Source organism: Lutra lutra, chromosome 1 (genome assembly GCF_902655055.1).
Source record: "Lutra lutra chromosome 1, mLutLut1.2, whole genome shotgun sequence".
Lineage (NCBI taxonomy): Eukaryota > Metazoa > Chordata > Mammalia > Carnivora > Mustelidae > Lutra > Lutra lutra.
In genome coordinates, this window is record NC_062278.1 from 130,361,389 (window position 1) to 130,422,336 (window position 60,948).

The 60,948-nt window shown below is 51.2% G+C and overlaps 1 protein-coding gene across 1 annotated transcript; it reads left to right on the plus strand.

Moving 5' to 3' along the window:
- The first annotated feature begins 5,103 nt into the window (after positions 1–5,103).
- Positions 5,104–52,399, plus strand: KY (kyphoscoliosis peptidase). The gene is made up of 11 exons (XM_047736397.1): positions 5,104–5,380; positions 8,583–8,645; positions 12,288–12,350; positions 22,874–22,948; positions 24,689–24,751; positions 27,681–27,763; positions 31,843–31,951; positions 33,484–33,601; positions 41,966–42,154; positions 43,338–43,528; positions 47,635–52,399. The coding sequence occupies exons 1-11, from the start codon at positions 5,245–5,247 to the stop codon at positions 48,528–48,530; spliced, it is 1,986 nt and encodes a 661-aa protein (XP_047592353.1). The 5' UTR covers positions 5,104–5,244; the 3' UTR covers positions 48,531–52,399.
- The last annotated feature ends 8,549 nt before the right edge of the window (positions 52,400–60,948 follow it).

The following is a 60,948-nucleotide window of genomic DNA, read 5'->3' on the forward strand; positions in this document are numbered from 1 at the left end:
GCAGGCAGGACGGCAAGTGTGTTAGGCTTGGTGGGAGCCATGGGCCCATCTAGAAGCCAATGTTGACTCCCTGGGAGAACTGCGCGATCCCATTTCTCAATCCGGTTTCGGTGTCAGTAAAAGGGGCATAAAGGCGTCAGGCCAGCCTTCGGCTACTGTGGGAATCCGTGAGTTTGTGGAAGTCAAAATGCAGTCTCCTCTACAGGAATCACTGAGCACCAGGGAAGGAACCCTGCCGCAGGAAGTCCGTGTGCAGACTCTTGTTTCCCTCAGAGAGACGGACCGAGGAATATGCGAGGGGCATTTCAATAGCTCGGCAATAAACACTTGGCAAAGCTGAAGAAGTAATCTCTCCATGGGCTTTCATGTGCCACTGGATACCTCTCTTGGCACGCCCGGAGATATTTTGGAAGTGGTGGTGAGAGACAAATTGATTCTCATCATCTCCATCCACAGGAAAAGGCCAAGAATGCCATAGTGTATAAAGACTCTAAAATTTAAACTCCCCGGGACTTGGGATGGAGTGTTCCTGCATTTGCACATTGTGATGTCAAGGAGATGGGATTGTACTAAGCTATGGACCGGAAAAATAGGGAGAATCAATGAAGGCGTCATAGATAGAAATACTGAAATGGGCTGTCGGGCCGGTCAGGGAGAAAGACAGGTCAGAACGGCTGGGAAAGGGAATGTTGTTTAACAGGAAAGTCACAGCTACTAGCTCCTAGTTGGGGCAGGGTGGAGGCAGCTGCATGGGACTGAGCAGTGCTGTTAGAACTAAGCACTCCCCAAATTCATGCTCCAGATGGTTCTGTCAGCAGTGGGAGAAGGTGCCTTTAGAGCTGTTTGTCCTCGGTTAACCTCCTCTTCCATTCCCTGACGGTCTGAGAAAAAGGCACAGAAAAGCAAATGCTATAAACCTCCAGAAGGCTGGTACGCCTCCGGGCTACAGGGGGAAGTCGTGGCTGGCGGGGATCACTCATTCTGTCCAGCTTGAGTCAAACATTTATTGAGCACCTCCTGTGTGCGATACACATGGAAGGCCCAGTGTGGGGTGTGGGGGAGGAAGATGGGAGGGAATTCAAGAATGAGGAAGACCGGACCTTGCCCTCCAAGAGCTTAATGTGGTCTGAAGCCAGGCAATCACTTCACCATACACTGTGCTATGAAGTAGAAGAGACCTGAGGTAGTTTGGAAGAGTTGGGTTTTTTTTTTAAACTAACATTTTTTTTAAGGTTTTATTTATTTATTTGACAGAGACGGAAAGAGAGAGAGAGAGCACAAGTAGGCAGAGTGGCAGGCAGAGGGAGGGGGAGAAGCAGGTTCTCTGCTGGGCAGAGAGCCGGGGAGCTCAATGCCAGGACCCTGGGATCATGTCCTGAACAGAAGGTAGAGGCTTAATGACTGAGCAACCCAGGCGCCCCCTCAAACTGACTTTTAAATGTCCATGCGATTCCAAAAGGGGAAATGAGGGGGGTTAAAGAGAGAGGCAACTCAGAGAACTGGCATCCTTCAGGAGCTCCAAGAATCAGCGTGACCAGGAAGGCTTCAGGGTGGGGGTGAGGGCCAGCATCAGACTTCAAAGGATGGCCACACTGTACTTGTCAGGAATGTCCAAGCATTTCAGGAAGAAGTGACAGCAATGGCAAATTCAGAAGTGGGAGCGAGCCAAGCCAGGCTGGTCAAGGCAGCCTAAGGAGCAAGTCTCAGCTTCCGAAAAGGTTTCTGGGAAAGTTCTTTGGTGCCTCATGTAACAGTTTGTCCATATCAGCAGAAGCAAGGGTTTGAAGAGTCTACAACATAGTCCGTGCTCTTTACCGAGTTGCCCCACTTTCTGTGCACCCCTCCCCCACTGTACCAATGCAGAATACCATGTCATGTCTTCATATTGCCTGCAGAAAGCCTTCCATGTATTGGCTTTGTCTGTCACATCTGTCTAGAGAAGAGAGAAACCTACCTCCTGAGATCTCTAGAGGGCTGAAAGAGTTAAGACGAGTGGTCATCACTCTTTCTTAGCAAAAGCTAAAATGTGAGTCAGGACATACCCTTTCTGGTGAAAACCTCATCGCCAGAAGCAAGCCTCCCCTTGTCAACCATTCCCCATCTCCAAGACAGCTCAGGGCTCAGAACACTGGGCCCAAGGATATATCCCATCTTCAAGCAAAAGGGTGGAAGCAGTGTAGATGACAGAAGGACATGACTGAGTATTCCTGTAATGGAGGATAAAGGCAACAGCACACCATTTTGACTGTTCTTTGTCTTTTCACATCCTGAAATTTCCAACTCATTGTGATTAAGATAATTAAAGGTCTGCCCGAGAATAGAGATAGACCCTGGTTTATCAAAGCCTAAACAAGGATGTGGATGAATCTGTTAGGTCGGATTGTGGAAGTTCTTGAATTCCATGCTGTTCAAGATGGTGGTAGGATGGTGGTGCTAGTATGTTGAGGAAAGGTGCTAGAAGCAGAAAGGTGAAGTAAATGTGTTTGGGGAGTAATGGTCACGGCTGTGGCTGCCGCATGTGTGAGTTGGCAGGGAAGGAGTAAGAGATGACTCTATAGAATTAGGCTGGACCCAGGGTATAAATCACAGGCTGAGGGTCTGTTCTCAGTCCCATTGGTTGGGGTGGGGGGTTGTTGAACAGAAGGCATAGACCCTCTGAATGATACTTCATAACCTCAGTCTCTCCTACTCCCTCTCCCCTTTCCAGATACACCCCAACACCTTCCTGTGATGTGGTGTCCCCCTCTCGGCCAAAGCAGCTAGTGTGGATGAAAGGATGGGTCAACAGAGGCCAGTGGGGGTATATGAAGAATGAGAAGAGCATCTCATCTTTCTGCCCATGCTGCTGGCAGAGAGCAGCTGTGCATGCCCAAGAAGCCAGCTATGGACTGAGGGCCATGGCTGGGAACCTCTGAGGAGTGGGTCCAGGTTCTGGAAAGCATCAGGATCCAGGAGCAGCAGTATTTTCCAGAACAGCCAATGTGACACAGACCCATTTCATGGGTTTGCTCCAAAGCAATGTCTTCCCTGCATTTTTGTCCCCCAGGAAACATATGTCAACACCTGGACACATTCCAAGTAGTCACAACTGGGAAGTGGGTGCTACTGGCATCTAGTAGGTAGACCCCAGGGATGCTGCTATCCTACAACATACAGGACATCCCCCTACACCAAGGAATTCTCAGGCCCCAAACATCCATAGCAGCACAGACAAGAAGCCCAGCTCCAAAGGCTCTGTTTTCAGGCATCCTGGAGAGGCAGGAGGCCCCTAGACCGGCTTCCTAGACCTCTGGTTGATATATCTCCAGGTTATCATCGCCTCCGTCAGGGGCAGCTCTGGAAAGGGATGCCATGTGAGCAAGCTCCTAACAGTGACACTCTCCAGCAAGGGGCAAGGGAGAAGGATGGGAATGCAAATTCAGGCAAGGTGGCTTCAGCTTCCCTGCCCTTCCCGCTCAGCCCCATTCTGTAGTGAGAGGTGCTGCCCAGAAGCTTTGCTGGGACCTACACCCTTGAAGGAGCTAGGACACACTGTCCCAGGTCTGATGAGGGGATGCTGCCTGGGCAGTCTCCAAGACCCCAGGGACTTTGCACAACCCATAGCCCTTACTTTTCTAGCCATCTAGAGAGCAGCAAGTTTCAGCCAGCCCCCCAGCCGTGTGTGTGCATGCGTGCTCTCTCTCTCTCTCTCTCTCACACACACACACATACACACACATGCAGACATGACACTAAAGGACAGAACTCGCTGCATGAGGAAACCTGCCTTGGGAGTCACCCACCTACACCAGTCCCACAGCTCATCTCCCTAGGGACTCCAATTCAGCACTGCCAGAGACCAGGGACATCCGCTTTCATAGGACGCCCAGTGAGCAAGGCGTGGCCTCAAGGCAGTGGCCTTTACTGAGTCACAGTCAGTGGAGAAAGACCTTCAGAGACTGAGGGTATATCTGGGCGGCCCCTGCCTCCATCACCGACTTGTCGCTTTGCCTGTCCACTTCCTCATCCTTAAAATGAGGCACGAACCACAGCTACCATTGGGAGAGCACTTACCCTGCGCCAAGCAGCTTAAGTACACTTCATTCTCACAACAACCCTGTGCGAGCCTGTATTTAATGCCCACGAGAGGGGTGGGGACATGGGGGGAAACGGCTTGTCCACAGTCCCATGGGCATCCAGTGGCAGAGCTAGAGCTACAATCTAGCATAATACAGTCTGCCTCCAAGGGGGAGGTAGGAGCCCTCAGGGACCACGCTGCCACACAGGGTCATTAACCTCCAGTGGGATGGGCCCCAGGGCAAAGGCTTCCGTGTGCATGGCATTTATTAATGGTGGAAACTTAAGTTAGGGGACTGGCCCCGGCTGGGTGGGCCCACCGTGCCAAGGGCTACCAGGCAGATGCGGCTGTAAACACTCCTGAGACTGGGAGCCAAAGGCCCTGCTGCTGCTGGCTGGCCTGGCCAGGCCCCACTAAAAATAGATGGGCTCTGGAGTCCAGCTCCCTGAGCACAGCGGGCAGGCTGCTCCCTGCCCCAGCCTCCTCCTCGCCCCTCCCCCCTGCCCCACCAAGCATGAGCCAGGCTTCTAGAAGGAACAGAGATGTTAAGACTTCCACCACAAGCCAAAAAGAACTGCTGAGTTGATGCCCAGTGGTCACGTTCCAAGTCCTGGTGCAGCCGTAATCGCAGAGGTCCAGACCCCAACACCCTACCCATCTCCCTCCTACAGAGGAGGCCGTCGGGAAAAAGGGGGACCACCCGTGCTCTTTTTCCTTTTCCAGAACGGACTCGCACTGTTGACAGCGCTGTGTGGTGTCAGTGTTTGCAGCAGCTTCCGCAGGCGCCCCGGGAATCCCTGGAGCCCGCGGGGAACGAGGCAGCGCTGGCCAGCCGGGGAACAGCGCCGGAGGCCGGGACGAGCGCTCCAAGCGCACCGGGTGAGAGGCTCTCTGGAGCCGGCAGCTGTGGCGCCCGAGGCCCGGGTGCAGGTCAGGGCTCGGCTGGGGATTTCTTTTCAAAGGTGACTTAGAGCGGCTTCGTTAGGGTAGCGCCCTCCCGGGCGGGCCCTAATGGCGTGTTTGGCAGAGTCAGCGAAACGCGGCGCCCAGCGGCTCGGCGGCAGGGGAGCGCCCTCTCCCGCGCCGTCGCCGTCTCCCGCGCCAGCTAGCGGCGCGCACGGGGCCATTTGCAGCGCAGGCAGCCTCGAGAGCGGCCGCGGCGCCACGGCAGGGAGCGAGGCGGCACCATGGAGCTGAAGAAGGACAGCAATGCCGTGTCCATCGATATGCTGCTGATTGTGCACTCGGAGAAGCGGCGCGCCGCGCAGGGCACGCACTCGGACCCGCAGGCGGACCCGGGCGCGCTGCCGCAGCGCAGAGGAGGTAACGCGCGCCGGGCCCGGGCCCCCGGCCCCCGCACCTCGGCCTCTTCGCCCTGGGGCCCGCCCGCCGGGGGGCGCCTCAGGCACCCCCGAATGAGGTCAGCGAGACCGACCCTCTCCCCGCCGCTGCCTGCGCCTCTGCGCCCTGGCACCGGCGTCCCGTGGCAACGCGCAGCCCCGTGATTGCTCCGGGGTTGACTCCCTGCGTGGGCTGGTCGGTGCTTCCGTCAGCCCCCCGGGGAGCCACCTTCCTCCCAGCCATTCTCTGAAGGGTGCACAGCAGGGTTAGAAGATGCCTTGGAGGAAGGGGGCCAGAGCTTCAGACCTGACCCCTGTGTGGCCGAGGCCTGCTCCTCACATGGCACATTGCGGAGCACAGGGGACCCAGGGAAGTCTGTGTGCTGAATCAGACTTTTTGACACGGAGCTCCCTTGGTGTCCTTGCACAACTCCTGGCCTCAGTTTCCCCTATCTTGAAGCCTCTCCTGGCCTCCCACAGTAGAAGCCATAAAGGGTGGTGTAAAAGGCACACAGGCTTGGGTCTGGTCAGCTAAAATCTGCTTTCTTCCACTCTCACGGATCTATTAATTTTACTCTTCCTACAGACTTTCTGAGGAAAGTCTGAGGAAGGGTAGACTGGAAAAATAAAGTGATTGTTTTTATAGAGCAGTTGCAGAAAGCAGCACTCACTGTAATCTCCAAAGAGGACACACTGAAGAGAACACAGATGGGGAAATCACAGATGTTAGATGAGCCCCTCAGAAGTTAGGGAATCAGTCCTAGGTCTAAGGGGAAGCCCTCCCGAACCTTCTGGGGGGCTGGTGTGAAGTTTGTGCTAGGCTGACCATGGGCCAGTGCCTTGGGAGTGATGTTTAATAACCCATGGGGTAGAATGACTTCTGCCTCCTACCTGCCCTCCAGCTCCAGAGCTCCTCGGAGTCTGCCTCTGGCTCTTCTGTCTGCAAAGGCCCTGTGTGCACTGAACCCCCACCTTCTACCTGCCCTGCGGAAGCAGTGGTGCCGTGATTGGCTTGGCCCCCACCAGTCACACAGGCTGGAGCTGCCCCATATTTCCTGGTGACCTCTTGGGGAAAGAAATAGATTCTGGAGGGCTGTGCATGTTATCAGGTACTCCAGTCTCTGGAGGGATTTGGGGCCAGTTGTTTGGGTTACTTGGTTCTTTCATTCTCAGAGCTGCTCCTAGGAGAGGTGGAAATGGCACACCCGGGTATTTGTAATGAGGAAATAGGCAGAGTCCACCTGCTCCTTGATAGAAAAGAAGCTGCCTCTCCTCCAGACACTGTGGTTGAGAAGGCCTCCCCCAGTGTGTGGCAAGGCCAGAGGGCCCCCAAGAGGCCCAGTTCCTGGTCAGCCTATGAGCCCCCTCCTCCCTACCCACCTCGGATTGCATCTCTCCTAAAGGCTCCAACACTAGAAAGAGAGGAAGAGGAACACAGAGAAGCCCCGGAAATGGCAGGGATCAGGACTGTTCCCTGAGGCGTCCCACCCCTAGCACACACCCTACAGGACTCCAGACCAATACATTTCACACTCATGACCATGACTCAAGGGAAGAAGACCTTGCTTGCCAAGGGTCTGTTATTTCTCCTGTTTGTCTCTAAAATTTTCCTGAAGGAGGTTTCTCTCAGACACTAGGCCAGCAGAGAGACTAGTGTCACTTATTTACAATCAGTTCTGTACTGAAGCAGAGGGAGAGTGTCCAGCCCCCAAGGCTGCTGGGCAGTGTTGATGTCCAAGAGACCCCTGGCTAAGCCGGCCTATGGGCCCACACAGCTGAAGGCAGGGAAACACGGAATTAAATTAGCATGTTCCGAGGCCTCCTGTTGGGGCACAAGATCCAAAATGTCCCCACACCTCTTCCAGGCATCTCCTCCTATCTCCCCTCCAGCCCAGGTCCTTGGCTCTGTGAAGGAGGACCTGAGCTCCATAATTGTCACAATGCAGAGGGCTAAGTAAAGATGTGATCGGGTGGCTTTCTGCTGTGTCCTTGTGGCAGAAAGAGCCAGAAGGACAAGGAGGCAAAGAGAGTGTGTGCCAGCAGAGCTCTCTGCTCTTTCCTCTATGGCCCTTCCATTCTCCTTTACACAGTGCTTCTCAAAAGCATGCCTGGACACCCTCACCTCCTATCCTTTGCCCTGGAGGAGGTGGCCTAAAGCCACCTCCACCCAGTCTAAAAGTGCCCCATAGTCAGGTTTCATTCCTCCAAGTTGGTGTGATGTGTGCATTCCACTCCACACAGGTGTCAGCAAGGGTTCCAAGCAGTAAGCCCAGATCCTGGCTGCAGAGAGCACGGGAGAAAAGAAGAGCATTGGGAAGGGACTGGGGGACTTGCAGGGGTTACAAGGGCAGGAGACCCAGGCTAGAGGCCGAGCTTCCTGGAACAGCACCATCCGCAGCCCAGCTGAGCTGGTCTGTTGAGGAAACCTCTGTTGCCACCAAAGGACCCTAGGGACTCCTTCCTCATCAGGAGCTTGATCTTACCGCAGCTGCTCCCGTTGCCAGAACGTACACCATTTCTGTGCCAGGAACTCGACCTCACAGCCGCCACTTCCAGCCATGACCAGAGAGAGAGAGCGAGAGAAAGCGAGAGAGAGCGAGCGCTTCTCTCTTGCATCATCAGGTCCTAAGGTGGAAGCAGACACAGGTTCCTCAGAGTGGCTGTGCCTGGGCCACACTTGTCCATGGTGCATAGGTCCATAGCTTGTCCATAGCTGCAAGGGAGGCTGGGAGACTATCATCCAGGGAGAATTTTCACAGTTTTCCAACAATCACTTGAGTTTCCTATAAGGATAGACCCTCTTTGCCCACCCTCCACCTTACATCATAGCTCTAAAAGCGGGAGATTCCCCGCATAGGGAAATAGGTAGGCAAAATGAATGATGGGCAGCTTCCACAATGTGCCTCCATATTCATGCAGCAGAGATATGGAGTGAAAAATGGGCATCTGTACTGGGAAAATTCTCCCCAAATGATCCTGACAACCACCTTTGAAAACTACTATTCTAATATTTTCCTTTAATGTTTTAAAGTGTGTCTCATTTGTGGGCAGCCTCTCCCGGATGCTGACAGAGCTGGATTCCTCCAGCCCCACCTCAACCCAGATGCATTAGCAGCTGGCCCATCACTTGCTGGCCTGGGTCTTCCCACCGTGGAGACCCTCAAGCCAGACCCTGTATTCCACAGGACTCCAGGGCGTCGGAAATGGAATCCGGAGATGGCAGAGATTCGAAGGAAATGACGTGCATGGTAACGCTCTTTTCATCTTATTTTCTTTACGTCTCTGTAATTCAACACATTGAAAAATGATGGAAACATTCGATTTCACTGGCTCTAGATATCTAATCAATCAGAAAGTGGTTGCTCGTGTTCGCCATGCCTCTGGAGCCACTGTGACCCCAGAAAGTTTTCCTTGGCATTGCATCCCCCAAGTTTTGAGTGTGTTCCCCTGGAGGTGGGGTTGCTCACATCAGGCCCGGAATCCATCTTTTGGAAAATTTTTTCAGAAAGGAGGTGGCTTGTTTGGGGACATTATTACTCCAGGCCTAGGGAGATGGGTGCTGTGTTCCTGTCTGGCTGGGGACCCAGAATATAGTAAGATCTGAGAGAAGTCCATTTCCAAAGCCTCCTTTCTCTGGTGCCGGCTGTCTGTCACCCTGCAGGCCCAGGACAGCTCTGGGAATGCCATCCATGGACTGGCCCTACCAGGTCTTTTTCTGTACCCTTCAGAGATTCGTAAGCTCACCTTCCAAGAGCAAACATCAGCGAAACTGCACTATGGGCACGTGAGAATTCTAACAAGAGTCAGTTCTCCACTCCTGGGGCCCCACTAGGGGTCACATTCAGATCTGGGCTCATCAAATGCTGGCATGAAGAATCCTCTGCAGGTGGAGAATCGGGCCCCCAGCTGAATGAGACCAAACAGCTATGCTCTGCCCTCCTGACAGTAGCAAAAGGGAAGGATGAAATTCTAAATGTAAACGCGTTCATCTGCAGTGTTTCCTTCATGCCAGGCAGGATTCTAGGTGTTGGAATAAAAACAGTCAAGACCCCCTGCCCTCATGGGACCATGTTACTGATTATAGTCATAATGCTTTTCACTGCAATAGAATCCCAGCTCCCTGGAGGTTAAGAGCTTTCCTGTGTTCCTTGCCCTATGCACGTAGACAGATCATACTTGAGACATGCTCCTGCCCTGGGGACCAGCCCTTGGAGTCCCGGCTCATGGGCATACATGGTGGGATGGCTTCCTGACCCTTGCTTCAGGGCCATAAGACAATAGATGCACCTGCTCTACCTGGACCAAAGCAGATGCCAAAGTTAGAAAACTAGACTGCAGGCTCATTAGAATTCTGAGAATCAGACCACCAGCGACCTGTCCCCAAAATGCACAGCAGGCAATGCAAATATGCACGCTTGGCCAGCGTACAAGCGGGTGAGTGGAAAAGTGGGTTGAGGTGGGAGGGAAGAAACACAGCCATCTTCATTTGTTATAGCTCTCTTACCTTGAGTTGTCAGAAATTCATCTTAAGGCTTCTCAGCCATGTTATTACATTAGGAGATGATTGAAATACAGTGAATTTATCCTACTTTTACCATCTGTAGGGCCCCTGATTTGAGGGAAGGTTAGTGGGAAAATACAACAAAATAAAGCGGATCACGGGGCACCTGGCTGGCTTAGTCGGTGGAGTGTGCGGCTCTTGATCTCCCGGTTGTGGGCTTGAGCCCCATGTTGGGTGCAGAGATGACTTTAAAAAAATAAAAATCTTTTTTAAAAATAACTTTAAAAAATGAGGAGTGTGAAAGTAGTTCTTGCCAAACCACCAGAGAAAACTGAGAGTTACAGGTAACTGGAGGCCTGGAGAGAGGCTCTGCAGAGCCTGGAAAAGATAAGGGTTGCATCACTCCACCAGTATAGGTATTTTAAAGTAAAATTTTATGCATGCTTTCAAGTTGCACATGTGCATGCAGAAACTAAAATCACGGCTTCTCTCTCTGTGTTTTCTGACGGTGAGACTCTGCGTACATACTTCCCTCACTGGCGTCCAAGGCACCCAGCCCTGGAAACTGGATGGCTTTCATCTGCAAAGGAGGCAGCTGATGGCTTGTGCTGGTGGAGTGTGCACAAATGTGGCCGAACATGGGGCAGATCCAAAAAGGCACATGTTCCCCTTCTCACTGCCCTGTGTGCTCCTTGTGCCGGGGCGTTGGCAGGGTGGGGGGAGCCTGGACTGCTCCAAACTTTTCCGAGCAGCAGGTGTTCAGGCCCAGCCAACCCCACTAGCCAGCAACGGGCTTCCCCTGCTGTGATTGGCTGCTTTCCTTGGTCCTGGCCGAAGTCTGCCTAGCAGCATGGGGACCAACACCCCATAGCCACAGGGAAACCAGTTGTGCAGCCCTGACTATAAATACCCACAGCAGCTATGCCAGCCAATCGTCCTCCTTGAGGATTCCCTTCCCGGATCCTGTTTCCTTCATCTCCCAGCCCAGCAGGAGATGTAGCCAGCTGTGCCTGAAGGAGGCAGCCTCGCTGTCCTCGCTTGAGTCTGGCCTAGAGCTCCAGACAGACATCACCGTGGATTGGCACACTCAGTGCTCCAAGCCCTAGGCCAGCCCACCGACCTTAGCCCTCAGGGTGAGTGAGGGTCCTGGCTGGGCCTGCTCATAGGAGAATAGACTAGAGCAGGCAGGTTCTCCAGGGCAAGATCCTGCCAGGGGGATCAAAGATCCAGCCCAGCTCAGTGACCTGCCTATCCACCTTGACCACCTTCTGCCTGGGCCCAGGTGTGGGAAGCCTTGAATGGCGGATCTGGTTGGGTGCACAAAGGAAGATGTCTGAATGGAACCTGCTGAGACCAGCGCCCCAAAGACAGGCCTATTTCCAGACACAGGCCCTACCCCTAGTGACCACTTCCAGTGGCAGGCCCGACACTTTTTGCAGACCAGTGGGAGGCCAGGGAGAAGGTGGCAGGCCAGGGTGGTCACTGTAGGGGAAGGCCCTACTGCCACAACCCTGGTCCTTCCCCAGCCCCTCCCGAACACCCCCACCCCATACCTGCAGCAGCCTCAGCAAGACCAGGCCACCGTAGCAGCTGGTAAGGGAAAGATGTAGGAAAAGGCGTTGCTTCCCATAAGAGGGGCAGGTAAGCCTGTGGGTTTCCCCTTCATGGCCTGTGGCAGGAATGGGGCCTTTCTCACAGCAACCTGACCCCACTAGGCTCTGAGGACAGCTCTATGTTCCAAAGACATAAAGATCCCTAGTGCGTGGAGAGAACATTTACATAGTGGGGGTCCTGCGAATGTCCGTGAAACTGACCCATACTGCAGGTCACCCCAACTCCTAAGCTGGAGTAGAAGGCAAGCTGTCCCCATTCTGCTCAGAGGGAGGCAGGAGCTTGACCTAGGAATCAGGAGACTGGGGCCTCAAGTCCCTGGGGGCAACGTCTTTAGCCAAAAGTTAGGCCCAGGCTGCAGGCCTATCAGCTATAAAATTCGGGTAGGAGCCCCACTCCCCGGGCCACTCCACAGAAAGGGTGATGATCAGCAAGGCATCCCTTTGCACTTTGGCAGCTGAGCCCGGCCACACTGAAGCTGGGACCCATGGGAGGGGCACCCAACTTCTCGAGAAGAAACCCAGCCTCTACTGGCACCGCTGAGAGATGTAAGGGTGTGTGCCCACAGGTTCACAGTCACTTGCCTCTGCATTCGGGTGTGTAAAGGGGCTGATTCACACGTGTGTGCACACAGATGGGCACACATTTAGGTCAGGCCTGGCATGAGTTCATCCCCCATCAGCCTGCCTTTCTTGCAGATGCACACAGTTCCCTGGTCGGCCCGGGGCAAATTCCGCCATTGTCCCAGTGGTCACTTCGGATCTGTCTTGCTTCACAGGAAGCTTGGCGGAGAAGCAGCATCCACAGCAGACCCAGGTCATCACGTCCTACGACAACCAAGGTAAGGATTCCCCACGCCCCGTGGCCTCTCCTCCAGCTCCCATCTGTCTGTCTCTGCTCTCCAGGCCAGAAACACAGCAAGGGAAGAGGCAAACTTTCTTCTCTGCCCTGTGGATGCTGGAGCACCCTCTCCCTTTCCTTCTCCCCGCATCCCATGGGAAGCTGTGAGAGGCTGCGGGATGACATGGGAGAGAGTGATCAAGTCCTTGGGCCACAGAACCCACAGCTGTCCTCAGGGCCCTAACTGTCATCACCAGAGCTAACATTTATGAGTGCTAACCATGTGCCAGGCACCCTGGTGGTCCATTTACATAATTATCCTCCTTCAAATGAACTTCACACTCCTATGTGATCCGTACTCTCAGCTGGCCTCGATTTATAGATGAGTAAACTGAGGCTTGGAAAGGTTGTCATATGTCTAAGAGCACAGAGCCAGAAAGCATCAGAGTGGGGGGCAACCTGACCCCCACCTCCCCACAGCTACCCCCAAGACCTTTGCTGTTAACCCTCACACAGCAATGCTTCCACAGAGCTTCTGGAAAGCGGCCTTCCCCCTGCCTGCTCACTGCCCAAGCCTTCCCTCCTCCTGAGTCACAGCGGTTCCCTAGCCTCTCCTTCCGAGACGCAGCCTTCCAGGGCCTTCCAACCAGGGATGAATTTAACTCAGCAAAGGGAAGTGAGAGGGCACTTCCTTGAGAATCCTCACTTCACAGGGATGGGTTCTGGGGGGTTCTGGGAGCCTCAGACAAGGGTGTCACCATGCTGACTCTGCAGTTGACCGGATCTGAGAACACAGGGTGTGTGTCGGGGGGTGGGCGTTAGGGGGAATGAGGCGGCAGGGGTAGAGACAGGAGGACTCTACAGCTATAGCTAGAGGGGAGACCAGGTTAAATAGAGATGCCACCCCCCCACTAACCCCACTCCACCCCCACCCACATACTAACCTCCCACCTTGGTTTCCTGCTCTGTGTTAAAGACTGAGGGCCTGGTAGCTGAGAGCTCTCATAGACTCATCCCTAAGCTTGCACCACTGCTGTTCTCAGTGCTGATGCCCTGACTTGTAAGGAAACTATCTCACCATGTCCAGGGGGCAGTGGCAAAGTAGGAGTCCCAGGAGGACTTAGAGTCTCTCGGGGAATTGCCCTCAGTAACAGACTAATCCAGCATCCCCACAGACAATCCCTGGCAGGCAGTGAGGAAAGGCCTGTCAAGATGGATTAGCAGCAGGAGGCCAAGCTTCCTTGCAACCAGGGCCACTGTACCTCTTGGCAGATGGCTCCAGAACAGGCCCCACTCAGCGGGCCCCCTGCCTTCCCCCTGAGCACACAGCCAAGACAAACCTAAGCCCCCTGCCTCCCCGAAATGGACCAGCAGCACACACCTCACCACAAATCAAAAAGAACCAACACCTCACGAACATGAAAGTGGATTCACCACTACATCACTCATCTTGCTTAGTTCTGGCTACACTCAGCGTTGGGGTCATGGTGTTATCCCTGCTTGTGCACAGGGGATGCTGTGGTCCCCGAGCCTGGTGCACCTGCCAGGGCTCCACAGGGCACTGCCCCCACCGTGTCCCAGGAAGATGGGCGTGGGAAGGGGCCCACCAGGCCCCAGAGCCTCACCTGGCACACCACACCCTTGCTCTCAGGCTGTCAACGTGAAGGCCACTCACGTTCCCCCTACTAGCACTCGAGGCTTCCAGAGAGCAGAAAGAATGGTGGGCTTGGTGTCCTAGGTGCAGAGCAGAGCCTTGTAGGTTGGAATGAGATGGGCCCAGTGGGGTCCTGTGAGAGCCTGAGCCCCAGTGAGGGAAAGGCTGAGCCTCTCTGGGGAGGAACTGGAGTCCAGAACAAAACGGGCAAGGGCTCCTGCCCCTCCCTGCTGAGGGAGACAGACAGCCTTCAGAAGTAAAGTGCAGGGTGTTGAATGAGGCTGAAGGAGGAAACAGAGCCAGGAGGAGGATGGGGGGAGAGTGAGCTCCCAGGGGTGTGTGTTAGTTTCCTATGGCTACTTAACAAATTATCACAAGCTTGGTGGCTGAACGCAGATATTCTCTTCAAGGGCTCTGGAGACCACAAGTCCCAAGTGAGTCTCACTGGGCTAAGTGTCCACAGGGAAGTTTCCTTTTGGAGGCTCCAGAGGAGAATCTGTTCCTCGACTCCTCCAGCTTCCAGAGGCTGCTGGTCCTTCTTGACTTGTAGCTGATCACTCCATTGTCTGTGACCACTGTCACATTGCCTGTTCTCCACATAAGTAGCTCAATCTCCTGACTCCGTTTTATGAGAATCCTTGGGATTACACTGAGGCCACCAGATAATCCAGAATGATCTTCCTCTCTCCAGATCCTTAACTTAGGCACATCTCACAGTCCCCTCTGCTGGTTAAGGTAACATTCACAGGTCCCCAGAATGAGGGCCTGGATGTCTTTAAGGGCTATCACACAGCCTGCCACGTGAGGACAATGTAAAACAGAGTCATTGAGGGAGGCCACCCTGAGAAGATGACATTTCCATAAGGGAGGAGATGAGGAGGCCTGTCTTATGGGCATCGGGGAAGAGCTTTCAGCAGGAGCACCAGGTATGAGAAACCTAACGAAGGGGGTGACAAACAGATCACTGGAATCTTGGATCTTTGTGAGAGGGCTGAGAGGGCTGCCTCAGAATATCAGTCTGTAATGGGTGGGTGGGTGGAATGACAGGACCGTGATCCCCCGAGTCCCTGTGATTTCAGGCCCCAAAAGTGACTCCTGAGTTTCCTTTTGAGGCTTCTGTCCTTCCAGGTCCTGCACCCTTGTCCACACGCAGGCACTCTGGAACCTTCATTGATAATGCAGGCACTAGGGTCACACTGCCCGCACTTCCAGACCTGGAACATTCCAGTGGGCTCTGCTCTGCAGAAGGAACCCTGAAGGGCTCTGAGTTTCAAGAGCCCAGTGAAAGCTGGAATGGGTTAGCAAGTTAGGGGCATGAGAGACGCCCTTTGTCATCCCCCCAAGCCTCACGGGTGCCCCCCCCCACAGTGGTCTCAGCACACTCTGCTATCAGGGGTCATCTGTGATGAGAACTGCTGGGTGGGCCTTTCCCGCTGCGTTGGCCGAAGACTGGTGAAGAGTCTGCAGAGCTGGACTGCCCCTGCCGCCCTCTGGCGTGTGCTCCCGGGGTAGCAGGGGCACCTCTTCTTGGGTGTGGACTGCTGCTCCCCAGGCAGAAACCACAGCATGCCTCTGCCAAGCACCTACCCTGGAGCTCTTTCTGAGTGTCTCTGAATTACAGATGCTTTAGCTGAGGCTTCCTGATTCTCGACTCCTGCAGGGAAAGATTTCCAGGCAAAGAACCCGGTTATTAACCCGAGTTCCAGTTCCAAAAAGCGTTAGTGAGGCCCCTTCAGCCAAGGGTGGCAAGTATCTGACGTGAATCCCCCAGCCCCTGCCCCCAGCCACACACATACACACCCACACATGTGTGCACACTCACACACACACTCACGTTCCCACAGTCCTCGCTAATTAATCGACACTCCAGGCAGCCACTTCCAGTCAGTCAGAGTTAATGAACAACGGGAAATCTGTTTGCCATCTCTGCATTAGATATTCTGAGCAAATTAGGCCTGGAGACAAACCCTCATTCAAACCTGCAGAGACCTGGGGAGAAGTTGCTAAGGGGGAGAAGTCTCCTGACCAGGTACAAGGTAGACCCCAGGCGGTCGGCCATGGCCGTGCTGGGGCTTGCCGGCTGCATCTCCATATCTCAGAGGAGAGGGAAAAGGAAACAGAGCTGGTGGCATCTGGGAAAGGGCCCCAGCAACCACTTGTCAAGGGGAGCGGGAGACACCTGTGAATGTGCTGCTCCTAACACACCCAAGGCTGCAGCTTCAGGGGTGTTGTTTGGGTGACAACTGGCAGAACCGGGGAGGGGCACCGTGGGAGAGCTAGCCAGGTGACCTGACATCCCAGGAAGGGTCTCCTGTGGGTTTGGCTATGACCGTTAAGATTGGTGTCATGGTATCTGACTGTACTTGGGTTTTAGTCCTTACTTGAAATTTTGCTCCAAAATTTTATCATCGGAATATTGGTCAAGTTAATTTTTGTCTTAAATTAAGAGTTTTGTGTGATACAGGAATGTAGTAGTCTGCAAAATCTTACCATTTCACACCTTTAGGAAGCACAGAGCTCCTCAGTGACTCTTGCTTATGTAAGACAGCACACCCAGGCCCAGTTTCTCAGGCAAAGAAGTGCCCCCTCCAGCCACCCTGGCAAGGGTCCTCACACACCTGTGTGTGTGTGATAAGAGTGGGTATCACACTCCCACAGATCAGGGAGGCCAGGGAACTTTGTTGTTTTCCTCAAAGGGGGCTGATAAGCAATGCTGCTTTGGGGGAGAGTCAGGAAATGGGGCTCAGGAGAATAGTGGAAGTTGAGCTCCTATCCATGAGCAGGTAGAGAAGTGGAAGTACAGGAAAGAGAGAAGGGATTGGAAATGGCTGGTTGGACCTTGCAGGCCACATCAGTGTATCAGAATATCTCAACAGCCACCCTCTGCCAGGGCTTTAATAGTCCCTTGTTCTTCAGCTCACTCCTTCTTTGACAAAGAAGCATGGCTGAATTGGGGGTGGTTGGAAGGGCCTAGATGTTAGATGTGAGAAATTTGGGGAAGGGGTTTATTGTTGAGCCCTAAACCAAGTTGTTCGGGTTTGCAGCTTCTTACAGCTTCTGGGTATTGTTCCAGTCCAGAATTTTCTGAATTGTGTTTCACAAAATAGTACTGGGTCATACTGACTTCTTCACTGCAGGACTTCTCAGAGCATTACATGCTGAGACCTGAGAAAAGGAGAGACAGTGGGCAGGTTTTTAAAATCCGTTTCTTGTAAGGCATCTTGCAGCCAGGTACAGCTTGGCACTCACTTTGGAAAACACCTGAAAGTGTTTCAGATGGAAAAAGTGAAAAGGCAAAGGACGACCGGCCCATGCAGCATGAGAAGACACACAGGAAATGCTTGCTTCTGGCAATGGCACCCCGATCCTAGGACCAGAACCGAATTATGCTTTGAATTCTGAAATACTTAAAGTCAATTATAAAATCACACACTGATTTTCTTTCACAGTGAATGTGCTAGAAACTACACTCAAAGTGATGTTAACCTCTACAGAGTAATGCTACTTGGAAGGCCACATTGTATCTTACAAAATTATTTGAGAATTACCCTCTTTGGTATGTAGAGCAAGTTTATGAGCCACACAAGAAAGTCAATATTGTTACTCTGTGAAAAATAATTGCAATACATTTAGCAGGGGACCTGTTAATAAAAAGAACTCTTACAAAATTAATAAGGAAAAAAATACATGAGTAGGAAAATAAACAATTCACAAAAGAAGAATTTTAAATGGCTAATGAACATATGAAAAATACACTAAAAATTAAATACACAAAGATGAGATGTCATTATTCATTAATAAAAATTTCCGAGATTGATAAAAATCAAACACCAGTGAGTATATCAGTGACCTATTTTTATATTGCAAATCACCCCAAAACTCAGTGGCTTAAACCAGTAAGCGTTTACCAGCTCACAAGGGCACAGGTTGGCCAGGCGTGCTTGCCTGAGACACACCCAGTTCACCGCAGGTCTTGGCCCAGTTTGCTCCTGTATTCGTGGTCAGCTGGTAAGTTGGCTGGAGACCAGGTAGGGTAGGGCGGCCTCACCTGAGATGCCTCTACTCTGTTCCACGTGGTCTCTCCTCCTCCAGCAGGCCAGCCTGGGCTCATGCACATGGCATTTGTGGCTAGAATCCCAAGAATGAGGACAGAAGCTGCAAAATTTCTTGAGACCTAGGCTCAGAGCTTGCCCAGAATCACTTATATTAACATCATATGCTAACTAGCCAAACCACATCGTAAGGACAGACAGCTCACATTCAAGGAACAGAACGAAAGACCTCTCAGAGTTTTGTGACCAGTTCTTCGTTCAAATACAGCAAACACAGCGGGCATCCTCTCGTGCTGAGGGTGTGGTCCTCAAATGATAAAATCATTCACCGGAAGTTTGCTAGTATATAACGAAAGTCTTAAAAATCTCTATAAGCTGTGATCCATACTTAAGAATTTATTCAAAGGAACTGATTTGAAAAGAGCATAAAGAGATGTGTATCAGAATGTTCAGACATCGCTGATTATAAGAACAAAACATTGGGGAAAAGTTAACTATCCTACCAAAAGGGATGGCTTATGTGGATTATAAACCCTGTGTAGAATAGAGTACTATGCAGCCCACTGAAACTGATGACGTAGGACTATATTCACTGACATGTGAAGAGTCAAGAAAAGAAAGCAGGTTACGAAGAACATGTTTACTATACTACTGCTTTGGACTTTCACTCTTTATTTTATATCTTCCTGTATCATCCAGATTCTTGTTTTAATTCTGCTCAGGCTTTTTTGTTCAGTAGGTACTTATTTTTTTGTTTGTTTTAAATTACTAAATTCAAATTGTATATAGTTTAACAGGTTTTAATGCATGCATAACGCTTGCTCATGATACCACCCCTACATTCAGAATACAGGGCACTTCTGTCACCCCAAAATTCCTTTGTGCAGAATCTCCATAATTATATCCTCTTGCCTCTCCTAAGAGTTTCTTTGCATTATTGAGAAGTATTCCTTTATATAGATGTAGGACCGGGTGTTTACCCATTTACCCACCGAAGGACATTTAGGTTGTTTCCAGTTTGGGGTCACTGTGAATAGAGCTTCTGTAACGTTTCTGTCTAGGTTTCCGTGTGAACGTAAGTGTTCATTTCTCTGGGATAAACGTTCAAGAGTACAGTTGTTGGGTCATATGTTCGGTGTATGTTTTGTTTTATATGAAACTGTCAAACCATCTTCCAGAGTTGCTACTTTTCAATCCCACCAGCAGTGTGTGAGATCTGACTTCTCCAACTTTGTCAGTATGTTATCACTGTTTCTTATTACTGCTCTTCTAATAGGTATGATACCTCATTGTGGTTTTAATTTGTTTGGCTAATCATGTTGAACATCTTTTCTCATGCTTATTTGCCATCTGTAATCTCTTCTTTGGTGAGTATCTGTTCTTTTACCCGTTTTCTAATTGGAATGTCTTTGCACTTCTGTGAAAAAATCAATTTGCCATATTTGGATGGCTCTATTTCTTAACTGCGCTCCATTTATCTATGTATCTATCCCTTTGCCAATATCACACTGATGACTGTAGCTTTATAACACATCTTAAAATCAGCTGGCTGGAGTCCTCCACTTTTTTTTTTTTTTCAAAATCGGTTTAACTACTCGAGTTGCTCTATCTTTCCATCTATATTTTAGAATCATTTTGCTTCAATCTAAAATATATAAAATTCCTCCAGGGAGTTTGAATGAAGTTGCATTAAATTTATATAGATCAATTTAGGGAGAATTGCCAATTTAACAATATTGAGTTTTCAATTCATGAACATGGTATGTTCTCCCACTTATTTATGTCTTCTTTAATTTTTTAATCATATTTTGTAGTTTTCAACATTCAGCTCCTAAACTTTTTTAGGCATTTCAATTTTTTGGAGCTATAGTAAATAGTAATTTTTTAAACCAATTTCCTATCATTTGTTGCAAATATAAATATAATTGATTTTTGGGTGCTAACCTTGTATCCTGTGACCATGCTAAACTTTATTATTTCTAGGAAATTTCTTTGTAGATTACTTGATATTTCCTATATAGATAGATGTGTCATATGTGAAAAAGGAGAGTTTTATTTTTTCCTTTCCAATCGATAGGGCTTTTATTGCTTTTTGTTTGTTTGCTTCATTTCACTGGGTAGAACTTCCAGTGTAATATTTATCAAGAGCAGTAAGAGTGGACATCCGTGCTTTGTTTCCAATCTTCGGTGGAAAACATTCCATTTTTGACTATTAAATATGCTGTTAGCTATAGATTTTTCATAAATACCCTTTTTCAGATTAAGGAAGTTCCCTCCAATTCCTAGTTTATTGAGAGGTTTTGTCAATGTTAAATTTTGTCAAACGCATTTTCTGCATCAATTGATATGATCACATGGTTTTTCTTCTTTGGCCTACTAATATTATTAGGTGAATTACATTTATTGGTTCTCAAATATTGAACCAGGCTTGAATTGCCTAAATAAATCACACTTGATTGTGCTGTATTAGTCTTTTGCTATATTGCTGGATTTAATTTTCCAATATTTTTTGAGAATTTTTGTGTTCATAGGAAATATCGGTCTGAAAACACAAAGAAAAAGAAAAGAAATATCAGGCTGTAGGGTTCCTTCCTTGTGCTATCTTTGTCTGGTTTGGGCATCAGATTGATGATGGCCTCATGAAATGGGTAATGAAATATTTGCTACTCTTCTGTTTTCTGAAAGATCTTATTTTAAAAATTGGTCTTATTTCTTTTTAAATGTTTCTTAGAATTTGTCAGTGACTAGACCTGGCATTTGTTTGTTTCTCAAAGGTTTTGAACTACAATTAGTTTTTAAAATGGGTACAGGGATACTGAGGTTATCTACTCATTAGATGAGGTTTGGTAGTTTGTTACTTTCAAGGAATTGGTCCATTTCATCTACATTGTAGAGTTTATGTACACAGGGCTGTTTGTAGTATTTCCTTATTATTCTTTTAATTTTTTTTAAGATTTTATTTATTTATTTGACAGAGACAGAGAGCACAAGTAGGCAGAGAGGCAGGCAGAGAGAGGAGGGGGGGAAGCAGGCTCCCCGCTGAGCAGAGAGCCCCATGTGGGGCTCAATCCCAGGACCCTGAGATCATGACCTGAGCTGAAGGCAGAGGCCTAACCCACTGAGCCACCCAGGCACCCCACGTTATTATTCTTTTAATACATATGTGATCAGTAGGGTCTCACATATTTCATTCCTGATCCTGGTGTCTTGATTCCTGATTCGTGTCTTACCTCCCTTTCTTTCTGGTCAATCTGGTTCTTAATTTTGCTGATCTTTCCAAAGAACCAGCTTCTGGTTTCATTGATTATTATCTCAGTATTTCTTCATTTTTTTTTCTACACCACACTATTTCTCCTCTCCTTCTGAAATTTTAATAACATGAATGTTAGACATTTAAGATTTATCCCACAGGTCCCTGAAGTTTTGTTCACTTTTTCTTGCTGTTGTTCATATTGGATAATTTCTATTGATCTTTCTTCAAATTCACTGACTCTTTCCTCTGTCATCTCCATATTAATACTTAGTATATCCAGATAATTTTTCAATCTATTATATTTTTTAGTTCTAAACTTTCTATTTGTTTCATCTTTATAGTTTCTGTTATTTTGTTGATTCTTGGTGTCTTTCCATTTATTTCAAGACAATTTGCCCTCACTTCTTAGAGCATAGTTACTATGGCTTTTTGAAAGTCTGTCTGATAATTCCAAAATCTGTGTCATCCTGGATTTACCATCTGTTGATTATCTTTTCCTTTCAAGTACAGTTACTCCTGGTTCTACCCATGCTGGGTAATTTTGGACTGCAGCCTTTGTAATGCTATGCAGACTTGCCCTGCACATTGACTTCCCAGTGGCCACTCGAGGCATTGGCCTACCCCATCAGTTTAGTTCCCAAAGACTGTGGTATGATCCTTAGGATGAGATCCATGTATGTTCAACACAGAGGTGACCAAAAGAGTTCATCCATACCTGCATAGATTTGCTTTCTTGAGCTCCCTCCCCTTCACAATTCACTTCCCAGTTCTCCAGCACAAAAGCTGGACCTCAGTTTCCCCACCCTGCCAGGTACTTCTTACAACTCTGTCTGCACCTAGAGACAATCAGTGGGGGACAGAGAGAGAGAGGAAAAAATTGAGTATCTGCCCCCACACTCTAGGGAATCATAACTTCTCTAGTGCCCCCCCTCAAAGACTCGGGTGCTTAAAGTTTTGTCTGACCAACAAAATCACTGCTACACTGCTACCAACAGACTTTGCTAGGGGCTGAGTGAGGAAATAACAGATAAAAGGGTGGGGGTACAGCAAGGGATTTTCCCCCACAGTCTCTGACTCTTAGAGGTTTCCTTTCTTACTCCACAAGCTGGAATAAAGGACTTCTCATGGAGCACTGCTTCTCTCTACCCTTTGTGTACTTCTGGATTTGGGTTTGCCTTTGAGTCCAGTCTAAGTAATATGACAGGGAGGGGAATGGTGAGCTCACTGCAAATCTGGTGGTGCTTTAAATGCTAATCCTATTCCCCAGCTTGCCTTCTCTGATTTACCTTACAGAATCCTCAAATAGTCGCTCCATGCATTCTTTCCGACATTTATAGTCACATTCCGTGGGAAAGACAAGGTAGAATGTTCTTATTCCATCTTGCCTGGATCTGAAAACTGTCTGCTTGTATTTTGTTTTTTTAATTTTTTAAACAAGAGTTATTTGTATATTCAGAAGAAAGCTTAAAACCAGTCATGTTTTGTTGTTCAAACATCTGTCACGGGACATTGCACCCTTTCCTGGCAACATCCAGCTGAGAATGTCACCTCCCGGTCCTTTGCAGGGACACAGCTGACTGTGGAGGTCCACCCTCGAGACGCCATGCCCCAGCTGCTCAAGAAGTTCTCCTTGGCTAAACGTACGTACGTACAGGGCTGCGTGTGTGTGTGGAGGGCTGGCAGGGAGGAATCAAAGTCACTTAATGGGCCAGAGCCCAAACTAGGCCTCTTATGGGGGCAGGAGAAGAATAACGTAGGTCTACACACTGGAAGGAGGCAAAGGCATGACGGGTTCATTCTGGGGCCTCTTTTCTCCATAAGTGATACCCACTGTTCTTGAGTCTGTGCAATTAAGTGTGGGTAACCCAAGGCATTTAGCTAAAGATGAATTTTATCACAAGAGTGTTGTTTTTAGATACCATTTATTGTCTGCCCCAAAAGTGGCAGACCCAATGGTAAAGATTTTATATTCATTAACTTTTTAGTGCTTTGTATAAACCAACATTATCCCCACCATATAAGACAGCAAAGTGAGGCCCAGGAAGGTAATATACCTGCCCAAAGGACCAGCTAGAAGTGGGTCAGAACCAGGTTTGCCTGAAACCTGTACTCTTAGCCATATGCTTGGCTGGCTTTGGTGCAAGGTGCATAGACTCAGGCCCATGATGTCTATTCCAGATGTCTGGTCCTCTCCAGACATCTGTCTACCTTATGGCTAAAGGGGCCTAGGGAAATTCTGGCTCAGGTTCAGGGCTCAGGTTCTCTCCATGTCCATGTATGGGCAAGGTAGGTTCCTTCTGGTTGCCTGCTCCTACAGCCATCGGTGGTCAGGGTCTCAGAAAGGCAGTCAGGTGTAGAGCAGACAGGCCCTGGAGTCAACTGGCTGGGCTCAGATCTCTGCTCTCACCTTGGACAAGTAGCTTAACTTTCCTTTTGGAATCAAATTCCTCATCTATGGAAGGAGGGAAATAATTCACGTTCCTTCATAGGACTGTTGTGAAGTTAAATGAGATAGTCTAAAGCACAAGGCAGGCATGGGAAGTGCACAATAAACGCTAGCTTCTTGTTGAACCCTCATCACTCTACCAAAGAATGGAGATGGAAATAAAATATAGATGTAAGAAACACAAGGACCACTGTTTCTCTGTGCCTCTATTCATTTGCAATCTTCCATTGTTGTATTTACAACCTTTGGTGGGTTTCAAGGTATGTAAAACAGCCCACCTTGACACCCTACTCCCCACCTCCTCCTGGTTCCATCAGGGACCCACATCTTCCTGACCTGGTTTCAAAGCAGCAGCCCCTCTCCTGGAGGAGTCTAATAACCCTTGGCAACCATTCTGTGTGAACAGTCCAGGATTAATAGGATTTGGTTGTCTTGAGCCTTCCTGAGGAATCATTTAATGATTGCTTGACCTTTCTGGGTTTCAACTCCGTAGGAACTGCCTTTCCCTCACCCCACATTCATTTCTTCCCGTGGTCCACTCTTATCCGGCAATGAATGCACTGGTGATCTTAGCAACCCCAGATGCATTCCAAGATGGCAGGGGACTCCAGAGCAAGGTGGGAGCTCCAGGATCCAGGCAGACTCACAGAGGAACACTAAGTGTTGATGTCAGAGTAAATCCTGCCTTTGCTCACAGACCACCGTTCTCTCTCTTGCCATTCCCTCCCTGGTTCCCAGTGCTTCCTCAACCACAGGAGGAAGTCCAGAGTCATTCCAGCAGTAATAGATGGTGGGTGATATGGGAGCAAGAAGGCGGGGGGAAGACAGTGAGAAAGAGGGGTCAGAAGCCAGGACCACCACCTAGACTATTGTCTGTGCTTGCATTTGGATTTCTCTTGAAGCATCTCCACTTCTGACCTTTGGGATATTGCAGGTTTACAAAGTGATAAAAATGGAAACACAAGACCCCGGCAGCCTGGAACGAAAGATGCCCACGGTGAGTTGCAACGCCTGCTCCAGGGCCATTCTGTGGGATGGTGAATTGGTTTAGCCTCGTAGGCCAATCTGTGTGAGAGTTGGGGGCCACCCCTGGGCTCAGGATGGGAATGAGGATCATGATTGATTAGCAATGTCTGCCATGGACTCAGGCAGGGTAATGAGAAGCTCACACACCATGTGACCCCAAAGCTGAAGCATAAACCCCAATAACAAGGCAACCCATTACAGAAAACATATTAAAAACAGAATTCAGAGCTGTGTTAACTTTAAATGGAATGCCAAGCATCTGTAAGGTAGGAGGCATGTGAATACACAGAACAGGACAGAGGGTAAAACCCTGAATGGGATGATAGATGGCCTGCCTTCTAATTCTATTTTTGTCCCTCACTCACCTTCTGTGGGCCTCAGTTTTCCTCTCAGTAGACCAGATGACGTCTAAGGTTCGGCAGAGTTTGGCACTTCTTCCCATTGTTTTGCTTTAAAATTAGAATAATTCAGTTAATGCCACTGGTATTTTAAATGTATTTATGCAAAATCATATTTAGAGCTTATGTAATCTCTTCAGAAGGTAAATTTAATGAGGCATAAATCATTGTGGGTATTTTTAATGTTCAGATATTGTAAAATGGAACCAAGAAAGGGTAAAATTAGTAATAGGGTTTTGAGTCCTATTTTAGAAATGTCATCCTTCTTTTCAGTGGGGGCGGGGGAGACCTCATTTGCAGAGTTGTGCTGAGCAGAAATTTGTTAAATGTAAGTCCACTTCATATCCACTTAGGTCAGCCTGCTAGCCCTTGTCAGAGAGTGGGAGGAGCCAGATTCTGTGGAGGTAGAAGACACTGAGAGCCTGCTGCCGGTCCCTAACTCCTCCCTTGGAGGTGACTGGACAAGGGCTGTGCTCACACCACACAGGATAGGGACTGACAGTGATCTAAGTAATAAGAGACAAGAGATCCCAGCTCCAGAATCAGAGATGTGAGCCACAATGGTGCTGGGCCTCCAGGGAGCCCCAGGGTAAGAGTGTACTGGGCAGAAGATTTGGAAAGGGTCCAGGAAATGTCTTGGCCCTTTTAGAAGGAATAGAAAAACAAAGAAAGAAAATGCTGGGTTGGTGAGTGACCACCACAGACAGCCTCAGGGTCTGGTTTACACAGCCTGCCTGCCCACCCCCAGCATGCTGTGCCCCCTCTTGGGAGAGGAACAGCCCTCAGATTCTGGTTGTGTCTGAGCCCGTGAGGTGGTGAGGACCCACTCAGAGGCTTGGGGTCAAAGAGACCAAACCCCTCTAGGGGCCGCTGCAGAAGTCAGCAAGAAGCAAGAATGCAGTGCAAAGCAGCCTTGGGGAATGTACCAGAGCTAATGGGGTTGTGAGGAAGGAAGGCCGGGTTCTTAACAGGAAGGGACCTTGCAGCAGTGGGGAAGTGCGGGCGGACCCACATGGCCTGCTCAGACAGCTGACTGGAGTTTGAGAGCTCCTCTGTGGCTGGAAGTTGGCCAGCTCCCTAACCAGCTGCCACTGCCCCTCAGCTGATGCTGGCCCAGGAGGGTTGTGCAGGAGCTCCTCCCATTCCCTCACCCCATGTCTTTGGCCTGTGGCACCAAGGCACGGGTCTCTCATAGACCTTGAGGGATGCACAGGCAGAGGCAGCCATAGCCCCCTCAGCGGGCACCGAGGCTTTATACCTTCTCTCCTGTGTTTGCCCACAGGGGACTCCCAGCCCACACCCTCCCAGAGAACAGAGTGCCACTGACCTTACAACGCAATCCACCATCTCCTTCACTCTCCCGGGGGCCCCACAGATGTGTGCTGCAGCCCGGTGGCTGAGTCCAGCAGCCCCCAGGGAGGGGGAGGTCCTGAAGATCAGGCCCCTGCGAGAACCAAGGCTTCATGCAGCCCCCAGCAGATACTTTCCCATGTTGCTCTGTGGTTTCCAAGCTGGCTGCCATCCCTGGGGACCCAGGAGCACCCATCCCAGGGGAGTTGGGTTATCAGCGAGTTCCGGGATGAGTGTCCCTTTGGACCCATTGTCCTCACCTACACCCTGGCCTCCCACCCACCTTGCCTGCTTTGGTCGGCCTTTTGAATAAGGGAACCCTGAATAAGAGGGACCCTGCCAGAGCCCAGGCTCCCTGTCAGCCTGAGACAGGAGTTTGCTGCCCATCCATGGCTGGTCTGACCACCGGTCAGTTAGCCCTGCAGCAGCTGACTGGGGCTGTGCTGTGTCCTGGCTTCCTATGTGAAAGGCAAGCACAGATGAGTGATTCTGGGGCCCAGCCTCCCTCTGAAGCCTGCCCACAGCACTTGGGGTGCATGTCACTAGCACACACTTGGCTTTCCTGGGGTCCTCCAGTCTCCAGCTATCTGTGGGCTTGGGAGGAAGCTTGTCTGGGTGCCAAACCCACAGAAGATTGCATGGCCTGGTGTTAGCACACCCTCCTTCGATACCCAGGGTGCCTTCCACCCTGGGCGCCGTGGCTATGGCATAGACCCTCCCTCCTTGAGCCCACCAGGGACTGGCAGCATTCCTGGACGCTTCCCACGAAGCACACTTTCCTGGAACAGTTAGCAGGAAATCTGCAGAAAACTGTATGATGAGGAGAAGGGGGTTCCATCATTAATATATCTGAACACTGCTGAGTTCATTGAGGGGAAACCAGTTTCTTTACAGCGGACTTCCCGGGGTCTGCAAATAGGCTTAGATCCCCTGTGAGTCTCCAGAAGAACTGGAGGAGTTGCCATTGTTCACAAGCCAATTTGACTAAAGAACTCTTCCAGGAGATCTAGCCCTTTGGGAGCAGTGTGTCAGGCTCTGGGAAGCATGTTGAAGGTCAGGAAATCCCAGCTCCTCAAAAAGACAGAAAGGCCTGGGCCAGGCCACCCTTGTCAGCAGGCCTCAGTAGCTGACCAAGCCTTCCTGCATTTGCAGCCTACCCCTGGGATCGGTCCAGCCTGAAATCCATGCCCCTGGACCTGCGGCAGTTTGAGAAACTGGACACCTATGCCTCACAGGTAAGGGAACAAACCCCTCTGTGTAATGTGGCTTGGCAATTCCCGAGTCAGAGTAATGAAGCCTTTCTTCGGGTCCCTTCTGAGTGCACCTGCAGTCCCTTGGGCAGATGGCCTAGAGTGCTTATTCAGATCATACGGATGGGGAAAAGAAGGCCGAGGCACCAGACCCCTGCCCAGGACAGAAGCCCATTCCATCCCCCAGTGCTGCCCACGGGGTCCTGACATACCCCCCACCCAGGGTGCACACCCTGCAGGCATGTCTGATTGGAAGGGCCACAAAGCTAGGCCGATTGCCGAAGTTGAGTCATCATAGGCTGGTAAGCAGGGAGGTCATCTATAGTCTAAAAAGACCACCCTGTGGTTGGCACCTAGTAGGTGCTCAGGAAGCTAGTTTGGTGAATTGATGAGTGGATGGATAGGGACCTGAATGCAGAGTCAGATTTGAGGCAGGACCATCAGCAGGGGGCGGTCCACTGTCCCAGAAGGAGCAGGTGTGATGTGGATTAAGTGGGAAAAATGAGAGCAGAGAGGAGTGGAAAGGTCAGCACTGAGCTGGAGACGAAGGGAGGACGGCATCCCGGTGTATGTGAGGGAGGTGGAAGGCAGGGGGCTCACAGGCTGCTGGACTGAGGGATGGAGGGAGGGTGGGATAGCTCCTCGATACAGGGAGCAAGGGTCGGGGTGACGAGCTCGTTTCGGGGCAGTGGGCCTTAGTACCTGGGGAACAGCATGGAAAGTGACCACTGGGCAGCCCGTCTCCAAGCCCGGAGCCCTCTCCAGCTTGAAGAGATCTGGGCAGGAAATACTGATCCAGGAACCAACAGATTGAGCTAAGAGCTGAAGCCATGGGTGGGTGTCATCTTGGGGAGGACAGGGTACGAGGTCCAAAAGGGCCCTGAGCCACCTGAGACCAAGGCAAGACCAGGAAGGATCAATGTTCTCGAAGGTACGAGGAGAGCTCCCTGAGGTCAAGGATGGTCAAGAGCATGAGCCGTTCAGTCTGGTCCAGTGAGGTCAGGATAGACTCATTTCCACTACTTTCTCATTGAAGCACTTCCTATTCCCAGAGGGGGAGTTAAGAGGAGGGTCAGATCCTCAGCCAGACTCAGCCAGGCTGAGGAGCAAAGCAGGGGTGAAGGAGGAGGGAGTGGAGAGAAGACCCCACAGGAACCTGGCAGAGAAAGGGAGGTGAGATGTAGGTAGCCCTAAGAAGGAGATCTCGGGAGGGGATGCAGACAGGAGGGGATAGGGCAGCCAGGACTGGAAGGGAGGAGGTGAGGACACAGGTGAGCAGGGGCACTGCCTGAAAAGAGTAAGGCCTGCAAAGACAAGAGGCCCAGACCGAAGGTTGACAGAGAGGCTGGCTGCACGGGAGGAGGTTCATTGAGGGGAAATCCTGCCTCAGTCTTGTTGAGTCTGAGGCCAGGTTGTCTCAGAGGGAGAGAAGGGTGGTATGTCAGCATCTGACGAGGGTGGGATGTGTTGTAATGGCAGCCACAAGGGACAGGACAGGCTGCTGGCCAAGCTTGGAGAGCAGTGCTGGGAGCCCAGCTGAGGCCAGAGACCCAGCCACAAAGCAGTGGGTATCCAGAGTCTGCCAGGCCCTGGTAGAGCCGGGAGGTAAGGACCAATGGCCCAGAAGCCAGGAGGTTAAGTCAGGAGTCACCCAGGCTGGAGTGTGGGCCCTGCGATGCGTCAGGCGCTGTCCTTGGCCCTGAGAAAAGCACAAAGACGAGAACTGTGGGGTTGGAGCTAGACATTGAACAAAAGGAGGCAGACAGCAGTTGGGTGGGTGGGAGGCAGAAGTGGGGTCGAGTTCTCCTTGTGGTCAGACAGTACATCCTGGAGTGCTGAGGTGGGTGGTGGAAAGGATCCAGGAGCTCAGGGAGTACTGTAGGGTGGGGGCTGGCCGAGGCGCAGGCAAGAATTAAGCACCCAGTTGCCCCAGCTTCTCTAGAAAGATTAAACGTAGTCAAGGCTGCCTTGCCTACAACCCCAGCCATTTTTCCTCCCGAGGGCCCCTGCAAGAAAACCTCATATGTTCTTTCTTTTAATTGTGGTAAAATACATATAATTTAAAATTTGCCACATTAACCATTTTTTGGTGGGAAACTCAGTGGCACTGACTGCCTTCATGATATTGTACAACCATCACCCCAAACAAAAACTCTATACCCATGAAACTGTCACTCTCTGTTCTCCCTGGTAACCGGATTACTCGCTGTCTCTCTGAACTTGTTTACTCTCCATATTCCACATAAGTGGAATCACCCAGTACCTGTCCTTTTGTGTCTGGCTTGTATAGCCTCACGTTTTCAAGGTTCACTCGTGTTGTAGCATGTGTGAGAACTTCATTGCTTTTCATGGATAAATATTTCATTGTAGAGATATACTTCATGTGTTTTCCCGTTCATTGTGATGGACACTTGCATTGTTTCTGTCTTCTGTGTATTGTGAATGATGTTGCAATGAACATAGGTGAACAAGTATCTGTCTCACTCTCTTCAGTTCTCTTGGGTATATACCTAGGAGTGGAATTACCAATCATATGATAATCCTGCTCAGCTGTTTGAGGAACCACCAAACTGTTTTCCACAACACCTGTGCCATTTTACATTTCCACTCACGGGGCACAAGGGTTCTAATTTCTCCACATCCTTACTATCTTTTTTACTATAGCCCTCCTAGTGGGTGTGAAGTGGCGTCCTGTGGTTTCGATTTACATCTCCCTAATGATGTGAGAAGCTTTTCATGGGCCATTTATATATCTCTGAAGAAGTGTATATTCAAATCCTTCATCCATTTTAAAATTGGGTTGTTTGTCTTTTTGAGTTGCGGGAGTTCTTTATATATTCTGGATATTAATCCCTCACAAGAGTTGAGTTGTAGGAGTTCTTTATATATTTTGGATATTAATCCCTTATCAGAAATGTGATTTGTGACTATTTTCTCCCATTCCATAAGTTGTCTTTTCACTTTCTCAGTCATGTTCTTTGATGCCCAGAAGTTTTTTATTGTTATGAGGCCCAATAAATCTGTTTTTTCTTTTGTAACTCGTGCTTGTAGCATTCTATCAAAGAATCTGTTGCCAAATCCAAGGTCATGGTTATTTATTCCTGTGTTTACTTCAAAGAGTTTTATCATGTTTGTTCTTTTATTTAAGCCATTGATCCTTTTTGAGTTAACTTTTTTAAAAGATCTCTTTATTTATTTAGGGAGAGAGAGAAAGAATTTCAAGCAGACTCCCTACTGAGCCCAGAGCCCGACACAGAGCTCAATCCCACAACCCTGAGATCATGACCTGAGCCAAAACCAAGAGTTGACTGCTTAACTGACTGAGTCACCCAGGCGCCCCAAGTTAATTTATGTATATGGTATGAGGTAGGGGTCCTACTTCATTCTTTTGTAGGTGTATATCCAGTTGTCTAGCACCATTTGTTAGAGACTATTCTCTCCCCACTGAATAGACTTGTTTCCTTGACAAAAAAGTCAGTTAGTCATAGGGGTATAAGCTAATTTTTTGACTCTCAATTCTATTCCACTCACCTATATGATCCTTATGTGAGTACCACACTATTTTGATTACTATAGTTTTATAGTAGCTTTTGAAATCCAGAATTGTGAGTCCTCCAACTTTGTTCTTATTTTTTCAAAATTGTTTTAGCTATTCTGGGCCCCTTGCCATTTCATATGAATCTGAGGATTGGTTTTTCCATTTCTGCAAAAAAAGGTTGTTGGAATTTTGTAGGGATTGTGTTAAGTCCATAGATCACTTTGGGTAGTACTGAATATGGGTAGGAGCTGCTACAGCTGCCCAATGTCCACCCACCTGGATGGCTCCAAGGGTCTGCCAAGAAAGGGTGTGTGGCTCTAGGGCCAGTGACTCAGCTGGTCAGCACTCCCTGATCTGTCCAGCCCCCCAACCAAAGGCTGCCCTCAGCCGAGCCCTTGTGCCTCTGGCCCTCTCCTCCTCCTTCTCTGCCTGGAGGAAAAGCAGCACCAGCTGCCAGTAGCAAGGCACTGGGGCTCCCACAGCCCTCATCCAGGCCCTGACATAGCCCACCCCTCCCACCCCCCAGGTGACGGTCAAGAGTGGCCTGGACGAGCTGGTGAGCGACCTGCTCCAGGAGGCCCACAGTGACCTGGAGAGGGTCCGAGTGATCTGGATCTGGATCTGCCACCACATAGGTAGGCCCACCTGTGGTGCCGCTGGCTCTAGGACTCCCTTGATACCACTCCCTGAAGGACCCTGTTCCTAGGGGAGACTGGGATTCACTTGACCACAAGTGTGTATGGCGTGAGATGGACAATAGAGGAGAAGGGTTCCCAGATGGCTAGGTTGAATTACCAAAGACTAACCAAGGAGGGTAAAACATGCCTTGTACTAACAGTCTCCATAAAGGGTCATGGGGTGGGGGATCCCCCGTGGCCATCTGCCCACAGCCAGTGACCAGAGCTAAGGCCTTTTACCCAGGGGCAGCATTCCCTCAGTCCTGGCTCCCTGGTAAACCTGCAGCACAGACCTGAGAACCCAGGACAGAAGGTCATCCCCAAGAAGGACAGGGAAGGTTCATAGATGTTGGAAAGTTATTGCAACACCAGGGTTCCTTAAAGCACCAGTGCCAGAAAGAGTGGGCTGGCCCCTCCCTCTCCCTCTTCCCACACCCACAACCTCAGCCCCATCTCGAGGCACTTAGAGCAACCTCAGGGGGCCTGGGCCTGGGCCTGGGCCTGGGCCTGTGCACCTGTCCCCAGCTCTGCACAGGACAGCCTTGAGAGTCTGGCCAGGTTAAGCCAGGCCCAACAGGGGCTGCTAGGGGGATGTTGGATGTTGGATGCTGCCTCTTGCAGTCAGTGGAAGAGCCAGGTGGTGCGGTGGACTTCTAGCATTTTCCCTATGACCTTCTAACCAGCAGAGGGGCTCTCCTGATCTGCTCCCACTGGGCTTTTCCTTTGTCCTCCCAGAGCAGCAGTGAGGGATGCAGCTTAGAGGATGAACTCACCTGACACAGGTAGGGTATCTGACCACAGAGCCTGAGAGGCCACTTCCTCCCTCCCCAAAGCCAGCAGCTCCGTTCAGCCTGGGCCTTAAGGGGGCAGAATCAGAAACAGAACATTAGTAAGACACACATTTCCTGCCTGCCACCCTCACACATGTTCCCTTCATGCCGTCAGCGGCCACAGTGATTCCTGCCTCAGGGCCTCCTGCCAGGTTTCACTACCCAGCAGCCCCGTTTAGCGGTAGCTCAGAGCGCCCCCTGTGGGTCAGCATGAGACCTTGGGGTAGCAGCTGCAGCACGGTGGTGAGCAGCCTCCCAGGAACTGCTTACGGAGCTGTGTGGTGGGGAGAACAAGGGCAGAGGACAAGGGCCTCACCCCCTGGTGCTGTCTTGGCCCCCTTCCCTTCCAGCCTCTCCTCAGAGGCCTAACGAGCCAGGCAGCCTGCTCTGCCGATGCTTCGCTCTCCTGCTTGCCACCTGCACAAGGAGATGACATTTCCCAGAGCTTGCCACCTGCACAAGGAGGTGACATTTCCCAGAGCTTGCCCTGGCTGGGCCTGGTTCCCTTCAGCCTGCGGTGGTTTCTCCGGGACCTGAGGGAGGCCAGTCCAAATGGTGCTGAAAAGCCAGCAGAGGGTGGGGACAGTGTCACAGGCCACAGGCAACCACCCCTGGTTGCCTCCCAGGACCTGCTTACTCACAGCCTTCTCTGCCCTCCAGAGTATGACGTCGAGGCCACCCAGGAGAAGGACCGCCAGGGCTTCAAGCCCACAGACATCCTGCGGACCCAGAAGACCAACTGTGATGGCTACGCTGGACTCTTTGAGAAAATGTGCAGGTACAAGTGGGGTCCCATGGAAGGCAGGCAGTTCTGGGCTGACCACTGCGACCCCTCCTTCCCTTCTCCCTTTCCAAAGCGCCTCAAGTACCTTCAAGGCCCACATGCCAGGCCTGAAAACGGAGTTTGCAAACTCTGCTCTGGAATCCAAGTGAGTCCTGAAAAGGTCAATTTCTCCCTCTTTAACACCAGCATAATTGACTTTGTACCATCTGCCGGGTTTCGCGATGCATTAACATAATGGCAGATGAAAGCGCAGAGATAATTTGGTTATAAAAGGCCCCTTTTCCACCTTCTCTGATCTCTGCTTGGCTGAAGGTTAGAAGAATGGCAGGTCTGGGAGCAGTGGGACAGTGGCTGCTGACGCCAAGGGGACAGTGAAAGCCTGTCCTCAGGCTGGCACGGAGTCCCTCTCTCGGGGGAAACAGATGATCTCCTACCTGAAAGGATTTGTCAGCTAGAGGAGCTGAATAAGTAGGAAGTTAGGCTTTTCTCTTGGAGGCTTTGGGCTCCATTTTCATTGTTCTGGGAATGAGCTCCTGGCCAGGCCCCCGAGTGGGTAACAGCAGCTAAGGAAACCACTTGTGTGCGGAGGCACCTTTGCTGGTTCTAGGTGACCTCCAGAAAGACTCCAGGCTGGTGGAGCCCCGCTGACCTCACAGCTTCCCGTGCCCACCCTCCAAGGTCTGCTGGGTTCCTGGGTTCCTCGGGAAACAGTCAGGGAGCCCAGGAGGCCACTGAAGAACCTCTTCCCCGGGGAAATGGATAGGCTCCGCCCACCATGTCCGCAGGCCTCTGGTAGTGGGCCTTCGCAGGCACCCATGTCAGCCCACCAGGACTCAGGTACAGATTCGTCAAACCAAGTGCAGCAACAGACACTCAGAGGTCCACAGGTGGGCAGTTGTGACGTGTCGGGGATGTGTGTACATGTTGACGCAGACAGCCCAAGACGTCCTGCTCCTGCAGACATGCAGCTCTTTCCTGGCCTAACCCTCTACCCCTCCCCCACCGCCCTGTTGTTGGGCTCTCCCACCTCCCCACACCACGTGCTCTTCGTGTCCCCCACCTCCACGCCCCACCCCTGACACCACTGTCCCAGAGGCAACCAGGACAGGTCAGGCCCCTGTGGATGCCAGCCCCTCCGCAGACCATCCACTCCACCAGAGCGGGCTCTCCTTCCCACCCCTCCCATTCCTACCCCGGCTCCAGGCCCTGGGCACCCCAACATGCCTGGGGGCCTCTCCAGGAAACGGGATCCTCACTGGCCATCTGCCCAGACTCCCTAGGCCCTGGGTTCCTGAACAGGACCCACAATAGGCTCATACTGTCCTATAAAGTCCTCCAAAATCCGACCTCTGGCTGCCTTCCAGCCCTGCACCCTGAGACACTGTCTGCACTTCTGTGTCCTCAAGCTCACTCCACTCCCCTCTCTCTAATGCTCCTTCCAGCCCCACTCCTGGATGGTCAAACACCCCCCCACCCCACCCCCACATTGTCCCTTCCCTTGATGTCATCAACACACCATATACACGGCCTCCGGGCTTGCCATATGCTTTTATTTAGTAACTTTTCCAAAATTTAAAAAAAAACAAAACTTATTAATTATAGATGATTTATAAAAGGCACAGGAGCAAAAAGAAGAAAATTAGGTCACTCTGACCACTTAGAGATAACACTTAACATTTTGTCACATTCCTTCCCAGACTCTGTTCTATCATATACATGTTACCTGTGCTCATTTTTTCTTACCTGTCTTGTAGGGCTAATAGGTCTTTTAGGTGTCTTCAGCCGCCCTCTCTTTGTTTCTGCTACCCCTGTGAATACCCAGCTCAGAATCCTACACACCATAGGCCCAGGATGACCAGAAATGACAAGATATTCATAGCAGATTTATATGAAATGGGCCTCCCTCTCATTTTAAATCATGGACTAACTCTCAGTCTGTTTTCAGCTCTATTTGTGCCTGGCACCTTTCAAAGTGTAATTTTCATCTTAGCTGGCCAACTTGATTTTTCAGGCATAAGATTTTTCAGTCATAGGATACATCCTTCTTTATCCAGTTATAAGCCTTCCAAGCATGGTGCTGAGGGGTGCCAGACTGAAAGTCAGAAAGACGTTCGCCGTCCTCAGCTCCCCTGTCCTTAATTTCCAGTCCTCAATTTACCACTTGTTAATTGCGTTCCTTCCGGAAAGGCACTAACTTCTCAGAGTCTCAGTTTTCCCATCTGTACATGGGGACCGTAGTGTCTGCTGGCAGTGCTAGGGTTAAGTGAGAACATGCAGTTTGGAGTTTGCTCACCTGACTTTGTGGTTGTTGGGTTGTTTTCATTTTTTGTTTTTAACGTTGCCTGTCTTTCTCGAGTATGGGAACACTGTTACTCAGTGGAACTGTCCCGCAGATACACATAGACTCAGAAAACTGACACTTGCCTCGAGTGAACCTGTCAGTTTTGGGCCCGATCCGGATGCTTAACAATGGCCTTCCTCTGGGCTGCAGCTGATGATTAAATCACATCCCAACATTTTGCATCATTTCAAGCTAGGTTCTAACCTGGCAGTCAGCATGTGAAAACTCTGTTCACTGCTCAGACGGTTAACAGTAGCTCACAGTTCCCTGGATCCCTTTAACTTTGGCTTTAAAGATCAGTAACCTCGTCCATGCATCACTTTCCTAATTCCCCTACTTTCCGAATAATTGCCAGAGGTCTGGTAAATTCATTAGCTGAGTCCTTAATAACAGAAGACATGTAATCCTCACTTGCTGATTGATCCTGGCTCGGCTGTCAGCATGGCCTCTTAGCAAGAGTAGTACCCACACGGCCATCATTACTTCTGCCCGTCCATTCTGCCTCCTTGCAGCAGCCTCATTAAAGACTGATTGAATAGAGTAATTTGGTGGGGAACTCAGATATTTTTGCAACATCCTTCATTTCCTCATCGTCTTTCCCAGGTAACCGATGTGAGTTTTTTCTGTTAGTGCATTGCTTTTAACTGCTGGTCTGGCTTCTTTCTGACTTCCCGTCATCCAGCATTAGTGTCCCTTCTTTTGCCTCAGTTCCCCTCGGCCTTCATGAATTCTGCTTAACCTCCTTGCAGGGGCCAAGCTTCAGTTCCCAGATTCCTGCCACCAAGTCAAGCCTCCAGTACCACCCCTCCCCCTGTTATCATGACTCTGGCACCACCAGCTGGCAGAGTTTCCAGAGACTGGGGAAAGCCTGGAGCTTAGTGCTCCTTTGAGGCTTTGATGCTGGGGAGACTGGTTGTCACCAGTCAGGTGTCAGCTGGTTCCCCATCCATCCTCCTGCTGTCACAAAGAGCAAGAGCAGTGGCCCGCTTCTCCTCAACCTGATGTCCCAGACGATCCCAACACATCATTTGCTTCCAAAGGCCCCAAAGGCTGGAGAGTGACCATTTCACCCTCCTGAGAAAGGCAGATATCCTGGCTTACCTGAAGTTATGCCCAGATCTGACTTTGTCATATAAAGTCTCTGAAAAGGACATCTGAATTCCCCCGCCCTTGTAGATACACTGAAGGCTAGTGCCCACGGAGATGAAGGATGTCACTCCAACAAACCATCCTTTAATTTTGCTCCACCCATTCATTTTTAAATTAAAACATATCTTGGCATACTAAAGGACATCACAAAGCTTCCTGAACTGTGTGTGTCAGGACAGCTGAGTCCTGCGGCTGCTCTGGCCACTGGTGGGCTGTGTGTCCCCAAGCAAGTCAGCCTCCCTTTCTGTTCTTCTGACTCCTCGCTTGTCAGAGAGGAAGGCCTTGAGGTCACACGCCCAAAAGGCCTGACACAGGGCCTCAGAGTGAGAATAATTACTGCAGTTATAGTTACTGACCTCACCATTAAGGGTGGTGCGAGAAAGGGGAAATGAGACCGTGCAGCGGAAATAGAGGCACTGTCAGATTTACAGGAAATTGGCTCTATAAACAGCGAAACATAAGCTATGGTTCTGCTTGTTCTGCTTTGGTATAAAAATCACAAAATTTGGGGGGCACCCGTGTAGCTCGGTTGGTGGAGTGGCCAACTCTTGGTTTGGGTTCAGGTCATGATCTCAGGGTCATGAGCTCGAGCCCCACATCAGGCTCTGCACTCGGCACGAGCCCGCTCATGAATCTTTCTCTCGGTCCCCCTCTGCCCCTCCCCACTACTTACGTGTTCTAGATAGATAGATAGATAGATAGATCTTTTTTAAAAAGGATAGAAAATAATCAACATTTTCATCGAGGTACAAAAAAAAAGGAAGAAGAGCATGCTTCCTTGCATCTCCCATTAACTACATCCCTCCCTCCCTCCCTCTCTTATTTTCCACGTGGATCCCATTCCCTGGAGAGCTGATGGGAGCTGGAGCAGTACACTGAGGTCAGAGCCTGCCCCTGCAGGGCACATGGCCCACCCCAGAGAACGCAGCCACCCGGAGGGGGCCTGGCAGTGGTGGGGCTAATGCAGTGTTCCAGGTTCCCACGGCAGGCCGCGGACCCTGTTTGTATATAACAACAGTCACAGACAGGCTGCACCCCCTCTGCAACTGATACCACAGGTGTTGGCCATTTAAAAGCTACCACAGGTACAAACCAAGACCCTGCGGCCTGAGGTTATCAGATCGATGTCCTGGAATGGAATTTTGGGCTCTAGAATGGCCAATCAGATCTCATGAGGAGGTGGAAACATTTCTCATCTTCTAGCTCTTATTCCATGCTCTCCTAGATCTTTCCGGCAAATTCCTCATCCTTTGGGTCCCCTAAAAGGGCTGTGTGCATCACTAGCATTTTAGTGATGATTTACTTATCTAGGGCAGCTAATGAACTTTCCTTTCAGAATATTTTATTAGGCTATAGTATTTATTATATGATATGATATGATATGATATGATATGACAACCCTAACCCTAACCCTGGTGCCTGGTAAATGCTTTGCACAAAAGTCAGTGGTCTTTCAATGGCAAGAAATGTTTGTGGGTCATCCTGACTAGCAACCAGCAGCTGGAATTACTAGTCCCACAATTTTGCATGAGAATTATGAATTATTAACAATAATGCTTTACATCATGACTTCTTTGTCCAATTCACCTTGCATATTGCTGCCACATAATAAAATATCCTCCCATCATAGTCAAGCATGGCGTAAGCTCACAGCTAAGATTCTTTTTTCTTCTTTATTCTGCCCCAGGCATTCTCCATGGCCTTCACAGCTTCCCTCCAGCCTGTCTTAGGAGAATCGCCCTGCCTATCAACCACGTAATGCCAACCTTTCTTTTTGCCCATGATGGGCCTGGCAAGGTCACCCTGGAGGCGACCATAGAGCTTAGACTGAGCCCAGATCCCCTGACTTGGCCCAGTGACTGCCCCTCCAAGCACGCACTTCTACCTCCTTCCGCCCTTCCCAGGCTTGGGGTCAGGCTTTCACTGCTGCTCCCCCACTTGGTTCTCAAATCCTACGTCCACCCTCATTGGGAGGGTACCCTAGGCCCACTGCCCAGGCACACGGCCTGCCACACTGCCCACAGTGACACCTGCTCTGTTTCACTGCGACCCCCAGGGCTGTGGGGATGTGCAGGGCTTCCCTTCTTTCCTGGACCACAAGGTGCTATGAGCGGAGGCCGGGCCCCCACGGGCAGCACATCCAGAGGGCCAGAGCTCCCCTCCATCAGTCCCTTAGTGCAGAACTCTTCCCGGAACTCCACATCCCTCCACATGCGCCCGGAAATGGATGCACACAGACGTTTCTGGGCAAGAAAGGAAAATAACTCACCGAAGAATGTAATTTCAAGGAGTATTTATGGCTTTTTTCCAATTCTAAAAGTAACACATAGTCATTATTGAAAATTTAGAAGATCTAGAGAAGTTTAAAGAAGAAAATTACAATTGCCCATAATGGCATTACTAGAAGACCAAGTGCAGTCTGCCCTCCTTCTCCGCCTCCGGCCCTGCACACGCACACCCCCCCCACCCACCCACCCACACACACACACACACACATACACTCAGGCCTCGTGCTGACGGCAGGATTTCGTAGGCTTCTGTTCGTTCCTCTTGTGTCAGGAGCACGTCTTACCTCACACTTCTTCTCACTCACTCTCAGTAGGGGGAGCCCTGCCTCTGAGGGAAGCCCCGCAGTGGGCCCCTCCATCCCACCCTTCTAGCCTTGCTCTTGCCCCTCCCCCTCTGCTGCCTGTTTACTTTGAGACAGTGAACACATTCAGTTCCGACCACCAGAATCACCCCCTCACCCTCTCTGCAGCTTCTGAGGCAGGGGACTCGCCAGGCTTGCACAGCCCCCCACCCTCACACCCACTCCCCACCACCCCACCCCGAGGGCTTCTGCTGGGCCTGCTGCCTCCTGTACTTCCTGCCTCTGGGCTGCCCTTCTGCTCCAGGAGTAGGTTTTGGCCTTTATCAGCAGAAAAACCTGACATCGGGATTCCGTTCCTCTTGCTCTCTGTCCCCGTTCCCCGAGTGCTCCTGAAGTCCTTCCTGGGGCGTCTGGCTGCTCTGTTCCCTTGGCATGTCTCAGAGAGCCTGGGAGGCCTGGCCCTCCTCTGTGAAGCCGCAGGCAGGAGGGGAGGCCTGTACCCCATGGAGGAGGGAAGCCCAGACACACGTGGGAACAGGACAGTGTTCGGGTCAAGCAGGGTGGAATGTGGAAACGAGCAGGCTCCCCGTTTCGCTTCACAGCTTCTCTCAACGAATGATAAGTAGTATTTAATCCAGTATTCCAGTGGGCAATCAAACTTTCTGGGGGCGCTTGGGCGGCTCAGCCGCGGTTGAGCATCTGACTGGATTTCAGAGAGTGGTGAGGTGGAGCCCCGCCCAATGTGGAGCTTTCTTGAAGGCTCTGCCTCTTCCTCTGCCTCTCCCCTCCCCGCTCCCGTTCCCCAGCTTGCTCACATGCAGGTGTTCTCTCATTCTCTAACTCTCTTAAAAAAGAAAAAAAAAAAAAAAAAAGATTTAGAAACATATGTTTTTATAGGGAAAATTTCCCCTGTTCCTGTAACGAATGTGGAGCTGTTTTCTCCATCACCCTGAGAGGCCCCTGGCCTTCTTGTTGAGGGCACTGGAGTCCGCAGTGCTGGCCCACAGAAGGCCCCCAGCCACCAGAGGCCACCAAGCCTGGCTGACACAGAGAGTACAGAATTGGCTCATGTGAGGCGAGCGCAGAGTAGGGCAGCTGGCGATGCTTAGAGGAGCCCCACTGAGGGAGCCACCATGAACATCCTAGGGAGCATAGACAGTGTGTTTGTTATACCAAGCTGCCAGAATTCAAAGAAAAGTCTCTTAAAGAAGGAATACCTTTTTGTCCTTCACACAAAGACCCCCAAGAGGGCTCACACAGGGCATCCCCTGGGTCAGAACAGCAGTTGGCCCTGGTAACTGCCGTGGCGTGGGCAGGCAGCTGCAGAGGAACGCCAGCTGCTCATGGAAGGACTCTCGGGCTCTTGCTTTGGTCTTGGGGTGGTGCCTCAGGGTTTCAGCTACAAACACCCACACTGTAGCTTGCCCATGATTTCTGTGGTCCCCACAGGTGACCGCCATCCATCCCTCACTCTCCTGGCCACCCGAAGTGATGCCAGAGTGCTTGTAAGCCATGGAGGAGCACAGTCGAGAGGGCTGGATAACTCAGGCCGAAGAGCCAATGTTTCCACCCCTCAAAGGACATCTATGGGGGGACACTGAAACTGTGGCCAAGACAGTCAGTCAGCATATGACCTGAACGCACTGTGGTAGCCCTGGCAGGTGGACCTGAGTGATCTTAGCCATGGGCCAGTCTGCCCTGGGAAGGGCTGGACATACTGGCTGGCCTGCCCTGACTGTCTTAACAGAGGTGTCCTAAAGCATGATGTCATGGAGAGAGTAGGGCTCAGCTTTCTTCTGTACCCTCATCCCCCACCCCTCCCTGACACCCTATCCCTGTCACCCAGACCCAACTCCTCAGCCACGTGTTTCGAGCTTTTCTGATCCTTCAAAAACATCATCCTTTCCCTGGTTTCCATGTTCTTGGGGGGTCCTCGCCACTGCACCCATTATCCTCCTGAAGATCTCAGGTGGAGCACTCAGGCAGGTTCGATCCGGGGAAAGATGTTTCTGAAGTGATTTGCTCAGTCTCTAGGGAGGAGTGGGCAGTGGGGACTGAAGCCAGTCTGCGCCGGTAGGACCAGCCCTGTGTCCCGTCTCCTAGCCCTGGAAATAACAGCCCTCAGGCTGTCTGTATGGGACTGTGTGAAAGGGAAGGAAAAGGAGAGACACAGAGGGACTGACAGCAGACTTGCCTGAGGCCTGGGGCCATAGACAGATTTGCAGGGGTCCGGCAACCCCAGCAGGAGCCACCTCTCAGACCCCTGTCCCGCCCCCAGGATCGCTGGAGTGCAGTGCATGACTGTGCCTGGCTACTCCAAGGGCTTTGGCTACCAGATGGGGCAGAGCTTCTCAGGGGAGTTTGACCATGCCTGGAATGCTGTGTACCTGGAGGGGAGATGGCACCTGGTGGACAGCACCTGGGGCAGTGGCCTGGTGGATTCTAGCACCTCCAAATTCACCTTCCTGTAAGTAGAAATCTCAGGTCTGTTGGGTGTCCAGCTGGTGGAAAGCGGGGAGGCACGAGGTTGAAGGAAGTGGGAGGGCCGGGAGGGCCAAGGGCACCTCTCCTTGCTGCTGGCCACTCCCAGGCTTCCTCCAGCTCTGTAGTGTGCTAGGTCCAAGCCAGTAGGAAGAGCTGGATCTTTTTGTCCCCTCACTGTCCACTGCCTAAAGCCCTCCTCTGGCTCCCCATCGCTGCCTTGGCCCAAGGGCTGAAAGCCCCGCATCTGCCCACCGGCCACACAAGAGCGGAAGGAAAGTTGAGAGCTGCTTCACCGTCGGCAGATTCCCTTCAGGCCTTGGACCCACTGGCTGTGTTACAACACAGGAAAGTCAGAATTCCCTTCCTCCACTTTTCTGGGCCCAATGCAGCCACATCACACCACTGAGGAAGGGGTTCTGTTTGGGGGAAGGGGTGCTGTGGGTGCACAGAGTCCCTGTGAGCCACGGTGGGGCAGGGTGCTGGGCCGCAGGGCACTGCAGCACGTCTCTTCTCCAAGGCTCTGGCCAACTCCGGTTTTACCCTACAGCCATGACATCCACCCGGGATCATAACATCTCTCAGCGACTCAGATTCTTTTTTATCTAGAAAAATGAGAGCATTGTCTATGATTTTTGCAGTTTAAATCTCGACAGGCCGGCACACAAGCCAAACACAAGCTACGCATGAAGCTTTAGCTCAGAGGAGTCTCCCTATTCTCTTGCTCTCCATCACTGACCGCTAGAGAGCCGTGTCTCACTGGGCCCAAGGATCCCAAGAGGGCTGCTCACCCAGCACCTCCGCTGCCTGCCCTCCCTCCATCATGCTGGCTGACACCGGGTGCCTGGGTTATGCCTTTGCTCCCTCTAATCTCTACTGGGCTTTGAGAGTAGGCAGAACCCATTACCCACCTGGACACCACTCCACCTGGAGTAGGCCTTCCTGCCATGGCCCCTATTTCTGCAAGCAGCCATGGAGGGGCCATCTGCTGTGCCCATGATAAGACTGGAGATAGTGCCTCTCCCCATTGGGTTGTTGGCAGGACCCCTCCTGTGGAGGTGCTAGACAAAAGAAGGCCCCAAATGTCCCCCTGCGAGCCCCCACCTCCTCCACAGAGCTGAGGCCTACTTACCCCCATGACTACTGACCAGCTACCCCCCCACCTCTAGCTACAATGAATTCTACTTCCTCACCCACCCTGCGCTGTTCATCGAGGACCACTTCCCAGACAACAAGAACTGGCAACTGCTAAAGCCACCTCAATCCCTGAGGCAGTTTGAGAGCAACATGTATCACAAGAGTGAATTCTACAACAAGGGGATGCTGAGCGCGCACCCAGAGACTTCTATCCTCAGAACAGGTAAGCCCAAAGCTGGTGGCTGCCACATTGGCAGCAGGGACGGGAAGCCAGCTCTGCCCCTCAGGCATCTGGGCACCCAGAGGACCCAGCCGGGGCCCGGGAGCTCCCTGTGAGCTGTGTGTATGTGTAGATGCCCACTAAGGCAGCCAAGGCCATTGGGCCCTCGGGGGAGGACACAGCCATAGGTCACATTTGCAGGGACAGACACCTCCTCGTGGCAGCATAAACCAAAAAGCAGCTGCATAGGAAATGCTTGGGTTTCCCTAGACCTTAGGACCCCAATTATAGCCCGGCCTGTCAGGGAGCCAGGAACAGAGGGTCCCCAGCTGGGTGAGTCTCTCTCAGTTCCTGCAGCAGGTAAAGGATCACCTCAGGCCTGGCTGTCCCCACCTCCCAGTTCGGATCCTGACAGAAGCTCACTAGCCTGCTGTGTTCTCCCAAACTCCTGACCAAGAGGACATGTTGGCTCAGCCAAGCTGGGCTCTGTGTGTCGGCGGTCCAAGCAGGGAGTGGGAGAGCAGCGGGGGTCTCCCAGGACAGAGGACTGGGGGAGGCTTTATCAGGGAGTAGCTGCTGAGCGGGACCTTAGGATCTGGAAGAGAGCAGGCGTCACCACAGGCAGGGACAGACACGCTCTAGAAGGACACAGCAAGCCCTCCAACGTCTGAACTCAAGCACCCCAGACCAGGGCTGGCTCCAGGGGCGCAGCCTGCCTTCCTCTCTGTCCTTCCCTTGACAAGCTCAGATGCCTGTTGTCTCTGCCAGCTTCCCTCCTGGAGGCAGAGTCCAGCCTTTTCCTCCCAACTTCCCTGGGAGTAGGAAGGGCAGGACCCATAGCTGAGCTGTCCCTGTGGCTGGCCTAGACTGACCTTTGCTCCCCACATCCCCACAGGGGCCACAGGCACCTAGCCAGGTGTGTTTGGGCACTCTGAGGTTTGGGGGGGCAGCTGTGAGGGAGAGGGTACAGAACTGTGGTCACGAGCCTCATCACCTTTGTCTTATGTATGTCGAAGACCCTGGTGCCTGGTCCAGGGCTGGGCACATAACCTGGACACACTACAGGGCTCACCACAGCCTAGTTGGTGCACCTAACCCCCCCCCAAGCCCACCCACACACACCCCCACATTTCAGGAAAGGCCTGCCTATTGGCACCATCTTGGAGAGTAAGGGGTCTCCATACTCCCAGGAGGGAGGGCCTGAGCTGGCACTGGCTGTTAGCACGGAGAGGTCTGTGGGCGGGTCTGCTGGTGAGCCCCATCCCCCATGTAGAGGGATAGGGGCACGGGGAGCACAGGTGTCCCCAAGTTACTTCCAGCTGATTTCTTCCTTCTGCCTCACAATGCTTTCCTTAACCAGTTTGCTGAGCTCTCGAATACTCTTCTAAAACTACAAATATCTGGAGGCTCCTGCTGTTAAAATGACAGTGTGAGATTGCTGTCTTCAAGAACATGTTTTCTGGGCACAGATCAGATGGGGAGCCTGTTCTGACTGGTGTGGGCCATGCAACCACAGGGAAGAATGGACCAGGCCACACCAAAGTCAAATTAATGCCACGGAGTAGAACTTGCCTTGGCAAGAGACACAGAAATGTAAACACTTGGTTTCTTAATATACAGTAATCTCAAATTTGATCCCATATTCGTGATGCATATTTAAGGACTATTTCTTTGTTGGAGCTAGTTTTGTTAAGAGTGGGGAAGAGAAGAAAGCAGGAGAGAGAAGCAGGTGGGTGAAAAGCAAGGAAGGAAGAGGACAGGGGAAGTGGGGGGCGGGATGCCAGCAACAGGGGTAAGGGGAGGTGGAGGGAGAAGGGAAGGGATGCAGGAGAGGTCACAGGCTCCCACAGAGTCCCTAGGGCCGCCAGTCCTTCTTTCAAGTCTTCCAGCCATTCTGCAATCCTTTGCTGAGTATCTGCTGGCCCAGGCACCCTGGTGAGGCCTGGGACACACAGGAAAGCAAGCAGGAAGCCAATTCCCCGCAGCGCTCATCCCTGTGGAGAAGACAGACATCGCAGGAACTAATTCAGTACAACAATGCTAAGGTTCCTAAAGGGGATGTGGAGCGGCAAGAAAGGCCTCCAGGGGAGCTGGACCTTACTGAAGGCTCAGGAAAAGGCTATAGTCAGACGTGTGCTAAGGTGTTATCTGGTTTGGGGAAAAAGGGTGGAGGGAAGTACAGGTGTGAGGGCTCTGGGATGTGTACCCTGGAGGAGGCAGGAGAATGCGCTGTGGTCCCGAAAAGGAGGTCCTGACTCAGGCCAGGCAGGAGGGGACAGGACTCTCACTGGTCTCCAGTTTGATGGTGACTCACGCAAGTGAACGCAGGAGTGACCAGGTAGCTAATTTGCCAGGGGCCCTCGGGTGGGACTCCACATCAAAGGTGAGTTCTGTGCCATCTCACAGCCAACTCCTAAGCAAGATGGAACAGGGCAGGGCCACAAGCTGTTGAAGGCTGAGACAGCCTCTGCACACTGAGCTGGCCTATAAGAGGAAGCAAGGGGAGAGGAGAGATTCAACAAAGAGAGACTGGTAACAAGTCTGTTGCTCTGGGGCACGTTCCTTTGGAGGTTACCATAGGACAGATGTTCCATAGTGGCTGGAGGCAGTGGAGAAAGAAAGTGGACAAAGAAGATAGCCCAAAGCACCCCACAAGCAGTTTGGCAGAGAGGGAAGGAACGGCAGCAGAGGGAATGGGCAGCGGTGGCCGGACGGGGCTGGAGCGGGCAGGGGGTGCAGCGGGCAGCGGCTGTGAGAGAGGAGTGCGGCCAGGAGGGTGGGCCAGCAGCCCAGAGGCTCCAAGGAAGTCACCGAAGTCTTTGGAGAGTGGGGACAGAGGCCAGATGAGTTACTGTGGGAGGAAGGGGTTCCCTGCAAGGGAAGGAGGGGACTGCAGTGGGGAGGGGTTCCCTGCAAGGGAAGGAGGGGACTGCAGTGGGGAGGGGTTCCCTGCAAGGGAAGGCCGGGAAAAGTTTCCAGATGAAGAAGTCCCTGAAGAAACAGAAGGGAGCCAGACAGTGAGCGCCCATCCTTTTCCTGCGGCCACTTTGGGATTCTCACTGGCTAGTTGGGAATTAGAACTGAATTCAGGAGCAGAGCAGCCTGGAGTCAGGGCCTTGGAGCAGATTAGAGGGGAAGTCTTGGAGGTACTTGTTCTAGAGCCCAGGCATGGCCTCTCCAGCAAAAGTGTTAGACCTCAGACTGGGAAAAGATTCCTGGTGAGAGTGGCTCTAACGGTAGTCTGTCCCCTTCCTTTGCACTCACCTGTGAACCCGACTGGGGCTGGGGAGGTTGCTGGGACAAGGCACAGGCGTGGGGCTTCAGAGAGGAAGAGGATTGAGGCTCTGCAAGGAGCCACAGCCCCTCCCTATGGTCCTGCAAGGGAGGACCAGGTAGGGGAGTGCCCATGGTCAGTAGAGCCGGAGAACTGACCACCTATCCCTGAAAAACAGGGACCAGGACAGAGGAAGACAAAACCAGAGGGCAAGGGGAGAGGGGGAGGGGAGGCAAAAGTCCTCCAGAGATAGACCAAGCCACAGCCAAGTGAGAGTCCTGGGGTGGCAGCAGTGAGGGGAGCAAGGAGGCAGCTCCGCCCCTCGAGCACAGCTTCTGGAAATGAAACCCTCCCAGCCAGGTTTGAAGGTCCTGTGTGTGACCTGACAGACACTGCCGCTGTAATGAACAGAGGCTGGAGGGAGCATGTGAAATAAGGCTTAAGACTGGAAGAAGACAAAGGGAGCCCCTCCAAGCAATCACAGGCCCTCCTTGCCCCCGGGCCCTCTCCCCTGCTGGAATCTGGCTAAGCCTCCAGGCCACTTTCATCTAATGAGAATCCAGAATCGCTTGGGTGAGGCAAACAAGTAGAGCTGGGGCAGATTGTCTGCCCAGACGCTCACCCTGAGAGAACCACCTGCAGCCCGCGAGTGGCTTACGCGGTGTTCGGGGACATCATCTCGATCACCTAAAATCCATCGTGCTGGAAATACTTACACCGTGGAAATGGGCAGATGCTAGAGTCAGGGCTTCTTCTTCCGAGAGCCAGGTGTTAACCACTCAGCAGCACGTCGGCACATCCCGGGCCGCCCCTGACCCTGGCTCTCTCTCCACAGTGAACGGGAAGGCCACCATCACCATTGAGAGCCGCGCCCCGACACTCTTCATGTTCATGCTCAACGGCAAGCAGGAACATGGGCTGCTGAGCCTCCGGAAGAACGGGATGAAGCTGGACATATACCCTCCGGCGGTGGGCACCCACAAGCTGCAGATCTTTGCCAAGGGCAACTCCGACGTCTACAGCTCGGTGCTGGAGTACACCCTCAAGTGCAACTACGTGGACCTCAGTGTCCGGCTGCCGGCCGAGCTGCACCAGCCCGTGGGCCCCAGCTGGTTCTCAGAGCAGATGGGCATTGTGAAGCCCTCCCACCCTGACCCCATCATCCACACCAGTGACGGGCGCTGCTCTGTCAGCTTCGGTGTGGAGGAGGGCATCAGCGTCCTGGCTTCCCTGCACGGGGACGAAGGCCCCATCACCGAGGAGACGCAGCGACGCTACATCTTCCAGCTGCAGCGGGAGAAGCGGGCCGAGCTGAAGGTCCAGCTGCCCCAGGCGGGCAAGTTTGCCCTCAAGATCTTTGTCAAGAAGAGGCTGGAGCCAGGCAACTACGTCTTCGTCTTCAATTACCTCCTGTGCTGCACCAACACCAAAGTGAACTGGCCCATGTTCCCCGAGAGCTTTGGCAACTGGGGGCAGGACAATGAACTGCTGGAGCCTCTGTCAGGCGTGCTTCCCGCCAACCGGGACGTCTCGTTCAAACTGAAGCTCCACGGGGTTGCCAAAGCCCTGGTGAAGGGGCAGGACACGTGGCCCCTGACCCTGAATCAAGAGGGCTACTGGGAGGGCAGCTGCAGCACGGCCGGCTGCCGCGAGATCTACGTCATGGTGCTGGAGAACGCCAACCACAACTTCTACTCCTACATCCTGAAGTACAAAGTGAACGCACAGTGAGGTCTGGCGCCCCGGCCACCCACTCCACCCCTTCCCAGAGGGCCGAGCCCATACTTGCCCAGGGAGGGCCCGACGGAGGTGCAGAGAGCCCTGGACGCCGCTGAGCCTGCATGAAACCACTTCAAGGCCTCTGCCTCAGTCTCTCCACTCGGCCACGGAGGCGGGGATGTTGGGCATCCCATGGCTTCACTTGGCTGTGGCCGTGGCTGAGGGGACGGAGGCACAGGCCCTTTAGAAGAAAAAGGTGCTATGTAAATCCAAGGTATTGTGAACCATACACCACGCACAGATGCCCCCTTCTCGTGTTAATGCTCTTGTTGTTTTTATAGGGTTGATGTGGGAAAGCAGGGAGGTTGCCTTGGCAGAAAGCTTTTCACGCGACGGTGAGAGAATTGTCCTCCATGCCCAAGAGAGACCGGTCTGCAAGGCTGAGTCACCCTGAATGAATCACAGAGCCCCTTTCAGGTAGCCTCAGCGTCTCTCACGGATTCCTGGACCCCAGGGAGTGTCGGACTACCATTTTTTTCCCCCAGGCCTGACCATCTTCTGCATTCCCGCTGCCTCTTGCTCTTTAAGAGCCCTAGAGGAAGGAAGGTCGGAAGAGGAATCTCGCCAGCCCGCGTCTGGCTGGAGGCTCCACAGTCCCAGAAACACTGAGAATGTGGCAATAGAAGAGTCAGAAGGGGGCTCCCAGGGCCCACTCTTGGGTGCCCTGGGTGGAGGGCCAGAGGGCGGGGGACACCCCAGCAGTCCCATCCCCTGAATGTGAGAGTGCGAGGCCTCTGACTCAGGGCTCTCAGAAGCGCCCGCAGTCCGGCTCAGTCTAGTGAGTCGGTGGCCCTCCAGGCCCTCTCAGAGGCTGGGCTTCCTTCAGGCCCTGGCCTGCACTTGCATGGGTTGCTTCAAGAGGCTGCTAGGCCCTTGGGGGGAGGGGGGTCTTGTTGATAACCCTAAATCAAGACCTGGGCAGGGAGGCCAGGCAGGGAGTAGAGCAAATACCACAGTGTCAAGAAGACTCATGAGCTAACAGGGCTCTACCGACCCCCAAGGGTCCCCACCAGCAAAGCCCACACAGGGACCTCCACCTGCTCTGGGAGCTGTTTTGGGGCTTGTCTGCATCCCATCTCCCTTCTGGCCTTTTTCTGCCATGAATGACCCCTGGGGTCCTGCCTTCCACGCCACCTTCTCTATCCCTAGGAGCCTCAGCTGCCCAGCGGCCCTCAGCAGCACCTCAGGCCCATGTTGCCGTGGCAACGGCGGCAAGGCTGGCTCCTTCCTGCAAGGGCAAGGGAGAAGGAAGGAGGGAGAGGCCCTGTGTGGCCATGGCAGCACCCTCCCAGCACGAGGAGCCCCTGCCGGGGCTCCCTGCCTCCTGGCTTGTCAGCTTGGCGGCCCCCCTCCAGTCTCAGTGCCCTCACCCTGAGAACTGGCCCTGCCCAGTGCCCCTCCCCCTCAACTACTCTTCTGCATGTCCTCGGATCAGCGACAGCCAAGCCAGCCAGACGCCCATGCCTCCCTCCCTGCCATCATCCTCACATTTGTGTATTCAGCAGAGGTTCACGGGGCACTTCATAAGCACCAGGCTCCATGTGAGATGCTGTGGTAACAGAGGGAACCAAGGGGGTCCTGCCCCTGCCATCTCAGAGCTCAGGGTGAGTGGCAGCAGCCTCCCCCAAAGAGGCCTGCCTAAATTTCCAGGCTCCCAAAACTTCATCACCTCCCCAAAGGTCCCCACTGCCACCCAACTTGGACCTGACCTTGAGCCATGTGACAGGGATGCCCAGCCCTCACCAGGTGGGAGGCCCTAGAACACAAGGGCAGCACACCATGGGGGTCTGCGCTCTCCCCTGGCCTGTGTCCTGTGCCCCCTGGCAGGCTCTGCCACCCAAGCCTTTGGCACTGTTGTCACTCACGCCTGGAAAATGAACAAAGGCCCCCAAGGCAGAACCACTGTGCAGTAACCACAACGGGAAAACAAGGGGAGTTCTAACACCCTGAAAACAGCCTTTTTTCACACCTTTGATTTTATGGGCTGAAAGAAATGTGCTGTGTTTTATCCAAATAACAAGTGCCTTCTATGACTCATGTGACTCCCTGGACCCAGAACCGTGGCTAGTCCTGATGAGGACAACATGTACCTTTTTAAAAATAATATAACTAATCAGTACATTCTGGAGCGGGCAGAGGATGCTACCCGGCACAACGGGAGCTGCCCCAGAAAGACCAGGCCCAACCTCTCCAAAGGTCTGCAGAGCAACGGGGAACCCCTCCCTCTGTGTTAACCTCCCCCCCCCACCTTGTAAAGACAGCTGTAGGCACTGTCAGAAATCACCTGAATTTCTTTCCACCGAAGTAAAAATACATGGAATGAAATCCAATCTTCATGAATTTTTACGCGCATGCTGCTCAGGATAGAATTCAGGGTTGCATTTTGAAGCCTTTTATTCAAATCCCCATCTTTGTTTCCTGGTACCCGAGTCCCGGCGTCTGGTGGAATGGCACGGGCGCCCCCTGGTGCCCATAGCGTGGAGCTGCCGGCGAGCGAAACCGAGGCCGAGCGGATCGCCTGGGTTTTTAGGCAGAATCTGAAATTCGCTGCTGAGACGTTTATGTTCAGTTCACTGGGTGTTTCCTCATGTACACCACGGAGCACATCTTTGCCACGCGCAAGCCGTGAGGCGAGCTCGGGGCCTGCCTGGCAGGGTGAGAAGACACGGCATGTAATACTGGGGGGTGTTTTCCGGAGAAATCACGTGTTGAAATGGAAACGCTGGATATGGGACCGGAAAGGACCGCTCTGACCGCACTCGTTACTACGCTGGTGAAGGACCGAGACTGATCACACTCAGGGCTTTGGCCACAGGCAGAAGGGTGCAGAAGATCGGGGAGGGTGTGGGAGTGGGGGGCAAATGGGCTACAACCACAATGGCAATTAACTCCTTTCAGTGTGCCAGCAGCACAGCTGGACGCCGTTTCAATCTGATTATGGTCATTGTGAGTTCCCCATATGCTGCACTGCCCCACCCAGACAGACTCCTCATGGCCTGCGGAGATTAAAAGGAAATAAATAGATTAACTGAAGCATGAAGGATTTAGGCTAGACATAAAAAACTATTTCCTGTTTTCAAGCAGGAGCGGCAAGGTGCCAAGAAAGTTTGTGAAAAATCCTCTTCTCAAAGGACTCTGAAAACTGGAAAAGTTTTCCCAGTAGGCTGGGTTTTAGATGCTAGGCTAACTGGAAGGACTAAATTCTCTCTAAACCCGTTAATCCTTCAAGTACACTAGATGGTCCCCAACAAACACAAAGTGAACAGTATTGATTGCCACATCGTTCGCTGTTAGTAGTGTGTTCAGGGGTGGGGTGTGTGTGTCTGTGTCCCACATCAGTTTCTATGGGGTCTATCATTTCTTTTCATTGGAAAGAAGTAGCCAGAAATCTTAAGAGCTGATTACTTTTCATAACATGTGTGTTGAGTTGTGTGGGCCAGTGGCTGTTGAGTAGGCTTTCCCCACATTGTTGCTGGTGTTGTTTTTCAATAAAATTTATATTCATTTTTACCCAACAATGTAATTATCGATCCGTTCTTATCACTACTCTCACGGGGGGGGGGGGGGGGGGGGGGGCAGAATAGGAAAAAACACTTTCCTGTTCAAAGGGAGCCCTAGGGGGAAAAAAAAAATAAATGTCCCAGCCATTTGAATGTGATGGGAAGATGCAAATGGAATGTCAGGTAAATAGCTATTTCACATTAAAGAAAACATAATTAGGTTAGCTCAGCCCCTCTCTGGCTCACATGCCTTTGAAGAACATGAAGGCAGTGTTTCTTTCATTGAATCTTGTTTAACTTGAAATTTTTCAAGTCAATCCTAATTTCTGTTATTAGTAAAAGAAAAAAAATGTACCCAAAATGCCTATCAGCCTTCTTTTTTTGTTGTTTTGAGTATATATCTATGTCTTGATTCTCAGATACATACAGAAACTTCCCAGCAGGTTACCTAAACAGGTTATTCATAAATTAGACATTTAGGGAAATAGAGAACATGAACAGCCAGGTACCCCTGAGAAGCTGCCGTAACCATGGAGACCATCGTCATAGCTGTAGTGTGAAGGACAGAAAGAACTGTGTTCTCAAATCTGGCCTTGTAGCACCTCTCCCCGCTGGACCCACCAACGTGAGCCCCCTGCGCACGTCTCCCGAGGAAGGAAACGCACGGGTGGACCGTGTCTTTAATAGCATATTTAAGGAGAAGTCAGAAGAGAGTCTCTCGCATTCAGAAAAGGAACTCTTAAATGATTCGGATGGTCTGAGAATGCCAACCAGGAGGCTGGAACGGATGACCTCTAACGTCCCTTCCAGTCCGGAGAGTTTGTGATGCTGCCTCTCTGTGAACATATGCTGGCAGGTGGTAGACCTGGGATTGTGTTTGGGAACGTCTGAAGGGCCCTGCTGTGTTAAGAGCCTGCCCTGCAGCCTCCAGCAGATTGAGCTGCCTGCTCCTCTCTTGCCTGAGGGCAAGGGGCTGGAGCAAACCCAGCAGAGGGACCAAAGGGAAAGCAACAGCCCCTGACAGGATGCTGCTTCTCTCTGATTTTGCAAGCAGGACAAAAGAAAATGAAAAGTCAGGGATTGGGATGCCTTCCCTTAGATATCCCACAGGTATCCCCAAATCAAAAGATACTGAAGTCACTTTTCTCCCCCACATTCCCTCCAACTCCTCCTGGGCCCCCAGCACAGTAAATGCATCCCCATCCCCCAGGTACTCGAGTCAGAGCCATGATGGTCACTAGTGACTCCTTCATTCCCCTCAGTGATGAAATCTGGGCCATTCTGACCCACTCTCCCGGCCCCACATCCAATCCCACTCCCACAGCCTTTGCCATAATTCAAGCCTTCATCATCTCGCAGCTCCACTGTGGTGATTGCTTTCCACGATGATATAAGCCCCACCACCACCAGCTGCCCCATGACTCCCTGTTTATCTTCTTATAAGAACATAGAACTATTGGTTGTGTTAAGACAAGGTTTCCATGAAAGCCTTCCAGAAGAAGTCTGCTGTCTTTGGAGAAAGGATAATTTGTGTCAGGTGCTGATGGAAAAGGTAGGTCTTCAAACAAAAACTGGTTTTGACACAGAAGCAGAAACTCCTCCTTTACCTGGATTCTGAAGAGGCCAGGTGCTAACTAAGGTCTTCACTCCGGGCAGCACTATATGGGGTAGCTCATAGAACCACACCTAAAGAGGGACCTGTGACAGGGTGAGTGGTGGAGACTAGACCGAAAGTTAGCAAGCTACACCTTGTAAATCAGATAATCCACACCCGTGGTTCACAGGTTTCCCTGCTTTCCTCCTGGAACCAAAACAGTGTTGATCATATGTTCAAATGTGCCAGGTGGGCTCCCTGGCAAGCAGATGCCAAGACAGAGTTAGGAATGCAAACAAGGTACTAGAGGGTAATGCCCATGAAAGATAAAGGGGGAGGAAGCAGGATCCGCAGAGAGAACTTTGGACAGCGGTCCAAGTCTAAACAGCCAAGCCATATAGACCCCAGTCTGCTCAGTCATTGGCTATGGGCTGACCAGGAAGAGCTTGGCCCCAGTTCAAAAGCTAAGACGCATGTTTGGTTTCTGATCCAGCATGTAAGAAGCCTAGATGCCATCATTCCCTCCAACAGGTAAAAAGCTGACAAATGGAAAAATCAAACTTATGTCTGTAGGAGAAGTGAAGTCACAAGGTAAACCATTGTCCCCTTCCCAAACTGGAGAGACTGACAGCTGATACCAAGAATCACAGCCCACCAGAGCAGAAGCCTCCCAGGGAATTATTGCCTGGGTGGGAAAACCTGAATTGTAATTGACAAATTGCTGGGGCTCAATGTGGACAATCTTGAGAGTTGAAAACTCTCCAGGGTGACCCAGTCATCAGAACCCCCACATTTTTGTGAGTTTTATCTCCTGGATCTCTACCAGGTATCACAGTGAATATCAGAGAAAAATCCCCTCATGCTTCTGTGGTGGGGGGAATGGATCCATCTACAAGCAGAAAATTAGTAAGGAAACAGTTGAACTCAACACCACCCCCAAATACTAGATACAGTTGACATCTATAGACTACTTCATCCAACAATAGCAGATTACATATTCTTTCCAATTGCACACGGAATAGTCACCAAGAAAGACCACATTCTGGGCCATAAAGCACACCCTAATGGACTGAAAATAATGGAAATTGCACAATGTCTGCTCTCAGACCAGAGTGGAATTAAACTAGACATCAGTAACAGAAAGATAACTGGAAAATCCCAAAATATTTGCAGATTAAACAACACACTTCCAAATAGCTAATGGGTCAAAGAAGAAATCTCAAGAGAAATTTTGAAATATTTTGAACTACAGGAAAATGAAAACACAACTTATCAAACTTTGAAAGATGCAGCAAAAGCTCTCTTTAGAAGGAAATTAAGAGCATTGAAGGCATATATTAGAAAAGTAGAAAACTCTGAGATCAATAATCTAAGCTTCCACTATAGGAAACTTGGAAAAGAAGAGCAAAGTAAGCAAAAGAAAAGAAAAAATTCAAAAAGAACAGAAATCAATAAATTGAAAATAAGAAATCAATAGAGAAAATCAGCAAAATCAAAAGCTTGGTTCTTTGAAAAGATCAATAACATCTATAAGCCTCTAGCCAAGCTAGTGAAGAAAAAAAGAAAGGACACAATTACCAATACCAGAAGTGAAAGAGGAGGTATCACTATAGATCCCATGCACATTAAAAGGATAATAAAGGAATACTATAGATAACTCTATGCCCCAAATTTGATAACCTACCATTATCAAATGGTCCCATTCCTTGAAAGACACAATCTGCCAAAATTCACACAAGAAGAAATAGGTGATCTGAATAGGCCTATAATCTTTTAAAGAAATTGAGTCAATAATCAATAACCTTCTACAAAAAAAGCACCAGGCCCAGAGAGGTTCACTGGTGAAGTCCACCAAACACTTAAAGAAGAAATTATACCAATTTTCTACAACCTCTTCCAGAAGATAGAAGCAGAGGGCTTACTTCCTAACTCATCTGAGGCCAGCATTATCCTAATACCAAAACAAAATACATTATAAGAAAAGAAAAAAACATGAATATCTCTCATGAAAACAGATATAAAAATCCTCCAAAAACATTAGCAAACTGAATCCAACACAGTATAAAAGCTAAGGCAGACCCTGAAGGGACTGCCGACTGAGAGCTCTCAGCTATCTGACATACCCCTTGCAGATAACCAGCAAGTTCTCTCTTGACAGGAAAGCTGAGCAGCACACCTCTGTGTCTGCCACAAAGGATTCAGAAAAGATTGGGTGCAGCTTCATCTCAAAGTCACTGGTGAGAAGCCACCAAATGGTTTGTCGAAGGGACAGGGGTGGGATCCATGTCTGGCAGGAGGAACACGTCCTCCAAGGGCTGCCTTCAATGTGCTGGAGACTCGACTGACAGAAGGCAGCTTCTTCCTTCCCTCTCCTCCTTGGCCTCCTGCTTAATGTCACCCACGGCAGCCCTAACACTAAAGCCAGAAAGATCTGCTCATGTTACACACTCACTTAAAACCTGCCGAAAACTCCCCATTGTCCAAGGGCTAAGACTCAGTCCCCCACTGTCTTAGTCTGTTCTGGCTGCTGTAAGAGAATACCAGAGATGGGAGTGGGTAAGAAACAGCAGAAATTCGTTGCTTACAATTCTGGAGGCTGGAAATCTGAGAACAAGTCATTTGCAGATTCGGTGTTTGATGAAAACCCACTTCCTGATTTGTAGATGGCTGCTTTTTTCTTGCATCCTCACGTGGTGGAGGGGACAAGCTTACTCTCTGGAGTCTTTTTATAAGGTAGCTACTCCCATCCATGAGAGCTCCACCCTCACGACCTAATCACCTTCCAAAGGCCCCACCTCCAAACACCATCACATGGAGGATTCAGTCTCAACCCATGAATTCTGGGGGGCATACAAACATTTAATCTATAATCCCCGCTGTGGCTTCCCACTGTTTTCTCTGCTTTGTCTTTCATGACTCTCCATGAGATCACTTTTGCAAAAATCAACCACATGACACCAAACAGGCCATGGACCCTCTCACCACCGTGCTTTTCACACATGCTGTTCCTTCTCACTGGGAAGCCCTTCCCTCCATCTCTGTCTGGAGAAGCCCTGCCTGGTCTTCAGGGATCTGAACCAGCCCCTATCTGCCCACCCTCCATGCTCACTTAGCCTTTTGTCAGCTCATCTGTCAACCAGGTACTTGCTGCATGATGCATGAAATTGGGGGGTACTTGGAGGCTCGTGCATTGGTGATGAATTGTTTAAACATAGTTACTTTGATTTTTCTCCATGGCACAAAATCGGGGTTTGGTAAATGCTTGGTAAGCGTTTCATTGGGACAACAGAGAGGGAAGATGAAGACAGGACCAGCGAAGTAACATAACTCAGCAGTCCAATAACCATTCACTGAAATTTGTCGAATCATGTTTCCAGTTCACAAAGACTGGCCCCTGTGCCTTTTGCCCAGCTCTGGACACCAGAGCCTGAACTGCGAGGAGAACCCAAGATGTTCTCAGGGAGGGCCACCCCCCAGAAAGGGCTGGGAAACTGGGATGGGGGGCGATACTGGAATGAGAACCCTGGGGATGGTTGAGGAAGTAGTTCATGGGGGTCTTCAAGGAAGTTGGTGGCCTTATTACCAAGACCAGCAGCCCACACTTATTTATAAGGCTCTGAAGGAGAACACGCACTTACACCACAGATCAGAACTCAAACACATGACTTGAGCTTGACAAGAGAAGAACGACCACCCTGACAAGAGAAGAACGACCACCCTGTCTGTGACTGCCAGTGGCAGGCAGCGGTCAGGACCCTCTGGCCACGGATAACTTTATGAAACTGCCTTTCCTCTACCTAATTGCAGTTCCTGCCCCAGACTTCCCCTCCAGGACCCTGTTTGAAAGAGCTTCTATAACCTAAGCTTTGGGTGCCTCTGTTTAGCAGCACACAAACGTAGCTAATGGTGTCTGCCGGTCCTACCGACAGCCATGCAAACAGAACAAGCCAGCCCACTGACAACCAGTCAGCCATCCATCCATCGGTCTGAGGATGGTCTGGAGGCCTCCTGACACCTCTGGGCTCCAAGAGGGCGCCACCCACCATACCCACTCGGAGCATGGAGTTGCACACCAGCATTGGGCTCCAGGAAGAAGGCAGCCGGTTGGATTTGCTCGCTGTTTCATCACCATGCTTACAGGACACCTGCATTTAGGATAAATGATCAATACGTTTTTGAAGTGAACATCCATCTGTCATTTCAAGAGTGAATTCATAGATCACTGGATTTATTTACATGGCTGTTGTGTTACAACATCTTTAAGTCATTTCCCTCTTTTGCTCAACTAACTACAAAAGCACAGGCCCAGGAGTGAGTGGCTCTGCCCCCCATGGGAAATGTCTGTTTACTGGAAGACAGAAACTGCCACCAGCTGGGAGTGCTTGCGCGGTTTGCCACCAGGAAGCCATCAGGGCTCCCGATCGATCAGAGGAGTGCCCTTCTTCGGCAGGAGCCCACCACCCTTGGCCTGCACCGAGATTGCTTTGTTTCCATCAGGAGGGACGGCTGACTGCTTCTCTGACACAAGGAATCAGCCATCACCTCACCCCGGCTGTGCGGGGACAGAGGCGGTGGCGCCCTGCTCCAGGGTGGCAGGGACGACCGTGGAGAAGCCCGCGGCAGGAAGACACGCGAGCAGCCACCACAGCAAATGGCCAAGAACAATTGGGCCGCCTGATGAATGAAGTGCAGGTGTTGGGGGTGAGGGCCCCTGGTGGCTCCCACATAGACAAAGCAGAGTGATGGGGAGGGCTGCTGGGGGGTGGGGAGGAGATGTTTATTTAAGACAAAATCACTGCAGGATTATAAAGTACACCCTGAATACTTGGCTGATGTATTTGCATGTTTGTGAACACCAAGGGGATAAGAAAATTAACATTTTATTATACAGTAAACAATTAAATGTTTGTAAATGTTTATTATACAGTAAACAATTAAATTAAATTTAGAGGTTGTCCCCTCCCCTGCCATATCTTTCATGATAGCTCCGCCCTCAGGAACTGCGGCTAGCGTGAGCACTGTGAACCCCTTGGCATCCATTTCTTTAGCATCAGACCTCCTTCCCCACCTCCCAGGAGAAACACAGCAAAGAGAACACGTTAACCTGGTTGCAGGAGGAAATGCATTCTGTCAGTCAAAGCTTCACTTGACGTTTTTAAAGCTCAGGAAGACTGTTAAGAGTCCATTTGAAAAAGAAGACAATGGGCATCTTTCTGGAAAGCTGGCCTCTTAGCTGCTGGTCCCCTGTTTGAAAGCTGTCTCGTGCCATCAGGAGCCATTAATGTATGATTGAAGCCTCGGTTTCTTTGTGTAAACATTGGTTTGACTTGGGGACACCTCGTAGCTAGCTGGAGACCCCTCCTCACTGGGCTCTGGCCGGCCCCCAGACCTCTGACCCTGTCTGCCAACATGAGGCTGGACACAAAGCCTCCATCAGCCCCCTGGCTCCTGTCCCAGCTCTGCCACCTCCTGCTGCCTTTGGCAAAGTGCTGACCCTCCCTGTCCCCGTTTCCTCAGCGGTGATCTGGGGATAATCGTCACAGCCTCCATGCAAGTTTCCTGTGAGATTGAATGAGTGAACATGAATGCAGGGAGCAGGATAGCTCCTGGCACATAGTACCTGCTCCGTGAATGTCAGCTGTCATCACCCCACACCACGGGTGTCCTCGGTGTTACGAGGATGAGACTCAAGTGCCATGTGTTGTGCTGTGGTTTGAATCCAGAGGTCACAGGCCCCTCCTGAAATCACAGCCATCACTTAGATGCCAGCCTCTAAAAGAAGACATCCTGTCTCCAACACTTGGTCACCTGCCTTTTCTAGAATCTTCCAGAGACCAGGAGCTCATTGCTCTGTGAAACAGCTATCCCATTACTGGACACCTCTGTTAAAAGACCCTCCCTAACACAACAAAGGCAGTCCTGAGAGGAAAATATATAGCGGTACAAGCCTTTCTCAAGAAACAAGAAAGGTCTCAGGTACACAGCCTAACCCTACACCTAAAGGAGCTGGAGAAAGAACAAGAAAGAAACCCTAAACCCAGCAAGAGAAGAGAAATCATAAAGATCAGAGCAGAAATCAATGAAATAGAAACCAAAAAAACAATAGAACAAATCAACGAAACTAGGAGCTGGTTCTTTGAGAGAATTAATAAGATCGATAAACCCCTGGCCAGACTTATCAAAAAGAAAAGAGAGAGGACCCAAACAAATAAAATCATGAATGAAAGAGGAGAGATCACAACTAACACCAAAGAAATACAGACAATTATAAGAACATATATGAGCAACTCTACGCCAACAAATTTGACAATCTGGAAGAAATGGATGCATTCCTGGAGACATATAAACTACCACAACTGAACCAGGAAGAAATAGAAAGCCTCAACAGATCCATAAGCAGTAAGGAGATTGAAACAGTCATCAAAAATCTCCAAACAGGTAGGAGGAGTCAAGATGGCGGAGAAGTAGCAGGCTGAGACTACTTCGGGTAGCGGGAGATCAGCTAAATAGCTTATCTAAAGATTGCAAACACCTACAAATCCAACGGGAGATTGAAGAGAAGAAGAACAGCAATTCCAGAAACAGAAAATCAACCACTTTCTGCAAGGTAGGACTGGCGGAGAAGTGAATCCAAAGCGACGGGAAGATAGACCGCGGGGGGAGGGGCCGGCGAGCGGCGGAGCAACAGAGCACAAAATCGGGACTTTTAAAAGTCTGTTCCGCTGAGGGACATCGCTCCAGAGGCTTAACTGGGGTGAAACCCAGGCGGGGTCAGCGCGGCCTCAGGTCCCGCAGGGTCGCAGAAGGATCGGGGGTGTCTGAGTGTCGCAGAGCTTACCGGTATTAGAACGGGGAAGCCGGCTACAGAGACAGAGCCGAGGAGTGACTCTCAGCTCGGGGTTGCCTTGAACCGGTCGCAGGCTCGGTCAGCTTGGAGCGCGGCCGGAGGCCAGGGTGGCGGGAGTCATTGGGCGCTGTTCTCTGAGGGCGCACTGAGGAGTGGGGCCCCGGGCTCTCGGGTCCTCCGGGCCTGAGACCGGGAGGCCGCCATCTTCATTCCCGCCCTCCGGAACTCTACGGAAAGCGCTCAGGGAACAAAAGCTCCCGAAAGCAAACCCGAGCGGATTACTCAGCGCGGCCCCGGGTAAGGGCGGTGCAACTCCGCCTGGGACAAAGACGCTTGAGAATCACTACAACAGGCCCCTCCCCCAGAAGATCAATGGGAAACCCAGCCAGGACCAAGTTCACCTACCAAGGAGAGCGGCGGAATTCCAGA

Excerpts from the sequence above, each read along its gene's own strand:
- KY (XM_047736397.1), top strand. The coding sequence starts at position 5,245 with ATGGAGCTGAAGAAGGACAGCAATGCCGTGTCCATCGATATGCTGCTG. Across the intron at positions 12,351-22,873 it reads CACGTCCTACGACAACCAAG|GGACACAGCTGACTGTGGAG; the intron begins GTAAGGATTCCC and ends GGTCCTTTGCAG. Across the intron at positions 43,529-47,634 it reads GACTTCTATCCTCAGAACAG|TGAACGGGAAGGCCACCATC; the intron begins GTAAGCCCAAAG and ends CTCTCTCCACAG.